Below are 72,089 nucleotides of genomic sequence, written 5' to 3' on the forward strand. Positions count from 1 at the left end.
TGCAATTTTCCTTTTTTATAACACTATTCAAATTGGGCTCACCTTAAATGGATTTTTTTTTTTTTTTTTAACAGAAATGATAAGGTGATTTAAGAAATTAATGAAATATTGAGACTTCAATTCTATTATTTCTAATTTATCCACCATCGCACGATAGGTTATGAAACATTTTGATTTTGTCACAAACTTCATCATACAAACCTTAACTCCACTTGCCACATTATTGTGGGTAAATTGCAAATATCTAACATTTCTCATTTCTAAAAAAATAATGACAAATTTTTTTTTTAAAACCCATAGTATTTAGCTTCTTATTAATTTTTCATAGAAATTTTTTAATTAAACCAAACATTAAAAACAATAATTTTATTTTATAATAATAATGGAATTCTTAATAATAAAAATATTCATGCCAATGATGCCATCGAAAACCCTTGTACTGTTTTTATTAAAACAGCTTTCAAAAATCAGGCAAAATTCCAAAGTCACAGTCTGCATAAGCATCAGATTAACAGTTGATACACCAACTGTTTCATCAAAATTATCCAAAAGTATAAACTTCATCCAAAAGAAGTACTGTTTTTTTCATTCAAACATCAGATTAATCGCCCCCTTTGTTCTTTAACAGAATCAATTTGTCATCAAACTAACCACAGATTGTCACATTTTTATTTTTTATTTTTTTGGCAGAATGCAGGCCATCGGACTTTCCAATCTCTCTCTCTCTCTCTCTCTGGAAATCTATATAAGTAGAGTTGTTGATGGACTATCACAAACCATCAACACTCTCGAGTTTCTTCAGCAATCATGAAGAAGTTGAGCATCGCTTTGATGTTGATTCTCAGCCTCATTTGCTTGTTTAATTTCCACCCCACCACAGCTCACAAAGTGAATACTCTATTCCGAAGATTTACCAATGAGCCAAACACGTTGGAAACATATATTGTTCTTGTAAACTTGCCTGAAAACAGAGTTTTCTCTGGACCTGAAGAAGTTAAAGAATGGTACAACTCATTTTTACCCACCACCACTGCAATCTCAAACCAACCATCTCTTCTCGCATAGTGTATTCTTATCACAATGTGGTTGATGGGTTTGCAGCCAGATTGTCAGCTGAGGAAGTTCAAGCCATGGAAAAGATTGAAGGGTTTGTGTCCGCCCGGCCCCAAAGAATATTGCCGTTGCACACAACTCACAGCCCCAGCTTCTTGGGGTTGCATAAAAATTTGGGTGTCTGGTTGGGCTCAAACTATGGCAAGGGTGTCATTGTTGGTCTTTTGGACACCGGAATTACCCCAGCATTGCATTGGGCGCATTTGGTGCAATAAAAAAGGGTGTATTTGTGAGTTGCTCTGCTGGTAACTCAGGCCCCTTCAACACTTCGCTATCAAATGAGGCTCCATGGATTCTGACTGTCAGCGCAAGTACATTGGACAGACAAACACAAGCCCAGGTAGTGCTCGGAAACAATTATCAATTTAACGGAGAGTCCCTATTCCAGCCTAGTGATTTCCCATCAACCCAGTTGCCTCTTGTCTATGCTGGCATGAACAGTCCAGACTCTGCCTTCTGCGCACCCGGATCATTGGACGACACAGATGTCAAAGGAAAAGTAGTGTAATGCCAAAGAGGTGGTAACATAGCAAGAATTGACAAAGGGCAGACGATGAAGGACGCAGGTGGAGCCGCCATGATTCTCATGAACGCAGAGCAAGACGGGTATAGTATAGTAGCCAATGCTCATGTCCTACCTGCGTCACATGTGAGTTATTTCGCTGGAGTATGGATCTTAGATTACATAAATTCCACAACAACACCTACGGCCACAATCATTGTTAATGTATAATGTGCTGTTAATGTATAATGTATAATGTAATGTATAATGTATATAGTATAATATATTATAGGACAGAGCATAGAAAGCATAGGATTCTTTTCTTTCGGTTGTAAAGGCCAAACACCACTCACACACTTTCATTATTATGTATAGCTTTTGTCTTCTCCTTTTGGTGCTTCCTCTATAAATGAGCATCACTCTTGTAACCAATTTATATAGAAAATACAACATTTATTCAGATATCTCACATATCTCACATGATATCAGAGCACAGGTGTTTTGCCTAATCTCTTCTTCCGCTGCACTACATTTTTTTGCTTAGCAGATTGCTGTGTATCTCGTCTGCATCACATTTTGACAGATTGTTGCATATCTCGACCTTATCTAACTTCCATATTGGACCACACCAGTACTTTCGTCTCCTCACGACGAATCCAACGCCACCAAATTCATCAACAGCCGACGTTCCACGTGCCTTCACGCGCCGCCAGAACTTCAGGCCACGCGCTTCCTCGTTCTCAAACGCGCTCTACGCGTCTCATACACTTGTCCCGTGCTATTGTGTGCCGCGGCCTCATCTGCTAACGTGAGCCGCGTGTTTCTGACGTCAGCCGACATCAGCCCTAGCTGCTTTCGTGCGTCGCTTGTTCTCCTCTACCATTGTACGCCGCGCACTTCTCTGCTAACGTGCGCCGCGCCTGTGATATCATCCTTGTAGCCAGTGACATCATCCTGTTTGACTAGAATTGTTGACCAGACCAGTCCACTCACTTGGACAAGCCAATTTAGTGCCTTTCTGGTCATATTTTTTGGTCAGTTCACTCCTTTCCCACTGATTTCGACCCTCTGAATTCACTGGTAACCTCGGATTTTTCAGATTCTACCTCGATAGTACTATTTTTCCCTCATGGATCGCCTCGACTCCTCTAACCACCCTATTTCCGTTGTTCTTGACGGGACTAACTATGTCTTATGGGCACAAGCTATGTATGGGTTCCTCAAAGGAAAGAAACTTTGGCGCATCATCACTGGGGATGTGTGCAAACCCATCCAAGCAACCACGGAATCCGCTGCCACCACGGAATCCGCTGTCAAATATGTCGACCGTCTGGAGGATTGGGATAGTAAAAACTATCAGATCATTACTTGGTTTCGCAATACTTCTATTACATCTATCAGCCTTCAGTTTGGTCAGTTTCAACTTGACTCTGCTTCCTCTCCAGCCAAGGCCATCTGGAATTTTTTACAAGAACGCTATCAGACTACTGGCCTTGCTCACCAATATCAGCTTCTGAGTCATCTTCACCGTATGCGCCAAGAAACAACTCAGACCATTAATGATTTCCTCTCCCAAATGTATTATCTTTGGGATCAGCTCGCTCTTTCTAAACCTCCATGGGATTGTACTAAGGATGCTACCTCGTTTACTACTTACCATGACCAACATCGCTTGGTTCAGTTTCTCATGGCTCTTACTTCCTGTTTTGAGCCAGTACACGCATCTCTCATTCATCACACTCCTTTACCCACTCTTGAGCAAGCAATTTCTGAACTTCTGTCAGAGGAAACCCGGTTTGGTACTCTCCATCCGCACCCTGTGGACTCTGTTCTTGCTACTCCCCAGATTCGGAGTTCTCCTTCCCCACCTTCACCACAGAAGTCAACTTTCTGCAACAACTGTCAAAATTGTAGTCTTCCGTCGACTCATCTTCTGGTTAATTGTCCTGTTCACCTTTGTCGGTTTTGCAACAAGACTGGTCCTGGTCATCTCCAGCAAGATTGCTTCCGCAATCCCGTCCGTGCCTCTCGCAATGGTCCTTTCCCCGGGCATTTTTCCCGCAGCACCTCACACCGTTCTGGGATTCCGTTTAAACCAATCCCTACTCAACGCACTGCTGCTGCTGCCTCAGAGGATTTACCTTCCCCTGTCCCTATAGATCCTTCCACTCCAGTCTTCTCTCAAACAGATGTCGAAGCCATGTTTCAACATTTTTGGCAGAATTCCGGTACCCCTCCCTCTACTGCTTTGTCTGTCACCGCAGGTAACACTTCCTGGTACTTTGACTCCGCTTGTTGTAATCGCATGACCTTTGACTCTACTATTTTTACTCCTCTCTCTTCTACTCCTCATGTTCCTTCTATCCATACTGCTGATGGGTCTCTTCTGTCTGTAAGTCATGTTGGTTCTGTTTCCACCTCTCACTTTTCTTTATCCCATGTATATCTTATGCCCGCTCTCACTTTAAATCTTATCTCCATTAGTCAATTATGTGAGCATGGTCTAACTGTTACCTTTTCCCATACTGGTTGTCTGGTGCAGGACCCTCGGACGAGGCAAACTCTTGGGATAGGCCGTAAGCATGGACGCCTCTACGAACTTATCCATCTTCATGTTCCGGATTCCTCTCAGATCACAGCTCCTACCACTGCTACCACTGCTCCTCATTTATCTCCTTTTCAGCTTTGGCACTGTCATTTAGGCCATCTATCTGTTGGTCGTTTAAAAACTTTAATTTCTAGTGGTCATTTAGGTCCTGTAAGTTCTGATGCTTTAGATTGTGTGTCCTGTCAACTTGCTAAACAACCTGCTTTGTCGTTTAATAAAAGTGACTCTATTTCTCTTGCACCATTTGATCTCATCCATTCTGATATTTGGGGACCCTCTCCTACTCCCACTATGGGCGACGCCCGCTATTTTGTTGTTTTTATAGATGATTTTTTCCATTTTACATGGTTGTTTCTTATGAAAACTCGCTCTGAACTCAAACAACTTTATTACAATTTTGCTGCAATGGTTAACACACAATTTTCTAAAACTATTAAGCTTTTTCGCTCCGACAATGCCATGGAATATAAAGATTTTGACTTTCTTTCCTTCCTTTAGAGCCATGGTACTCAACCTCATCGTTCCTGTCCCGGTACGTCTCAACAAAATGGACGTGCTGAACGGAAACATCGGCATATTCTCGACACTACTCGCGCTCTTCTTCTGTCTTCCTCTTGTCCGGAACATTTTTGGGGAGTGCTGCTTACACTATCAATTGTATCCTTACACCTGTCATTCATAATCACACTCCTTATGAGCGTCTGCATGGCACCCGTCTCCCTTACACCAACCTTAGGGTCTTTGGCTCTGCATGTTTTGTTCTTCTCCAACCTCATGAACGTACCAAACTTGAACCTCGTTCCCGCCTTTGTTGCTTCTTGGGCTATGGTATTGAACATAAAGGGTATCGTTATTGGGATCCTCTCTCCCAACGACTTCGTATCTCTCGTCATGTGGTCTTTTGGGAACACAAAATGTTTTCCTCTCTCTCTCTCTTCCGTTTGTCCGTTCCCTCACCCTCTCTGTTTTTTACTGATCCTTCCACCGATCTGTTTTCTGATGAGCTTACTCCACCACCCCTGCCAGCCTCTCTTGGGTTTTCTGGTCCGCTTACTCCACAGCCCCTGCCAGCCTCTCTCGAGATCGCCTTGCCTCCTGGTCTGTCCCATGCCCCTGCTCCCTCTGATGGTCCTGCTCTTGCTCCCTCGGGCTCCTCCCCTCCTGCTGAGTCTCTTCCTCTGGCTCATCCTCCTTCTGCTCGACCACGCCGGGTAACCCAACCTTCTACTCGTCTTCGTGACTTTATTGTTGGTTCTACTGCTTTTTCTACTTATGAACCGACCTCCTATCGTGAGGCTCGCTCTAATCCTCTTTGGCAGCAAGCTATGACTACTGAATTGCAGGCTTTAGACAAAACTCATACTTGGGACATTGTTGATCTTCCTCCTGGCAAGTCTGCCATTGGCTGCAAATGGATATACAAAATCAAGACTTGTTATGATGGATCTATTGAGCGCTACAAAGCCCGCCTTGTTGCCAAAGGCTTTTAACCAAGAATATGGTATTGACTATGAAGAGACCTTTGCTCCTGTTGCTCGTCTCACCTCTGTTTGCAGCTTGATTGCTGTTGCTACCTCCCGATAATGGGATCTTTATCAACTGGACGTGACCAATGCTTTTCTTAATGGTGTTCTTCTCGAGGAGGTCTACATGCAACCTCCTCCTGGGTCTACTTATCCACCTCATAAAGTCTGCAAACTTTAGCGTGCTTTATACGGTCTCAAACAAGCTCCACGTGCTTGGTTTGCCAAGTTCAGCTCTACTATTCATGAATGTGGTTTCACCTTCAGCTCTTATGATACTGCTCTTTTTATCCGAAAAACAGTTCAAGGGACCACCTTGCTTTTGCTTTATGTAGATGACATGATTATCACCGGGGATGATATCGATGGTATTCTTCACCTTAAACAGTTTCTTAGCCATCATTTCGAGATGAAAGACCTTGGTCCTCTCAACTATTTCTTAGGTCTTGAAATCTTTCATTATTCTACGGGTTCTTTTCTTTCTCAGGCTAAGTATACCTCTGATCTTCTCACCCGTGCTGGTCTTACGGATTGCGAGACTGTCTCTACTCCCTTCGAGCCTCAGAGTCGTCTTACACCTCTTGATGGCACTCTTCTCTCTGATGCTACCCTATATCGTCAGTTGCTTGGCAGTCTTGTCTATCTCACTGTTACTCGTCCTGATATTGCCTATGCCGTTCATATTGTCAGCCAGTTTATGTCGGCTCCTTGTACCCCTCATTATGCTACCTTAATTCGTATCCTTCGGTATCTCAAAGGCACCATGTTTCATGGTCTTCATTATTCCGTCCGCTCCTCTCTCCAGCTTCGTGCTTTTTCCGATGCTGATTGGGCTGGCGATCCTACTGATCGCCGCTCTACTGCTGGGTTCTGCTTTTTTCTGGGTGATTCTCTTATTTCTTGGCGCAGAAAAAAACAATCTCTTACTGCTCGTTCCAGTACCGAGGCCGAATACCGTGCTCTTGCTGATACTACTCAGGAGCTTCTCTGGCTTCGTTGGCTTCTTGCTGACCTAGGTGTTACCCCCACTGGTGCTACTGACCTCTTTTGTGACAATCACAGTGCTCTTCAAATTGCTCACAATGATGTTTTTCATGATCGCACCAAGCACATTGAGATTGACTGTCATTTTATTCGTCAACACGTTATTCGTGGTACTGTCCATTTCCATCCGATCTCTTCTGTTGATCAACCTGCTGATATCTTCACCAAAGCTCATTCTCCTGGCCGCTTCGTTGAACTTGTCTCCAAACTCCAGTTGGTTAATGTTTTTCCACCTTGAGTTTGAGGGGGGCTGTTAATGTATAATGTGTTGTTAATGTATAATGTAATGTATAATGTATATAGTATAATATATTATAGGATAGAGCATAGAAAGCATAGGATTCTTTTCTTTCGGTTGTAAAGGCCAAACACCACTCACACACTTTCATTATTATGCATAGCTTTTGTCTTCTCCTTTCGGTGCTTCCTCTATAAATGAGCATCACTCTTGTAACCAATTTATATAGAAAATACAACATTCATTCAGATATCTCACATATCTCACAATCATGTTTAAAGGCACCATTATCGGAGACCTCTCTGCTCCGGCAGTTGCTTCCTTCTCATCAAGAGGCCCAAGCTTCGAAAGCCCTGGCATCTTGACACCCGACATCATTGGTCCGGGTGTGAGCATTCTAGCCGCATGGCCCGTCTCTGTCAAAAACAAGACAGACACAATATCGACATTCAATATGATTTCCTGCACCCCAATGTCTGCAATCATTGACTACTGCTAATCAGCGAAACTTGGGAAACAGTCGGATTGTTGATTAAAGGTTACTACCGGCTGACATCTTTGCCATTGGTGCAGGACATGTCAACCCATCAAAAGCAGTTGATCCAGCGCTTGTTTATGATCTTAAACCTGTTGATTACCTATGCGGCTTGGGTTATACTGACAAAGAGATTGCTCTCATCACAAGCAGCCCGGTGCAATGCTTGAACGTATCGATCATACCAGAAGCACAACTAAATTATCCTTCCTTTTCTATCACATTGGGGTCTATCAATCAGACATACACAAGGACAGTGACAAATGTTGGGCAAGCTAATTCGTCTTATGGCTTCTATTTTGGTTTACCTCAAGGTGTTGATGTGTCTGTCAGTACTAAAAGCCTTTTCTTCCCCGAGGTGAACCAACAAATGACATATCAAGTGACATTTAGCCGCCTACCACAAGCCCAAATAACACATTTGTTGAAGGTTTTCTGGCCTTGGCTTTTTTTAACACCATGCACTTTGTTCGTACCCCAATATCTGTTCAGTTGGTGTAACAAAAATGATGCAGAGGGGCTCTGGCATGCAAATAACATCAATACCGGGTCTGTGCTAAGTGAACTGTCTTAATTGACAATTGTAAGTCTAATTTGTATTGTGTTGAATAATCGCAAAAAATGGCAAAGAAAAGCGAAGGGAACAGTTAGATTGTAATGTCACTAAAATTTTCTGATTATTTCAATGAAAAAATCGAATCGTAAAGAAAAAAAAATATATATATTTCCTTACTCAAATGTTGCATGATATTCTTGCTAATAAGTAATGAAGCAGAGCATGGAACAACATTATGGTTAAAAAATTATATATCCATGGTTGCCGAGCCGACGGTAATGACAAGTGTTGTTTACTATCTCTGATTCATAAAAGCATAGAAGTCAAACATCGTTGTAAAAGAAGAAAAGAATGGATGCGAATTGCAGCAATAGATTTGGCGCTTGAGATTCAATCGAGCTACTCTGTTGTAGGGTGGCTATTATAAATCTTGTTGGTGCTATTCGATGGCTGTGCTAAATTTGACCCTCTAATTGCAAATATAAATAGTGTTGGGAGTGTATGGGATGGGTTCAAAGTTTACAGTACTGTGAGATGAGTAAGAAGCTTCGAGTGCAGAAGTTTTGAGTGAGGTGAAATGAGTGAGACGTGTAGAGTGAGGTGAGGTGAGTGAGAAACAATTTTGAATTTCTCTCCAAATAGTGCAATTCACTGCATGTCGACATAGGCGTATTGTGAAATCAGGTAAATGTCATTGTCTATATTGTGTGATTGTGTATTGGTGTTTGGTTCTTGACCCTAGACACAACAAATTGGTATGAGGATACAGTTTTATGGGATCGGGGTCGACGCATTTACAGGGGTGATGGGTCCCATCTACTCATCACCCTAACAAAAGTCTCTTAATTTTTTTTATTTACTTTTTATGATAAAAATTTTATTTAATAATTTATTGATCTCGTCAAAAAAAAGAAAAGAAAAGAAAAGGGGCATCAGAAATCAAAACTCCTTAGAAACCTAGTCATTCTCTATTATTTCTGGTTTCAACACTCAAACCAAATGAAAGATCAATAATGGAATGGTTGCTTGATCACGTATATAAAAATAAGATCTGTTTGATATTATTGACAATGAGATTATCATGTGATGATTCAAAAAAATGACACATTGTCAAACATGATTGTAAAAGTTTATGCATTTTTAAAATTTTTTTTTTTAAGACGATAGTATTTTATCAAAAGTTCATTTTAGTTGAAGGAGGAGGAATTCAAATAAATTAGTTTAATTTTTTTTAATAAAATTTGTAAAACTTAAAATTTTTTATGTGATTCCATATAAAATTTTATAGAATCACCACTATATGTGATTTTCCACAACTATCTCAAAATCAATTTGTTAGTCAAAATGCTTGATTTTCCACTAGGCATATGATGCTTGTTAGTCAAAATGTCTAATGTGACTCACTTTTTTCAACTCCAATACACTAGGCATATGATTAAGCATTTTGGCTCAGCTCACATTCACTAGCTACATGTAGTTAGCCTTCAAGGCTAGGCAAAATGTATTTAATCATTAAGATTATTTCCCTCTATCATTGTTGCTGACGTGACATTCTATAAAGTTAATAATATTTGGATGAATAACTAAAATAAAGAGCATGGTTGGAGTAGAAACATAAAATAGTTGATAGGCAAAATAAAATGTATACTTTATAGTAATATTTAGATAGGTAAAATGCCTACTACCATTGGAGATGCTCTAAGAGGTACATCTCATCAATACGAGTTCTATGGCACAAAAATCATCTCAAACAAACACCAAGGTGAATCATTCCTTCCCATCAAAGTTAATGAGATTGGTCAGCACTCCACGTGTCACACACGTCTTCTCCTGCAAAACTTGTAAATTTTGGAAACTAACAATTAAATATTGGGCTTTGATAGAAGACCCTCCAATTCTCCCCCTCTCCCCCTCCCCCCCCCCCCCCCACACATACGTGTAGCGGGTGGTGATTGGAGGAGAAGGTAAAAAAAAAAAAAAATTGACCAATCAGATCAAAAAGGGGTCAAGGGGGTGGGGGAAAAGGGGCTCTGGGTCTTTTACCTTAAATATTTTGTCACGATGGCAAAACTTGCTGATTTTAGCGACCGGTAATGGATTATTCCATCCTTGACAAGAAATATTTCGACACAAGTTTCCAAAATTTTAGTTTGCCCATGGATTTTGGAGAAATTTTAGTTTGGCCCCTGATTTTGGGTAAATTGCAATTTGGCCCTTATGTTTTGGGAATTTTCAATAAGGCCTAAGAATAGCAATGAAGCCTTATCCTAAGCTAAACAGACTGTTCCAGATGCAACAACAAAGTCAAAATTCTCTAATTTTAAATGGTTTTATAAAAATAAGATAAATCAGTAGAAATCGACATTTTCATGCTTGAAAAAATTACAAATTTCAGTATTGAACCTTTCGATAGCAACAATCACTTCATCGTATGGCGGTTAAGAGTTCTTAATTTGTAATGCACTTATTATGCATTTTATATTAGTACACAATTTATTCAGAATGTGCGCACGTATTACGTTTATACGGCTTGAACAATCTAATTTGAATAGGACATTGTTTATTTCAATTTTGCCTGTTTCAACTTTGTTTAGTTGTAATTTGTATTCGGCACACGTTTATTTCGACTTCAGAGGCGTCACGCGCCGAGGGCGCTCCGAATTCGGAGGCTTTTTCAGCTAAAAGACGTCGTGTGCCGATAGGGTACCGAATCCGAAAACTCCCATCTTTAACTGCCGTTTAGATAATTGGGCCATTTTAACTTCGAAAAGCCGAAAATTAGTACATGGAATGGCTGTGGCCAATATCGATCGGCGTCCGTCTTTTGGAGTTCAATGTTTAATGAAATCGCCTCGGGGTCACTGCAAGCGTTAGAAATAAATCGCCTCGAACTTTGGCTGAGCTTAATACTGCAATGAATCGTAGTAGGGAACCCACCCGTGCGAGAGGTAGGGCGTTCAAAGAACGAGAAAAACATCAGCCCCAAGTTGTCGAAGCAGATCACCCCGAAGGGAGAAACAGCAAAGGGGAAGTTCTTCACAACCGTGACCGAGAAATGAGGCCGACGTAGCGCCGCGACCGTTGAGAGTTACTGTTTTTGTGGGGGATTCCTTTCTTGTCCTGGATCTTGGCCTTGACGTTGTCTATGGTGTCAAAGCTCTCCACCTCGAGGGTGATTGCCTCATCCGTGTGAACATCGTGGATTCAAGCGCGGCCAGATCAAAGCTTTTCAAGCTGCGGATGCCCTTCCTTCTAGCGTGGGCGTCGATTCGGTGCTGCCGCTGTACCAACGCGACCACTTCCCCTTTTTCACCTTCGAAGTTTGAGAGGGGCGAGGACGAAGGCGACGCCGTATAAAAATAGATATTGTAATACTCGAACGCGGATTACGTTTTTGTAATTACTGTTTAATCGAATAAAATATGTTATTTTAAAAGTGCATATATCTCGTTCTGAATTTTTTATGTTGAATTAAACATATTATTTCGAATGTTGGCACGTTCTGTTTTGTTCATGTGGTTGTGCTGGCTGAACTTGCATATCCCTACTTTAATTAAGCATTATACGGTCCTTGAGCGTCGCCCGGTGGAACATTATTTGGTCAGCCGAATTTGAAGGCTTTAATCGGCCAATCTTGATATCCACGAAGGGCGCTCCGAATCCGGAGGCTTTAATCGGCCAATCGTGATATCCACGAAGGGTGCTCCGAATTTGGAGGCTTTTTCGGCCCAACGACGTCATGCGCCGTTGGGGCTCCGAATTCGGAGGCTTTAATCGGCCAATACTGATATCAACGAAGGGTGCTCTAAATCCGGAGGCTTTAATCGGCCCATCATGATATCCACAAAGGGCGCTCCGAATCCGAAGGCTTTTTAGCCAATCATGATATCCACAAAGGGCGCTCTGAATTCGAAGGCTTTAATCGGCCCATCGTGATACCCACAAAGGGCGCTCCGAATCTGGAGGCTTTTTGGCCAATCGTGATATCTACGAAGGGTGCTCCGAATCCGGAGGCTTTTTCGGCCCAACGACGTCATGCGCTGATGGGACTCTGAATCCGGAGGCTTTAATTTGCCAATCGTGATATCCACGAAGGGCTCTCCGAATCCGGAGGCTTTAATCGGCCAATCGTGATATCCACGAAGGGCGCTCCGAATTCGGAGGCTTGTTGGCCAATCGTGATATCCACGAAGGGCGCTCCGAATCCGGAGACTTTAATCGGCCCATCGTGATATCCATGAAAGGCGCTCCGAATCCGGAGACTTTAATCGGCCCATCGTGATATCCACAAAGGACGCTCCAAATTCGAAGGCTTTTTGGCCAATCGTGATATCCACGAAAGGGGCTCCGAATCCGGAGGCTTTAATCGGCTAATCATGTTATCCACAAAAGGCGCTCTGAATCTGGAGGCTTTAATCGGCCCATCATGGTATCCACGAAGGGCACTCCGAATCCGGAGGCTTTTCCCATCGCAACACTTTTTAATTATATTCGGCATTGGGTAGGATTACAACTTTTCAACAAGAATCCTTGCATTTCAAAAGTGGAATGTGTACATGGGGAATTATTTAGAGCTAGGATCATTCCCCACAAGTCGGGTTTAATGACAAAATTTTCGCAAGTGCGTCAGGTTCCATGGCCGTGGCAGACTTCTTCCTGACATATTTCTTAGCCGATATGGAATCTATTCAATAATGGCCGTTTCAGTTAGGACCCAATTTTTCATTAACCGGTTTCTTGTCACCCGGAAGTACCTTCAGGATCAACTCTCCCGGTGCGGCGACGCAGCTGAACGCATTGACTACGCGACTTGGCAAGCTGTTGCTGGTATCGCCTAGGGCTTCCGTGGCTTTAGTGGAGTTGACCTGCGACTCTGTTGGTGTCTTTCCAGAGAGGAGATAACATGCTTGTGCAAATTACTGGGAACCACGGATTTGCTCAATGTCGTGTTTGGTCGGGAAGCGTAACAGCTGATGATAGGTGCTTGGGGCGGCCTGAATAGTATGCAACCAAGTTCGCCCCTTAATGAGATTATACGGCGAAGGGAGCTTAACGACCAAGAATTCCACATCCACTATTTGGGAGCCCGCTCGAACGGGAAGTGTGATTTTCCCCAACGGGTACTTTGGATTTACGTTGAAGTCGAATAATGGATGAGGAGCCGGAGACAGGTCTAATTCATTGAAGCCGAGTTTGATGAAGGTCTCGTAATACATGACCTTCGAAGTGCTCCCCTGGTCTATGAGGACGCGTTCAACGGTAAATTGGTTTACGTGAAGTTCAATGACCAATGGATCAATATGGGAGAGTGTTATGCCGATAAGATCGGAATCGTCGAAGATAATACTCGGAACTTTGTGAATCAGTTTCGTCAGTGCGCGTTGCTTCTGGGGGGCTGACCGAATCGTGTGTATGATAAGAGGCGTTGGAAGGATGTATATCATATGAATGACGCCGAGCGGAAGTGAATCCTACCGAAGGGAAACTGTTTTGATTGCGCTCTTTCGGACATGTTACTGGAGCCGACCATCTTGTGCCAATTCCTCAAGGTGGTCCTTCAAAGCATAGCAACTGTCCGTATCATGGCCGTGATCTTTGTGATATTCGCACCGCCTATCCCGACTTCTTGTGTCAGGAGGTCCCACCATTTTGGACGGCCATTTGAAGAACAGAAGATGTTTGATTTTGGACATAACCGAGCTGATTGACTCTAACAGCTCCGTGTATTTCTTGTCGGCGCCCTTTGTGCGCCTACTATCAACTTGCAGAGTCTCATTTGCTCGGTGTGAGCATTGATCGCTTGATTGGCGAGAATCCCATTTCTTGTCTCGTTTAGCCCTCTGTCGTGGTTTGGGGCTCTGAGGTGGTACGGAACTTATTGGCTGAGAAATTTCAGGAGCGGCCGTTTTGTTGGCCATGTGTCCGGCTTTAACCCGCAAGGCGTCATCTTCCACTTTGCAGTATTCCTCCACTTTCTTCATCAACCCAGAGACTGTCTTGGGGGGTCTTCTAGTCAAGGAACTGTCGAGGGCACTATCTAGATGTAATTCCATTTTGAAGGCGGTGATAGCCATGGAGTCGTTGCAAGCGTCATCAACAAGATTAAAGCATTCCCAATATCGCGACGAATATGCTCTTAGTGTTTCTCCTGGCAGGATTTGCATTGCCCAGAGAGAGTCGGCTTGTTTTGGCTGGACCTCGTTAGTGATGAATCTGGTCCTGAAGGATTTCTGTAATTGGTGGAAGGTTTTGATCGAAGCCGGCTCCAATTTTTAATACCACCTGATAGCCAACGGTCTCAAACTGTTGGGAAATATTTGGCACATGAGGACCTCGTCGTCTGCATGCAACGTCATAGCTTGCTTGTAGTGGCGGATGTGGTCGGTGGGGTTTGATTTGCCGTCGTACAAGGTGAATGACGGTGCTTTGAATTTTTTGGGTAAGACTACCTTCGCAATCCGTCGTACGAATGGGTCGTGTTGATCTTCGTCCGAACTGTTCCTTCTTCGCTTGTGCCTTATACGGGGACTTTCTTCAGAAGAACTGGTAGTTTCAGGTCGCCCCTTCTTCCTGGGCTCCGGGGATAACGAGTCGGAGTCGCTATTAATGTCGTTCTGTCGGGCTCGAGGTCGTCGACCACCTGCCTTCGGAGGTCGTTCCGGATTTAGGCGTACAGCTTGTTTGGAATCGCCACTTCCAAGGCCAAATCTTCACGAAGACGTTCGTTTTCTGCGATTATGTTCTCCAACCTTTGTTCGTTTTGCTTTGCCTGTTCCATGATCACTTGCATTGCTTCATGCTCTAGAGTCGAGGGTGAGGTGAAATTCAGAGCGCGTCTTACGGGGATGGTGTTCGGTCCAAGCATGTTTGGTGGAGTGAGATCGTCTCTCCGCGTGGTTTCATCAGTGACTATTGGAGGGTCCTCCGTCACGCCTGCCATGGATATGCTTGAATATTCCCACAGACGGCGCCAATTGTGGAGAAGTGGTTTGGAAATACTCTTTTGATCTTGGGAGACGCTCGTGATCCGCTAATAGTCACCTGAAAAGGAACCAATACTCCAGTCGGGGGTGCTGGAATTAGCACTCCGACGGAAAAGTCAGTCTCAACTCTCAAGATTACTTATATTCTAAGTTAAGCACAACAATTCTTACCTGCTTTTCTTAGTCTGTTGTTCCTTTATTTATACTCGTTTCCTGGGCCTCAGGGCCAGGTCCGCTTTTCACTCATTATCCTTTTATTTACTCGGCTCCATAGTTCAGTATCTACTCGGCTTATCTGTTTTATTCGGCTTCCTGATCGTGCAGGAAAGAGCCGAGTAATATCTGTCTTCTAGAGTACGCTTCTGATTCTTCATATTATCCGCCCCCACATTATCCTAAAAAAATGTCAATGTCATTTAAAAACAACATATAAATTCAATAAAACTAAGAAATTAATAAAAGGAAATAATAACCATCATGTTAAAATAATTTTAGTTCAAAATACAATTTGAAGCCATTACTTTAAAAAAATACTAACACACTTTATTTAAATTTATTAAATGTTAGTTTGAAATAAGCCAATAAATAGAAATATTAATTATTGGATTACAATTTTTTAATTAAAATTATAGTTTAAAGTAATGTGAATACGTAATAATCAGTTAAACTTTGGATGATATAAATTGAATCATTTTAAAAATGTTGTATATACATTGCTAGGGCGAATATTTCAAATTATGATATTTTAATATTATAGTGTAATTAAATATGATATTAACATTATTAAAATAGTATAATTTTTTAAAAATAGTCATTATCTTATTAATTTGATTGCCTAACCTCAATGAGCTTTCGTTTGACATTAGCTTTTTCAGATGGTTTTTTTATACTGAGACTTTTTAGACTCGTTTGGTTTGATTTTTTTGATTTTTTGACTTTTGTGAGAGAAAAAATATAATGATTATGATTTAATTTTTTTGACTTTTTTTGTGTGTTAATTTTAATCAAAAATACATAACCAAACGAAGCTTGAAGAAACTCTATCCAATTGAGTGGAGTGGAGTGGAGAATGGAACATAGGTACCTTAAAAATAAAAGAACTTGCATTGCCTGGGTTGGGTTGTTGGCCTAACTACTTCATCACCTAAGAGTACATGATCAATAATATCATGAGACTATGAATGACAAATACAAAAGTCGAAAGTCTTCAGAAAAGAAACTAAACTATAAATATGCTCGATTAATTGTCCAGTTTCATACCATGGAACTAAACTCTAAGGTGGTGTTTGTTTTTGAGGGATAAGGCCATGGAATTGGACTAACAATCCCTCCAAATTAATAGTCTGTTGTTTGGGTTTTCAATTTTGTTTCGGACTATTAGTCCCAAATATGTAGGACTATTGTGTCCCATGGAGGAGGGTGGGATACAAATGGGGGGATAAGGAGGGATATGAGATAAGGGGGTAAAATGACTATTTTGACCATCTACTATTTAATTGTATATTATATTTAGTAAAATTCAATAAAATTTAAATGTGTCAATCTAAAAATAAAATAATTTTATTTAATTTTTATTGATGTTTTATTTATTTAATGTTTTAAAATAATTTTTTTATAGATATTTTATTTAAAAAAATTTATATTTTATTTAATTTCATTATTTAAATTTTAATAGATGTTTTATTTAATTTCATTATTTAATAATAATTATTTTTTAAAATAAATTTATTTAAAATTTTAATTAAAAATAACATATATTTTTATTGATATTTTGTTTATTTAATTTATTTAATTAAAAAAAATAAATTTATTTAAGTGTGTAAAAAATAAAATAAAATAATTTTTTATTTAATCTAGCTAAAAATAATTAAAATATTAAAGATATGTTTAATATTGCTATTACTTAGTAAATAATTGAAAATGGTAAAATAGTCATTTGAGCATTTATCCTCTCCATAATATCCCAAACAAACATAGGATTCATATCCTATCCAACCAAATACTCCTTTCCTGATATCTAATCCCATGACAAAACAAATATGGGATACAAATCCAGTCCAACCAAATAGTCTGGAGCAATGTATCCCAAGACTAATAATCCGGTGGATTTCAACCCCCCCTTATCCAGTCCGTCCAAACAAACACACCCTAAAGAGTAGATGATTAATAGTCTATGTTTGGCATAAGCTTTTTTTTTGCTATTTTAGTCACAAAAATGCAAAATAGACTTAAATAATCAATAAGACAAATGTCATTTTCAAACCATAATCATTTCATTTTTTCTTTCACAAAGGTTAAAAAAGTCAAAAAACTCATTTGAAACGAGACTTTTTAACTTCAGACTAAAATAGTCAAAAAATTAAAAAGTTAAAAAATCAACTCATATCCCAAACGAGAGTATAATGCGATGAGATTTTGAATAACAAATGCAAAAGTAGAAAGTCTCCAGAAAAGAAACAAACAATTTACTCAAAATTTTAAATCAATAGTGTATATAGAATCTTGTTATTGTGAGATCACACCATAAATGAATTTTGGCATTTGATTAAAAATTGTAGGCAGAATACAGGAAATATTTGATCATTCCAGTTAGATGGATTAAAGTTAGTTGGATTGAGATAATATTTAGCTAAACTTTGTTAATTTTTTTTTTATAAACTTCACATAATTTTATTTGAGTGAACAATTTTAAAGCATGTGTTAACTATTGTGCTATTGATAAAATTTGACATAATAGATATAAAAATTTACTACACTAATGTGCAATTTATTGTGTCACAATTATCATAATACTATTTATCACGCCAAATTTGATACCATAGAAGCATCATATGAAATTTCTATGCTCTAAATTTGTGAGCATTGAATTTTGTAAATTAATTATATTGCCCTCCAAAAATGTCACAGTCATTTAAAAATACATATATATAAATTCAATAAAATTAATAAAATAATAAAAAGAAATATTAACCACCATATTGAAATAATTTTAGTTCAAAATACAATTTGAAGCCATTACATCAAAAAAATACTAAACATTTTATTTTAATGTTTGAATTAAGCCCACGAATTGAAATTTTTTAAAATATTAATTATTGTATTACAATTTTTGATTAAAATTATAATTTAAAGTAAATGTGAATACATAATCAGTTAAACATAATTACATTTTATGATATAAATTGAATTATTTTAAAAATATAGGAGTATTTTGCGAAGATGGTTAAAAGTTGTTTTTTTTTTTTTTTTTTTTTTTTTTTTTTTTTACTTTTTCAAAAAAAAAATGTAAAAAAATGATATGACCAAAAATAGGTTAAAAGTTAAGAAGTAATTTTTAATTTATTTCTCAAAAGAGATCATAGTATATACATTGCTACAATGAATATTTTAAAATCTGAAATTTTAATATTGTAGTGTAATTAAATATGATATTAACATAATTAAATTAGTTTAATTTAAAAATGATCATTATCTTATTGATTTGATGGCCTGACTCAATGGAGAAATTCCATCCAATATAGGCTTGGTTTGGAAGGCGGGTTGGCTTTTTGATTTTTTAACTTTTTTTGTTATTTTAACTTAGAGTTAAAAAGCCTGATTTGATTAGGGCTTTTGATTGTTTTGACTTTTTTGTGAGAGAAATAATGTAATGATATAGATTAGATGTGATGTTTTGTCTTATTAGACTAAAAATCCTATTTTATTTTTTGTGACTAAAATAGTCTCAAACCCACCCAAACCAACTTCCCAAACAGTGGCTAAGAGTGAATGGGCGATGAAATTGCAAGGGGGCTGACTTCCCTCTAGTCTATGATCGGACTAGAGGGTATTGTTGAGTTCATAGGGGCTTATCACAGATTCTGTTTTGATAATTTGAATCGTTCAATGTGTAGAAATCGTCGATTGCTATATGTTTGTAAAAAATCACACTGATCAGATATCGATAGCTATCTGATTGGATCAAATTTCTATCAACCGTTTATTTTTTCACCATCTATTTTTTTTTATACAAAACTGATTTGATCACGTAGCTATCGATATCCGATCAACTTGACTTTTTATAGACATATAATATTCGATGAGTTTTACAAAATGAACGGTCCGGATTATCAAAACAAGACCCGTAGTGGCCCCATGGATCCAACAATACCCTCAAGTTCGATCAACGTGATTTTTTACAAGCATATAGTACTCAACGAATTCTACACATTGAACAGTTCGAATTATTAAAACAGAACTCATAATGAATTTCTACAGACCTAATAATACCCTCTAATTTAATTACAGACTGAAGGGAAACTCACCTCAAATAAAAGAACTTGCATCTAGGATACACATTTCTAAATCAGCCGCTAATCAATTACTCTATTTGATTTCGTTTTTAAGATTTATTTTTATTTTTTAAGATTTCATAAAGAGAATCTTAAAGTTTTAAAATTTAGGCCTATTTTGAAAAATAAGTTATAATTTTTAAGGTCTCGTTTGACAAGTGATGAGTTTAATTAAAAAGTTAAAAAAATCAGTAAAAAAATTAAAAAGTCAACAATTTATATCAAAAAATTAAAAATTTTATTCTCTTTATATTTTTTACACGTCTTTTCGTAAAAAATAAAAAATTCATCACAAAACATTCAACCCAACCCTTCTTTTGTAAAAATAGAGTTCAGTTTATTTATTTATTTTAAAGTAATTTATGTGGGGATGAAATGCACAGGATAACAATGAATCAAGTTCTTTACTTGGTCTGATCAAAAAAAAAGTTCTTTACTTGGTTGGGCTCCATAATTCTACTCCTACGATTGCCTGTGCCCTCACAAATTTGCTGCCCGCACTCACTTTTATTCTTGCGGCTCCTTTCGGGTATTTTATTACATATTTGTAAAAATATCACATGAATTGCTTATTACTCATCTACATCTATTTTTATTTCTACATGATGATTATGTATTATATATATATATATATATATATTTTGATGTAACCCGCAAGGGTGGCCCAGTGGGTGAGGGAAGAAAACCTGGGGTCTGGGAGTTTGCTCCTCCTGGAGGTCCCAAGTTCGAATCCCACTCCCCACGGGTTACTGTGCGGGCCACTGGAGGTTTGCCCGGTCGTTAACTTCAGAGCTCTCATAATTAGTCGTTAACTTCAGAGCTCTCAGAATTAGTCCCATGCCTCGGCTGTGGGGATACCTGAGTTATCAAAAAAATATATATATTTTGATGTTTGGTAGGTTGGAAAGTGTGGGAATTAAGAGAAAAGCAGGACAAGCCAAGATTTTTGGGACAGTGGTGTGTGTAGGTGGAGCAATGTTGTTGTCATTGTACCATGGGCGTACAGTGAATAGGGGGATCAAGCATTCATTGGAAGTATGCAGAGAACATGGGGAAAGAAAACTCTACCAACCATGCCACCAAGTTCATCTTGGGCCCATTTTAATAATAGCAAGCACTGTCTCTTGGGCAATATGGTTCAGTATCCAAGTAAGTACTATCCCAATCAATCGATAATATCATCACCATTTAATTACTAACATTTAAAGTAACATTTAAAGTTAGTGAATTGTTTATGATTAAAAATTAAGGAAAATGCTAGAAGTCTTAAATTTTTTACTAAATAAATGATCAAATGTCTCAAATATTGCGGACCCCACACCCATGTGAGATATTTGGTCATTTGTTTGGTAGAAAATTTGGTGTTCCTAATATTACCTAAAAATTAATGCTTTTTTATGTGCGGGCAAAAATATGTTTTTCTAAACAATAATTCTAATATTCTATTTACACATAAGTTAATCACACAACCGGACACACCGTGTGAAATATTTGCATAAAATTTTTTTGCTTGATTCCGAGATCAAATTTTGAATTTCTAGTCATTTTTTTATTTTTATTTTATTCTCAAAAATATTTTTTCTACAGTTTTTAGTTGCTGGTACAACACAACGAAAAATCTAATCGATAAAAAAAGCTTATTATGATCAACAAAAAAAATTAGTGTAATTAGATATAAAATTGTCACTTTTTAAATGCAAAAACATTTGGGACACTAACCTTCTCACTGTCACCATTATCACCACTCAACAAATATGGCTTCACGTGGAAAGTTAAAAGTCTCGTTTGGGAAGTGGCTATTTTAGTTGACTATTTGATTTTTTGGCTATTTTAGTAGATAATTTTAGTTTTGTGTTTGAGAAGTTGAGTTAAATTTTTAGGTTGATTGTTGTATTGAAAAAAGTGTTTAAAATGATGTTTAAATTGAAATTACAAATTTACCCTTCACTTTATTTTTTTAAAAGATTGAGGAATATGGATAATAATTTAATTTAGCAAACCTGCAGCCTACACTGTTGGTGGCAGTGTAGGCTGCATTGCTGCAGCAGCCGACTGAAAATCAATTTTTTTTTTTTTTTTGAAAATCAAGCAAAAGTTTGCTACAGTTAAGCTTTTGGGCTGATTTTCATTTTGGGCTATATTAGCCGCCCAAACCACTTCCTAAACAGCCCCAAAGTTTGCGGTTTTTTTGGTTATTTTAACCATAAAAAATAAAATAAAATTTTTAGTTTAATAAGACAAAACATCACGATTAACTCATAATCATTTTATTTTTTTTCTCACAAAAAAGCTAAAAAAATCAAAAGTCCTTTCCAAACAAAACTTTTTAACCTCAAATTAAAATAACTAAAAAAATAAAAAAACCAAAAAATTAACTCACTTCTCAAATCAATCCTATCTAGGACCCACAATTCTTGCAAGATAGTTGCTCCTCTCTCTCCTAAAGCTATAGCTCCTAAAGGCCTAGCAAGAGCTAGTAGCCAACCGTTGCTATCTCGTCCTATATAGCATAGCTTTCAAATAACCCAAAGCTACTATCCTATAGAGCTTCAACCCTCCCTACGCTAAATCAAAGGAGCTACTAGAACAGCTAAGGTGGTAGCCTTAGATTTAGCTCTAGCAGTTACGAATTGAGCTTTCAAGCTTTGCACCACCACCACGATCATCACCATAATTGCCACCCTACGATGTCTCCGCCACCACTACCACTAGCACAGTTAGCTCATCATTTTTAGAGTTTGTAGATACAAATTTTTGAAACACTCCTCTTTGAAAAATATTTTCACTAAAACAAACAGACCATCAAGTTATAATTAGTTAAACTTGCAATTAGTTATAGCCACAATTTTCTAAGGCCTATTTTGGTAAGTGGATTAAAAATCACTTTTCAACTTTTAACCCACTTCGTTCTCTCAAAAAAAGTCAAAAAACAACATTTAACAACCTTCCCAAAACACCTGTAATTAGTATATTGCGTAATACTATGGTTAATAATTTTGATTTTTTTTTTTTGGGATATTATTGATTTATAATTGAATTATACAGGCAAAAATGAGTGAGAAGTATGCAGCACCAAACACAACATTAACATTAGTATGTTTGATGGCGATCGTTCAATGTGGGATTATCGGTTTTTGTGCCGACCATAACATTTCTGCTTGGTCGTTGACACCTGGAATCCGAGCCTTTTCAAGTATTTATGGGGTATGTATTACCTAAACTTTAAATTTTTAAATAGTTATACTATATAAATTGATATTGTCTAGTATCGACTAATATTAATAGTCTCTTTGTAAAAGACTCATGGGGATTATAATAGTTGAAGGAAATACAAGATTTTTTGTTTTAAATCCTTCTATTTTTAGTTCTGAGTGTTAAAGTAAAATGTACAATTTTTATGAAGATGTGAGGTGAATTGAGACAATCACTAATAATAATAACAAAATCATTAAAACTGTGTATTTCAGGGAATTGTGTGTACTGCAGCAGCATTTTACCTAATGTGCATCCAGAGAAAAGGTCCTTTGTATGTCTCAGTGTTCAATCCCTTGCTGCTCATTATCGTGGCGATTCTTAGTTGGTGTCTACTTGAAGAGGAAATATATGTTGGAACGTGTGTTTTGTTTTGTCTTTTTTTTAAAAAAAAACTTGAATCGACATTCATTTCTTGTTATTCTATGATCTACTTTGAATTAACAACTATAGCACTTTCAAAATAAACTGATCATTCTTTTATGCGGTTTGTTATCAGTGTTGTAGGGTCTTGCTTGATCGTTATGGGGCTCTATGCTGTTCTTTGGGGAAAGAACAAAGAAATGAATGCAAAGAATAATGCCGAGGATAGAGGGGAAGAGAAGCAAGAGGTAGTGAAAAGTGACATGGAAATTTAGTTTTCGGGGCTTTCAAATGGCAATCACAATCTTCATACAATCATGGATGAGGAGGAAACCCACATGCTTTAGAAACATAACAATAATAACAAGAAAAATAATATGGAATTACTATGCCAAGCAAATTTTGTTTTTAATTTGATCTTCCTTCCTCATTTTCTAAAGTTATTGTGGGGATGTATTTTCTGAATACCAACACGTGGCAAGGTGACGCCGACGTGTCAGCCGAAGTGCCACATGTCCTGGTTGTGACGCCAAGGTTATCTCGGTGAGGCCGAGGTTATTTCCGAAGATATCGGAATCCGAGATAAGCGGATAATGGATAAGGGGCAAGAGTCCTAGAGTAAAGAGAAGACTTTGCTAAGATAAGGATAAAGCTCTTAGGGAGTTTATCTTTATCTCTTAAGAAATTCAAAGTAAGCACTGAATGGGAGTCCATAGAAGTCAGGCTTCTAGTGGGACTAGGATTGAGTAAACTATAAAAGAGAGGCACCCCCGTGGGTCTAAGGTACGCAGTTTTATGCTTTGAATAGTGAGTTTAGCACTTGGTTATCTTTGAGAGATATACTGACTTGATCGTCGGAGTGCCCCCGGGTGGAAGAGCCACCGCCGGAGCCTTTTCTTTCTGTTATAGGTTTACTGAAGCCATCTATTTTGCCGGTGCTCTCTAGCTGATTACTAGGCGGGCAGTGTGGTCAGAAAATCACTCACACAATTTGGCGCCGTCTGTGGGAATCTTAGAAGAATAGATGGCCAGTAACGGACAGAAGGAAAACATTGGGGGCGACACTCCTACTGGGAGTGGCAGACCAATTGACCTTGACATTAAAGGAGACAACCACAATGCAGAAACTCATGACCAAGGCCACGGAGAGAAAGACATCGGCCAGGAGGGCAACGCTTCAAAGAGGACAGACCAAAGTAAGTATTATAACGAAGATAACCTTCAAGTATGGAGGGATAGGTGCTTATGGAGGGATGCGGAAGTAAAAGACTTGGCAAACAAGTTGGTAGACCTACAGTCAGTGGTCAACTTCATGATGCAAAACAATGTCATACAGCCACCATACCCGCTGCAGGATACGCCGATGCCAGCAACTAACACCCAGAAGGGAGGAAGAAGAACAATCCCCGAAGTTCCTCAGCACACCAGGAGCGGAAGGCGCTCTCACTGACCTTCCAGGGAAGGCGGACAAGAGGAGCCAAGACGAGAGGAGTCCCGAAGAACGTATCGCACGAAGGACCCAGAACCTAAAGAACATCAGCATGTTCAAGGGCAGGCGCTTTGGTTTGACACAACACATGGAGAGAGATCAAAACGAGCCCACCACGAGGCCGAAAGTAGTGTGCCGAAGAGATTGAAGTCCAGAGATAGCCGAGCTCCAGGAAGGAGTAAAAAAGACTTGAGAGATTACCTCAAGAGGAAACAACAGAATGCTGAAGCCGAGGTAACTTCCCCGGTTAAGCCGAGAACACCATTCTCGGTGAAACTGGACAAATTTCAAGCACCAAATCGATTCAGTATGCCAAGGTTCCAAATATATGATGGTAAGTCAGATCCCAACTTCCACGTCGGGCTATACCTGAATTCGATGGCATTATATAGTGGGAACGAGTCGTTGCTCTGCAAAGTGTTCCCATCGTCCTTTGGAGAAATTGTATCAGATTGGTTCCATAAACTACCGAAAGGAAGCGTAAAGACTTGGGAAGGCCTGGCCGAGATGTTTGTGGCCAGGTTTGTGACGAACAAACTGCAGCCATTGAGGGTGGACGCATTGATGTTTCTGAAGATCAGCAAAGACGAAGGCCTTAGGGCCTATGCGAAAAGGTACTATGAGGTGTTCAATCGAATACCAGAATGTAATCAAGAAGTTGCGGTCGTGTCATTCAAGAACGGCCTGAAAGACAATTGTCTACTACGGAAGTCTTTGGCAAAAACTTTGCCAAAAGGCATGGAAGAGCTCATGGCGAGAATTGAGAAATATGCCAGAGCCGAGGAGGACACATCGGGGAATAAGGAGGTAAAACTGGAAAAAGGGAACGGCGAGCCGAAGCGAAGCCGAGGTGACAACGGATTTAACAAATCGGAGATAGAATTGAGGGGTAAACAGGCAGTGACGACTGTGTTCCGAATCCCAGTACACAAAGTCTTGGAGCAAATCCGAAATCAGCCTTATTTCAGAGCACCAGCAAAGGCCCCAGGGGAATACATGGGAAGGAACGTTGGTAGGCGTTGTGCTTACCACAATGAAGAAGGGCACCCAACTTAGGGCTGCAGAGCCCTAAAAGCATACTTAGAGGACTTAGTAAGGCAAGGCCATCGAAGGGACCTCGTCGACGAAGCCAGGACAAGAGAAGAGCAAGCAAGATTGCCTCAAGCACCAGCGGCCCCGCATCTCCCAACACAACAACCACATGGAGGGGGACCTAGGGTGGTTAATGTAATTCACTCAAAAGTGAACGAAAGCGACATTCGGGGAGAAACCCAAAGAGTAAAACACCTGCAACACGTGAAGCAGGTCGGACATAAAAGACCTCGGCCTGAAGAGTGCCGAGGACCGATGATAGCTTTCACTGAAGCTGACCTAGAGATGGTCCAACATCCACATAATGATGCCTTGGTAGTATCCCTCCAGGTTGGGGAGTACCAAGTGAAACGCATCCTAATAGATCAAGGCAGCTCTTGTGACATCATGTATGTTAGATGTTACAAGAAGCTAGGCCTTCACCCAGACGACATGGAGCAATCGAATGGCCCGATGGTCGGCTTCAATAGAACGCCGACGTGGCCACTGGGCGCAACAAGCTTGGAAGTACAAGCTGGCACTAAGAAGATTAGGACAAAATTCATGGTGATTGACACACCTCCACCATATAACATCATCTTGGGAAGACCATGGTTACATGCAATGGGGGCAGTTCCCTCAACATTGCATCAACTATTGCGGTTCCCAACAGAGTATAGGATTGAAGAAGTCAGAGGAGATCAACTGCAGGCAAAAAGTTGCTCCATGGCAGCAATGAAGTCTACTTGCAGCGTTCGAGAGCCAAAAGAGGCAGAAATTGAAGATGTGGACGTAGAAGTACTAGAAGACGTCGACAAAGAACCAGCCGGGAAGAGCGAAGAGGCGCTAAAGAAAATCCTCGTCCAGGATGGAGACGAAGAACGCTTCTTTCTCCTCAGCTCGGGCTTAGCCGAAGAAGAGGAAAAAGAGTTGGAGACTTTTTTAAGAGCCAACATTGAGGTGTTTGCCTGGACACCTTACGAAATGTCTGGCATTGACCCCGAGGTCACTTGCCATAGACTGAATGTCGACAGGTCGACAAAACCTGTGATTCAACGAGCTAGAAGACCGACGTTAATGCACGTCGAAGCAGTGGAAGAAGAAGTGGACAGACTTCTGGAGGCCAGGGCCATCCGAGAAGTTCATTACCCAACATGACTATCCAACACAGTAGTGGTAAAGAAGAAGAACGGTAAATGGCGGGTCTGCGTAGATTTTACAAGCCTGAACAAAGCTTGTCCCAAAGATTGCTTTCCTCTACCCAAGATTGACCAGTTGGTAGACGCCACATCTGGACATGGAAGGATAAGCTTCCTGGACGCTTACAGAGGATACCACCAGATAGCCATGTACCCTCCAGACGAAGAGAAGACAGCGTTTATCACCCCAAAAGGACTGTATTGTTACAAGGTAATGCCTTTTGGGTTGAAAAATGCAGGAGCAACTTACCAAAGGCTGGTAACCAAAATGTTCAAACACCTGATTGGCCAAACAATAGAAGTCTACATCAATGACGTGGTCGTCAAAACCAAAGAGCCTAAGAGTCATCTTGCCGACCTAAAAGAGGTATTCAAGATCCTCAAAACATATCGGCTCCAACTCAACGCATCAAAGTACGCGTTTGGAGTTGGGTCTGGTAAATTTCTAGGGTACCTGGTAACAAGGAAGGGCATAGAGGCCAGCCCAGATCAGATCAAGGCCATCCTAGACCTACGAGCCCAACATCGGCAAAATAGGTACAAATGCTTACTGGAAGGGCCGCAGCCCTAAACAGGTTCATAAGCTGAAGCTCAGACAAATGTAAACCCTTATTCAACCTGGTAAAGAAGACCACGGACTTTCTATGGACTGAGGAATGTGAGGCCGCTTTGGCCGACCTAAAGAAATATCTGACCACGGCTCCGGTCCTCTCGACACCTGAACCTGGAGAAGAGCTGTTTTTGTACTTAGCTGTGTCAGAACACGCAGTAAGTGCAGTGCTAATCCAAGAAGAACAAGGAGAACAAAAGGCTGTTTATTATGTAAGTAAAACCTTGGCCGACGCAGAAACAAGGTATTTACCACTAGAGAAATTAATGCTGGCCTTAGTAATGGCCTCAAAAAAGTTGAACCATTACTTTCAGGCGCACAAGATTGTGGTGCTCACAGAGCACCCACTGAAGTTCCTGTTGCAACAAGGAGACTTAACAGGAAGAATCGTAAGATGGGCAGTTGCCTTGGGCCAGTATGACTTGGAGTTCAGGACCAGAACAGCAATAAAGGGCCAAGTTTTGGCCGAATTCGTGGCAGAATTCACGCCTGAAACCATCGAACATCGGGCTCCGTTGAGCCAGGATAAGCATTGTCCCAGCAAGCAAGGAGAATCCCAGCCCAAGGCAAAAGAGCAAAGGAAGGAAAAACTCAGACCCTGCAGCATCTACATCGGCGACTCATTCAGACTGTTTGTCGATGAAAGTTCAAACCGACAAGGAGCAGGGGCAGGAGTACTGCTGATATCTCTAGATGGAGAAATAATAGAACAGTCCATCCGTTTGGGGTTCAAGGCCTCAAACAATGAAGCAGAATACAAAGCATTAATTGCAAGGCTAAAACTGGCAGCAGCAGCAGAAGCAGATGAGGTAATAGTTTTTTGTGATTCACAGCTTATTGTTAACCAGTCAACAGGAGAATTTGCAACCAGAGACAAAAAGATATTGGCATATGCAAAAGAGGTCATCAGATTGACAGCCCTATTTCAGAACTGCCGACTACTCCAAGTTAGCCGAGATGACAACACCCACGCCGACGCGTTGGCTAACCTGGCAAGTTCAATACAGACTAGAAAAACAAGGACAATTATGATCGACTATATGTCGGGCCCGAGCATAGAACCATAGAGCACAGAGCAGGAAGCAATGTGTGTGGACATGGGGCCAAGCTGGATGGATGCAATTGTTACATAGCTGCCAGAAGATCGTAAGGAGGCACACAAAGTCAGATTGAAATCAGCAAGATTCTGTCTGACAGCAGATGGACACCTCTACAGAAGGTCCTTCACTGGACCCCTTTTAAGGTGCGTACACCCTTTGCAGGTTGAAGATTTCCTATATGAAATTCATGAAGGAATTTGTGGAAGCCATGCTGGGGGCAGATCATTAGCCCACAGGGTCATTACCCAGGGGTATTGGTGGCCCTACATGCAAAAGGATGCTGAAGCCTACGTAAAGAAGTGTGAACAATGCCAAAGGTTTGCACCTTTGATACATCAGCCAGTTGCTGACCTAAACCCAGTATCCAGCCCTTGGCCGTTTGCCTAATGGGACATGGATCTTGTTGGGCAACTTCCCCAGGCAACTGGGCAGAGAAAATACTTGCTGGTAGCAACAGATTACTTTACGAAGTGGATAGAGGCAGAACCTCTTGCCAAAATCCGAGATGTGGACGTCAAGAACTTTATATGGAGAAACATCACCACCAGATTTGGCATTCCAAGAGCAATAGTTGCTGATAATGGAACGTAGTTTGACAGTAAACTCATCAAGAACTTCTGCGCGAAATTCAAGATAAAGAATTACTTTTCAACACCAAGTTTTCCCCAAAGCAATGGGCAAGCAGAAGCATCCAACAAAGTAATTTTGGATGGGATAAAGAAGAGGCTGCAGGCAGCAAAAGGAAAGTGGGTAGACGAGTTGCCCAATGTACTCTGGGCATATCGGACTACGCCGAGAAGATCAACAGGGGAAACCCCCTTTGCCATGGCTTATGGCATAGAAGCAGTCATTCTTCTGGAGATCGGCATCCCAGGGATCAGAACCAACGGAGTAAAGAATGGCACAAATGATATATTTCTAGCCAGAGATCTGGATCTCTTAGAAGAAAGAAGGGAGAAAGCTGCAATTCAGCTCGCAGCATACCAGCAACAGCTTGCCAGAGCTTACAACAAGAAGGTCAATCCAAGAGATTTTCAAGTCGGCGACCTAGTCTTGAGAAAAGTCATCGGCAACAAGAAGGGTCCCAGATAGGGCAAGCTTGGCCCAAACTGGGAAGGACCCTACAGAATTACTTCGGTATTAGGCAACGGAGCTTATCGGCTTGAAGATAACGAGAGCAAAGCACTGCCAAGACCTTGGAACACTTGTAATTTGAAATTCTTCTATCATTAGATGTACATTATTTTTGGCCGAAGTTATCGATAAAATCTTTTCCCTTTTCTTTAAACACATATGATCGATAAAGTTACATATTGGTGTTTTTGGAGACATGAATAATGAGAACCCAAGTAGAACTCAGGTTCATACTGGGGGCAGAGAAAAGACAAAGACACTTAATTCACTTGTTGAAATTTGTAGCAATTTACAAGTTAAAGTTAAGCCGAGATGGTTCCTTATCTTCACTTGTTGAAATTTGTAGCAATTTACAAGTTGAAGTTAAGCTGTGATGGTTTCTTATCTTCACTTGTTGAAATTTGTAGCAATTTACAAGTTGAAGTTAAGCCGAGATGGTTCCTTATCTTCACTTGTTGAAATTTGTAGCAATTTACAAGTTGAAGTTAAGCCGAGATGGTTCCTTATCTTCACTTGTTGAAATTTGTAGCAATTTACAAGTTGGAAGTTAAGCTGAGATGGTTCCTTATCTTCACTTGTTGAAATTTGTAGCAATTTACAAGTTGAAGATAAGCTGAGATGGTTCTTTATCTTCACTTGTTGAAATTTGTAGCAATTTACAAGTTGGAGTTAAGCTGAGATGGTTCCTTATCTTCACTTGTTGAAATTCGTAGTAATTTACAAGTTGAAGTTAAGCCAAGATTACTGTTTCTCTTCGCTTGTTTAAATTCGTAACAATTTACGAGTTGAAACAAAGCCGAGGTTATTGCTAAACACTTGTAGCAATCTACAGGTTGGTTAAACCAAAGAAGATGCTTAACACTTGTTGAAATTTGTAGCAATTTACAAGATAACGTTAAGCCAACATATGATCATCTGTTGAAATTTGCAGCAATTTACAGGTTGAGGAAAAAGTTAAGTATGTTGTTTAAACACTTGTTGAAATTCGTAGCAATTTACAAATAGATTATTGTTTAACACTTATTATGTTAATCCTTGTTGATCCCTGTTACAGTATATGTTAATCCTTGTTGAAATTTGTAGCGATTTACAAGTAGGCTAGACCGAGATCACCGTTTAAACACTTGTTGAAACTTGAGAAAAAGTTTGCAAAGTTAACATTGAGTAGAATATGTTTCACACTTGTTATAATTTATGAAAAGTTTGCAGGTCAGTATCTTGCCGAAGTAAAAGTTTTGTAGCTATTATACCCGAGGTATGTAACCCCGAGAAGATTGCACAAAGGAGGCAAAGTATGAAAGGCATACAAAAAATTCTAAGTATAGAATCAAACAGAGGCAGTCAAAGAAAGGCAAAAAACAATGCAGTCATTCAAAGAAAGATAGTTATGTTAAAATATCCAACACAAACAGAAGGCACATCGGCCGTACAGAGAAGCTTCTACTGTCTAGGAAACAAAAAAGTACAAAAGACAAGAAAAGAGGGACATCAAAGTTACGATTCTTCTACTTCAGGCGCAATCTGAGACTGGACCTCGGCCGATTTTTGGAGAGTTACTTCGGCAGTCTTTTCCGCCTCGATTTCGGTATCAATCTACCCAAGGGTTTCATTAAGACTTTTTTCGGCTGAAGGAACGTCAGATGAGGCTTGTTCAGGAGTAGTTTCCTTGGCAACTACATCACCATCATCATCTTGAGTCAGGTCCAAGACCTGCTCATTCAGAGAAGGAGACTTAGGCCCAACAGCCTCCTTGGATTTCCTTACTAAAGCCTCATCCTCACCTTCCTCCTCATCTTCAGACTCAGATTCAGATTCTTCTTCAGCTTGACTTGGAGGAGGAGGAGGAAATAGGAGAGGAATAACTTCGGCCTTGCGCAGAGGTGAATCTTCAGGAATATTGAGCTTTTTGGCCAGGGACATCCAACCAAGGGAAAAGCCCCTGTTGCATGCCTACCTAACTTGTAATTTGTATTCCTCTGTAACATCGGCCATTCCTTGGGCATAGGCTTTTTCGTCGGCCGCTTTGATTTCAGCGTCTTTAGTGGCCAAGGCCTCCTGAAGTTCCTTTTCGGCCTGGGCCTTTTTGTCCTCGGCTTCTCTCTTCTCGGGCTCGGCAACCTTCTTGATGGCCTCAGCAGATTCGGCCTTTTCTTCGGCTAGGGTTTGGGCTTTGGTGGCAGTCTCAGCCTGGTCTTCCAGTTTTTTCATTTTTGATTGAAGAGTTTTGTTCTCCTTTTTAAGGGCAGAAACCTCCCTCTTCATGTCGGCCAACTTTGCCCTGTTTTCAAAAGCTTGCATAGAAAAGAGTGGGCATGTTGAATGGCCTGAGAGAGCACAGGGCAAAAATTATTACAAAATTTTACCAAGTAAAAGAGAAGACAAGTTTCCATGTAAAGACACTTACTTGGACAGAATGTTGGAGCATAAAGGCATAGTTCTCGTACTCACTCATCTTGGCATTTTGCTCAAGATCACCTGGGAGAAGTATGGCGGTACTGAGTGCTACGCCGACATTAATGTCATCGGCACTATCGCTGGCAAGAACAAACTTATCTTCTAAAGTAATTTCAGGAGTCCAGGGGACTTTTGGTATCCTGGACCCCGAGGTTGTCGCAGACGATGACCTCGGCTTCTTTGATTGTGTGGATTCTGACGGCTGTGTCTCAGCAGACCTTTTTTTAGGAACAGAAGCCGTCTTTTCACTCCCTGCCAATTGTGAAATTGTCAGGGTATCCTCAGCCTCAACATAAGTGGCTTTAGCCTTTGGCTGGGCTTTCTTGGTTCGTTTCGGCTTTGGTGGGGGCATGGTTTGCGTCGGCTGAGCATCAACGTCAACAGGGAGATCGGCAAGGAGGTCTTGAGCAACGGGCTTTGGGTGACCCATCTCAGCAGTTTTGACAAGTCTTCGCCGACGTTTTCGTTCTTGTATTGGGACCAAGTATGGGGCCGAAGTAGATGGTTGATTGGTTGGGTCAGATGTCGACTCTTGATCTGTTCGTGATGTAGAGGCGGTTTGAGTTATGGCAGCAGGAGGAGAAAGGATTTTCTTCTTTGTTTTGGGGACGTCGGGCAAAATTGATTTATATGTAGGAATAAAGTTGAGAAGAAGAGGTGCTTTTCTTTTGTGAATTGGCAAGTCCAGGAGTTTTTTCAGGTCCTTACTGGGAATGTAAGATTGGCGGAAGTTTTTCGCTGGCTGGCGAACGTCTGCAAGAAGAAACAGACATTAGAAACAGATAAAATATTGAAGACTTGAACAGAAACAACTAAGTATTGGCACTGGGCTCTTACCCTTGCCCTCTTTAACTGATCGGGGAAGAGGGTAGAGATAGGCGTCCTCGTCTACGCCAAACTCCCAATTTCCCGAAGCAATAACATAATCATCTCCAGCCCCCTTGTTGGAGTTTGGGAGGTCGGCTACGATTTTGAATGCTGTAGACCTCTGCTTAAGATAATAAATGAAGCCTTTTTCTTTCAAGTTAAGGGCACACATGGTGTAACAATACTGTATGTCGGCTAAGGTAATCCTAACGTTGTCTTGTTTGGCTAAGGCGATAATACCAAAAATCACTCGATAAGAGTTGATTGCTAGTTGCATGGGGTTCAACTTATAATAATGAAGGATCTCGCGAAAAAGAATGTTGAGTGAGAACCGGAGTCCGCACTCAGTAAAAGCTACAATGGAAAGGGGCATGGCGTTTTCTGTAGGCATGATGGAGTCATCATCCCCAGCCAGTCTCAGGTGGACATCAGCAGGGATGGAGAACTCCTGCCTAAAGTACTCAAGTTTGGTCGGGGTATCTACCCTGTGCCTCCACATACCCATAACGTTGGCCTAAAATCAGAGGGCTAGGTTTCAGAAAAAAGATGCTCTTAAGGGGTTATCGGGACCTCGGCGAAACCCTAGGTATATGCTGGTAAGGATTGTTTCAGTTTTTCCCTAAGAATTGATAGGTTCTATAGACAAATCCTAAACCTAAATCTATAAAGGCACAAATTGAAAGAAAAAATTGAAGGCAGAGATCTAGAAAACGACACAGGAAACAAGAAACCAGAACGCAGTTTCAGAATGAAGAACAGAAGTGGGGTTCTCAAAAGCATAAAGAAAACAAGAACTACAGGGCCAAGAACAGTGGCAAAAATGCAAGAAGTTGCGAACAATAAATATGATTCACGGAATTAACAGTTTAAACAAAACAGTAATGGCAGCAAGAAGACAGAAGAACATCAGTGAACTGAATACATAAAGAATAGTGGCTTACCAAAGAAATTGAAGCCGGAATGAAGTTCGCCGAAGACAGACGACGGTTACAGAAGTGACAGAGTAGCGAGAGCCTCACCAGAGAGACGAATGACGTTGCAGAGCCTGGAGCCTGAACAATGGCGGATTTGAAAGAAAGAATTTTAGAGAGAGAAAAAAGTAAGAGAACTCAGATGCAAAAAAGAAGAGACGAAAGAAAGGGGGAAAGATTTTGTCAAAAAAATGAAAACGGCGGCAAAAGCAATCAATACGCCTAAAAAAGCGCATACGTCAGACGGCGCATGTGAAGAAGAGATGACTTATGGGCGCATCACAGGCACGAGCCAGTAAGAAAGAAACGCGTGTCTAAAACGGTTGAATTGAAGTGCATGACAGCTCATGCGCGTTAAAGGTTCCTTAAAAATCTTTGATTTTTTAGGGAAAGCATGTCGGCCAGAAATGGATGATCTCGGCTATCAAACTTTAAGCCACTTTACTAGAAGAAAATACCGATATAGGTTCCATCACCTCAGAATGCCGAGGTAATAGAACCTAGAGGGCAGTTGTGGGGATGTATTTTCTGAATACCAACACGTGGCAAGGTGACGCCGACGTGTCAGCCGAAGTGCCACGTGTCTTGGTTGTGACGCCGAGGTTATCTCGACGAGGCCTAGGTTATTTCCGAAGATATCAGAATCCGAGATAAGCGGATAATGGATAAGGGGCAAGAGTCCTAGAGTAAAGAGAAGACTTTGCTAAGATAAGGATAAAGCTCTTAGGGAGTTTATCTTTATCTCTTGAGAAATCCAAAGTAAGCACTGAATGGGAGTCCATAGAAGTCAGGCTTCTAGTGGGACTAGGATTGAGTAAACTATAAAATCATGGACAAATTACACTAACAATTCCTACAGTTTGGGACTTGTGTCACATTGATCCCTGACTTTTCAATTATGATACATTTGACCTAAATTTTGAATCTTATTCTAAATAAAGACAATTGAAGATACCATTATTAATTTTAAGGGCAAAATTGTCAATTTGATAAAATACAAACTAATTTGACCAAAAAAATGTTAAAAAAAATTATATAAAATTAATAAATCTTTTACGCATTTATTTATTTCTTTATTTTACCAAATTATTTTTTATTATGTGTTTGGATAATGATCATGTAATGTGTGGTTGTTAGGAATCAATATATTTAATATATAAAATATTTTTTATTTTGGATTTTTTGATTTAATAGATTGGTTTAATAATGATATCAAAGTTGCTGCCACATTTGAGTTTTGAAAAAAAAAACTAATTTAATGAAAATAAAAACAACCATCCATTACATATTTATCATCATCCAAACACATTATAAAAATAAATTTCGTAAAAAAATAAATAAATTTGTAAAAGATTTATTAATTTTACATAATTTTATCTCTGGTGAGTAGAAATAATTTTTAAAAATTTTAAAAAATTTTTTTGACATTTATTTTTGTCAAATTAGTTTATATTTTATTAAATTGACCACTTTGCCATTGAAATTGAGTAATGATATTTTCAATTGTCATTATTTAGAATAAGATTCAAAATTCAGGATTAAATGTGTCACAATTGAAAAGTCAATGACCAAAGTAACACAAGTCTCAAACAATAGGGACCGTTAGTATAATTTGTCCTTAAATCAAATTAATAAGTCAAGCAAATAAAAAGTTTTAAAAGAGCTTGTGAGCTTTTTTAATAGAAAAATTAAAGAGGATTCACTTGACGCAATGGGAAAAGCTCATTAGTTTGAAAATGCAAGTTTGAGTTTGAGGGATCATTTTCTCCGTTTCAAATGGGAGGTTACGCTTGTGCCAATTTGGCATTCCCCTACGCTTCAAATTGGTGGAAGTGATTCATTTGGTGATGACTTCGTATGCACATGTATTTGGATTTCTCATGTGGCAAGTCACACTTCTCTCAATCTCCCTTTTTAAATTGCTCGCTTAGCGAATATCTAACTACTTGAAAACTATTTTAGCTTGCTAAACTATTTGGAGTTCTTATGCTTGGCTATGATAGGAGCTGGGTTAAGAACCTCTTTGAGGTCGTTGGCACAATCATGGATTCCCTAATCAATTTATGACCCTGTGCAATATCACCAAGGACCGTGAATTGGTGGTCAAAGTTGAGGGATATTTCATTCACTACCATTCTCTCTTGTCACCAAATTATTCAAAGAGGGGCGGGAGCTTCCACTTCCACTTCCATTCCCATTCCAACTCCTAGTATTTCATTCACTACCATTCTCTCTTGTCACCAAGACTGCCTTAGTCTCTCTCTCTCTCTCTCTCTCTCTCTCTCTCTCTCTCTCTCTCTAATGTCTCACGTTATTTTTGTGCCTTTCATGATTACTAGAGGACTCATAATCTGTCCAAATCACTAATGACCTATAGATTTCAATCCAAATAAAAATCATATGCAACAACTTCTCAAAGATAAGATAGGCCTAAAGATTGGACGTGTACTGTCATCAATTTGAATAAAGCAATGTCAAGGTTAAGCCAAGATTGCCTCATAAACAAATCACAAAAGAACTCAACTTCAGTAATGGGCTGTGGTGCAGATAATTGACTTGGGCTACCCTTTTTCACTCTCTCAAAAACAATTTCGTTGTGTTCAAAACATGAATATCTAAATAAAATTTTAAAAAGAAAAAAAAATGAAAATTTTTTAATTTATATTTCATCTACATTGTCATCACATTTTCTTTCTCCATTTTTAAATCTCTACCTAAATTTATGATCCAAACAAAGCTTAAAGAAAAAGGAAAAAAAAAATCTAACCAATATCCAAGACCATTATTGATGGCTTGAGTTTAATTCCATTGTTGACAAAAACATGTAGCCAAGATTGAGCCAACATTTGAAAGACATTCCATGATAAGGTTAAACACCCAATAACAATTTGCAGCTATGAAAGAACCACAAATTGAAGGGGAGTTTCTAAATAGGCCGAATATATGAATTATAAACCCAATACTTTAAAGGAAAAACATTTGTACATATGAATGTGTGGAGATGTGGTTTGAAAATACTCTTCTGATCCTGGGGAACGCTCGTGATCTTCTTCCGGTCACCTGAAAAAGAATAAAACACTCCGGCGGGGGTGCCGGAATTAGCACTCCGACGGACAAGTCAATAACCACACTCAGGAATACTTATATTCTAAGTTAAGCACTACAATTCTCACATACCTCTTTTTGGCTGATGTTCTTCTATTTATATCTTTTCTTCTATGGGCCTCAGGATTAGGTCCATTTCCAACTCATATTCGGCACATCTTATAATAGATCGACCCTCACTCGTCCCCTTGCCTAATCGGCTATATGGCCGAATAGGGTTGGATTTGAACATGCGAGCCAATTGCCGAGTGCTTCGAATCTCGACTCTCCGAGATTCGACTATCCGGGATCTCTACGACTCCCCCTTCTCAGCCTCCACAGAATGTATAGAGAAATTTTATGAATGTATTTAAAATCTTTCAGATTCAAAGTGCATGGACTAATTAGATGGACAACACTAATCTAACAATCCAATTCCTAAGAGCCAAACTAATGCATCACTCAACTATAGTTGTGGGCCATGACCTGAGGAGAAAATGACCCATGTTGTTTGGTCCTTGGTCCTTCAGGCCCTATTTGTTTTAAGAGGTAGAATGAAAATGATTAATAGCGAGGAGATTGATAGTGAGGTGATTAGTAAAATTGTGTTTGTTTTGATAATAGTTGTTAGCGTGAGAATTATTAAATTATTTTTATATAAAATAATAAAACAAATAAAACAATAATTTTTACTTCACAAAAAATACAAAAACATTAAACATTAATGTTTAAAAAAAAGGTCAAGTAAAAAAAAAATGCAATTGACCAGTTGACCGGCCGGAAGTCCGGTAACACCTAATCCAAACCAACTATTTTGCTAATTCCATCTTCTAGCCTAGATTGCTAATACCCCTCACCAAAACCTATCGTAGTCCGAAGGGACTACGAATTCGGAGCTCCAAAACCAAAACAAACATGAGCTATCTTTACTATTCATCTATCACATTCGGAGTGGACTGTGATAGCGAAAAACAAACGGGGCCTCATAATTGTCGGCTTTCTGTAAAAATTCTAATACGGCATTAGGGATGGCAATTTGAACCCAGTCTGACAGGGACCCGACCCCCTGACCCCGATTAGAATGATTTTTTCCCAAAAAATACTATGAACGGGTTGGGGATGGTATTTGAAAATAAATACCCAATAATTTTCTGGTCGGGAACGGTGATACATTTCCCAGCCTCAGCCTCAACCTTGGCCCGTCCTCGTCCCCATCCCCGTTCCTATTCCTGTTTCCCCGAATTGAAGTTACCATAACACCCCTCTATCCATTCATATATATAAACCCCCCTCTATTATACCCCTCTAATCTGATCTGACTTTGTCTTTTCCCTCTACTCTCTCTTACTCTCTCTCTTTTCTCGGAGTCGGCGTCGTCTCCCCCTCCACGGCAGTACGTTGCGATGTCACCTCCTCCTCACTATCGTCGCCTCATTCTTCGGCAGATCTGAGCAGATCCCCGTAGCTCTCTCTCTCTTTCTCTTTCTCTATCTGTCTCCATTTTTTTTTTGGTTTTGTGTGTGTGTGTGTGTGTGTTTCTATTGTTGATGATGTTGTTGTTGATGATGTTGAGGTTGATGAAGTTGATGTTGATAAAAATGAAACACGGAATTAAGAAAAAGCCACGAGGATTTTTCGGGGTCGGGGAAACCTGATCCCCGTTAGGAGGAGAGGGTATGGGAGGTGATAGGTTCCTCATCGGGGATCGTGGACGGGGAGTGTGATCCCTTGCCCTACCCCTGCCCTTTGCCATTCTTATACGGCATAATACTAGGTTGAGCTTGCGCAGGTAGCAGACCGACCTAACTTGACCCATAACTCATGGGTATCTCCATTCAACTCTACACTAAAAGAGTACAGAAGAAAGCAAACCAACAACAGAATAATCTGAAGTAGCTTCTTTTCCATCAAAGCAATTAGCAAAGCTCTCTCTTTAACCTAAAAAATGGCCTCTATTTAAAGCCTCTACATCATCAATAAATCAGGAGGCCTCGTCTTCTACAAGGTCAAACCCTAATGCTATGTTTGGTTGGAGATTTGAGGAGAGATTTGGAAAAGGAAATGGAAAAGGCAGGTGCAATGTGAATAAAATATACCTACATTTCACCTAATTTCACACACCCTTTCTCTTTCCATTTCCAAATCCCTCCCTAAATCTCCCAACCAAACACAGCATAAAAATCTCTCTCTCTCTCTGTTTCTTTTACGAGAGAGATTTTCCGGGAATATTTTTCTATATTAACAAATAGAGCACCGATTTTAAGTTGGCTAAATTTTTTTGGAATTTTAAGGACATAGATGGAGGAAAATGTTTTGGATTACGACTGTGCAAGATGGATGGATACGAACAATAGCTTGAGATTAGCGAGTTTGTGGCATTCGATGCACGCTATCTCTCAGCAGCTATCATCGATCGTAAGATGTTTAGGGATTGAACTTCTTCAAGTTGATAATTTCGATCTCCATTGCTTCCAATCACTTACTGGTAATTTAATCTCATTCTATACCAATTTATTTTCCTTTTAATGATTGAACTAATTTGATCTCATTTTCTATGTAATGAAATTTCTTTGTCAAATTAACACTTATTAAATAATTTATTGTGTTTCATAGTAAAAAAATTAGAGATAAAGAGTTACCTCCCAGATGTGAAGCTTGGAGTAGTTGATCACAGGCAAACTTTGTCCCATTCTCAAGTGGGTACACTGGTTCGATTTGTTGGACTATACAACCCTGAGCCACCAGCACACGTCAATGCTCCTCCGCCACCACAAGTGGGTAAGCAGTCTTGACCTTCCTTAAGCCCTTTTCCAGCCCCACCACTCCCTTCATGTAGTCACCGTCTCCGGCTAAGAACGTCAGGTGTGCTCGCCTAGACTGACTCGTCGCCATGGTCTTGGTGATAGCTGGCTATGCCACTTACATAGGAATGACAACAGGCTGGGGTGGGGCTGGGGATCACACTCCTCGTCCTCGATCCCCGAAGGTACAAAATTCCTAGTCCTAGCCCCCGATCCCCGGTGGGGAACCCATTACCCCCTGCTCCCTAACGGGGATCAGGTTTCCTCGACCTCGAAAAAAACCCCGTAGCTCTCTTCCAATCCCCTGTCTCATTTTCATCAACATCAACTTCATTTTCATCAATATTAACATCATTAACATCAACATCATCAACAACAACATCATCGACAACAATAACTTCATCAACGGTAGTAGACACATACATATACATAAACTGTCATGACCCAAACCTGCCCCTAAAAGTTTGGACATGGTCGGCCTGGACTTAGGCCTCAAACCCCAATGATCAACACATATTTTACATCATATTGGGGCCTAAATGGAAGTAATTAGTGACAAAATGAAACGCCCATTGAGCAATGTCTAAATGCCAGGATCTCAAAACATTTTCATCACAAACCATAAAACATACATAGGCCACATGTATATCTATATATATACAATCCCAATACATGGGGATATAACCAAAATGTCAAGAATTTAGAAGTTATACATATTAACAAAATGTTTGACAAAATCACCGATGACCCAACAACGTGTGCTATAAGAGGGAACTCCACAAAAGGCAAAGACTTCACTTTGATCGGCTTGACATACAAGGGTCAACAAAAAGGCTGCCGGAATTAAACTAGGGCTGGCCCCTGGGTCGATCACTTACATAAATATAGAGTGAGCAAGGCTCAGTGAATAATAACAATGTAAGGAGGTTCATGTGAATGAGCATAAGACACGAAGAATATAATTTCATTAGTCATGTGCTTGTTTTAGTCATGAATTCATTCTAAAACGGCCTCGGGCCCAACATCATACAGAACGGCCTTAGGCCCAACGTATCAATAGTTGTTCATAACATTATAGGGTAGATGGAACATCGGCATGTCTCCATCTCCCTTGGCTTTAGGCCATGAGTCAATATTAATCCATATCCTTATAAGGTAGATAGAACATCGATATGTCTCTATCTCCCTCGACTTTAGGCCATGAGTCAATATTAATCCATATCCTTATAGGGTAGATAGAACATCGACATGTCTCTATCTCCCTCGGCTTTAGGCCATGAGTCAATAATAATCCATATTAGAACAGCCTCGGGCCCATCATTTATAACAGAAACAAAACGATCTTAGGTCCATCTCATATGCCATTGTTCAATCATTCCAATTTTTCTATCAAAACACAACTTATATAACATATGTCATTCACTAGTAAGGTAGATAAGGTATGAGCACAATATGTGAATAAAACATATCCTTACACTACTATTACTCACTGTGATGAGGATGAACAATGATCCCTTCCTGCACGTGCCCAACACATAGTACACAACTCGTAAGTAAGTCACTTTTTTTTAGTTTTCTATTTTCATTCAATGTTCGATTCGTTTAATTCGTAATCAAGTGTAAGCATTTCAGAAGGATCAAATGTACACATTAATAATTTTAGAGGGTCAAAAAGAGGTAGGAAAGTTGACAGAAATTTCCCTTATGGGCCGCACGTGCGGAAGTCCGCCGCCGCACGTGCGGAAGTCTGCCACCGCACGTATGGGAAGGTGTGCCACAGATGCGGCTTCGCACATGCTTTTATTTTAGAATGCTCAATCTGGCTCCCCTATTTTCTGCATGTGCGGCTGTGAGCCCCGCACATGCGGTTGTGCATCTCGCACGTGTAGCTATGGGACTCGTACATGCGGTCGTACGCTCTGTTTGAGCAGTCCGAACATATTCAAAAATCAAACCTTCTAAGACCATTTCCAAGGTGAAATACAAGCAATTTCCCTTCAATATCATGACATGTGAACATAATAGACATGAATCTCATAAGTAAATAGATCATAACTCATTTAAAGGAAATCTATACAACTTGATGATCATATTTCCTTTCATCTTTTCATGATTAACCAAAAGAGATGCAAACATATAGAGATCAAAACATGTAAAACTTGAAGATTAGAAGGTGAATCCTCTCAAGTTAATTCAAAACAAACCTAAAATACAAGGATCAACTCTCAAGTTAAATAAATACAATGAAACTTGATGATTTCCATGGATATTTTCTCAAACAAGTTCTTTAGTCCAAAACCCTAACTTAGATAAGTGTAAAACTTCATTTTAATGCTTGCTGTTAATAAATTGAAGAAAGATTTAGGGTATTTTCACTTACCTAAAGTGGTATTTCTTAAATCCCCTTTCAATCCTTTGAATCTCCAAGCCCTAATTGATTCTCTTCTTCTCCTTTCTCTTTTCTCTTATTTTTCTTCTCTAAGTCACCTCCAGGAGATATTTTTATGTTTTTGATTCTAAGTGTTGCCTCTAGCTTATGTATCTCTTATACCTAAGGCTTAAACTTATTTGAGCCTAAAAAAATCAAGTTTATCTAAGGCTAGCCCAATTAAATCAATTTAATTCATTACGAATCAATTTTTTACAAAAAATTATATTATACTCTAAAAATCATGCTAATCATAATTGTAAAGTCAATTTCGGGTTATCGCGCTTCTACTGCTTCCAATTTCTAGTCCAAACGTTTCTATTTCAATAGATTTTCTCATGACCGACAGATATAATTTCATAATCATATAATTTACATAATTAAACGCAATTTCACATAGAATTTCACATAAAGTATATAATTCAACATATAATTAAAGACGTAAAACATGTAAGAGGGTCGGACTATTACACAAACAGAAAAAAAAGAAATACAGACGGATAGAGAGAGAGAGAGAGAGAGAGAGAGAGCTATGGGGATCTACTCAGATCTGCTAGAGGAGGATGATGCAACGACGGTGAGGAGGAGGCGACGTCGTAATGTACTGCTACAGAAGGGGAGATGACGCCGATTGCGAAGAGAAGAAAGAGAGAGAGTAGAGGGAAGAGAGAGAGTTAGATCAGATCAGATGAGTCTAATAGAGGGGGGGTTTATATAAATGAATTGATAGAAGGGTGTTATGGTAAATCAGTTCAGGGAAACGGGGACGGGGACGAGGCTGGGAAACGTATCACCGTCCCTGGCCCGAAAATTATTGCGGATTTATTTTCAAATACCATCCTCGGCCCATCGGGAGTATTTTTCAGGAAAAAATCATTCTAATTGGGGTCGGGGGGTCGGTTCTTGTCAGGTCAGGCTCAAATTGCCATCCCTACATTTACATGACCAGGATCCATTTGGTTTTTTGAGAAAACAAAGAAAAAGACAATCTTTAGAGAGAGAGAGAGCGAGGAATCGAAAGTGCTTCATAAGAGGAAATTTTAGGACTTGCAAATTTTAGGACTTGCAGGACTTTTAGCTGAGAATGAATTGGTTTGTCTATGATATCTAATTAAAAAGTAAAATGTTTCTATATTATTAGAGGGGCTCGTGGTTTGGCGGTTTGGTCGTAGCCAAAGAAACCTCAAATTCGACACACGTCCAAAACTAGGCGGATTGGAAAAAATCAATCCGCAACCACCCTTGTCCCCGTCCCCATCTGTAACGCCCTCAAAACATGATATAAAACAACCATTCATAAGATAAACAAATATAATAGAAATGTTATAATTTCATTCATCAGAGTCTATATTACAAAAAATATTACACGCATTACACTTTCATAAATGTTCATCTTAAAACTATAGCGTGTAACTCGAATTGATAATTAACAAAATAAATGCCCTACGGGCTTACATCTCTCAAAGATTTTGCTTGGTTACAACAAAATAAGAGTCTAAGTCTTTATACATGTAAAGCCCTCGGCTTGAATAAACATTTAACACAAAACCACATAACAAAATAGAGCCTTCAGCCCCTAAACCTCCCAAGCTATGTCCTTGGAAGCGACATATCACCTGTACCTGAAAATGGTTTCCCAAGTAGGGTGAGCCAAAACCCAGTAGAGATATGCTAAAACAATATATCAGATTTAACTAAGATATTAGCGTTAGATAAATGTTCAATACTTACAAATCAACTTACTCCCTTTCCATGACCAATCAATATCGACATCTATACCTCAATTCATTTTCATCAATTTATTCAAATCAATTCATTGACATAGTGTAGACCGCCCGAAACTTCCTTCGCGCGCGAGGGCGCGAATTGGGTTCTTGCTACTACAGTTCGGACTCCTGTCATGGTTCTGAATCTAATCTCACAAAGTGCAATGTAAGACTGATAAATCACCAAAGAGTCCAAATCTGGCAAATCGTTTTAGAAAATCGATTTTAATCAAAAAGCACCAAACATGGACTGCTTTGCCAGATTTCAGAGTCGCCACCTAAATATTTTATTTTAGAAAATTTAGGAAACTCTAACTCGTGCCTAAGGCCACGTGTCCGTCATCACCAAAGTTGCCTCAGCTCGAGAACTTGGATACGAGAAGAGAAGGTCATAAAATGAGCTCCCCCCGCTCACCCGATCAAAGGATCGGCCTCTACTAACATGATATGTTGTTTTTGAAAACACATGTGTTCTTATTCTGGTTTATTAGCTAACCTTATTATGTGATGCGCACAGCACACAAGTACAGACTAAATCGCTTGATTTAGAACAAAACATCTCATGTTTGTTTTTCGAAAATGGTTTGAAGATGCTACTCGCAAGTAGGTTAAAACGCGGATTTGCCACCAAACAAGGTGGGCTTAAAACATGATGATTTGCCACTTCAAGTGGGCTTAAAACTCACATTTTGATGAATTGTTCCAATTCAAGTAATGAAGCCTTCATCCACAGGCATTCATACAGTTAATCATTTAAGCACATAGCCTCATGGCAAGCATGCTAAACATGGCAATCACTTACACTCATGCAAGGATGCTAAAGCGTAAACACTTACAATGTACTCCGAGCCAAAACAGAAGCTAGTTAGAAATCATGCATGATCCTAGCTATGTTAAGATGCCTAATGCAACACATGCAAAAATGCAACTAAAATAGGCTCAGCTATCTAGAATGGCATATGAATGCAACACTTGATAACATGCTTTGAAACACGTATTCAAGAAAGTGTATTGAAATACAATGCAGTTTGAATGATGCGCCGAGCCCGGTGCATGCAATATGAATGAATGATGCACGCATGCAAAACATAAGTATGCTAATTGAAACATGCCCTAAAACTAACCATCAAAAGCTAGTAAATAAAAGGGAGAAAGACGTGGGGTTGGAAGACAATCACACACACACGCATCCTTATTATAACATTTGCCCTCTCCACGGAGGGTCCAAATATATGGGCTAACCTACGCTAAGCTAAGCTACTTATTACAAAACAAAACTAATTAACTATTCTAGTTAACTAATTACAAACACAAATGAATAGCTAAGCGCATTAACTATTTAAGTACAGAACCCAACGAATTGACTAGCTAAGTAAAGTAGTTAAAAGGCCTCGAGGACGAGGGATGCATGCATGCTCGGTCGGCTTTCTCCCGAAATCCTGTTGTCTTGCCCTCTGTTTGCATTCGCTTTGATTCTTGAACACTGAACCAATTCCCAGGCTGCTTCTGCTCCAGAACCAGAATCACTTTGAACCATCTTCAAGCTGGTGGACTGTTGGTCACTAGGGGAGGTTGTAGGCCACTTGTCGGCCACTTAAGGAGGCTGTAGGCCACTTCCTCTGGCCGATCGGCCAGTTACTTCTGCATACTCCAGTTTTGCTGCAAACAGAGTACAAAAGGGGCAAGGCAAGGCATTTGCAGGGTATATGTGTACAACCGCCCTCCTTATCATTCTCAAACTCAAAGGAGTGTAGTACTCGACTCTCGAGCCACCAACCGAGCATCGTAATGCACAATGGTCGAGAAACCGAGTTTGTACAAGTTAATGAATGCACAAGTAACACACAAGACTCAAGAGGCCTCCACCCTATCATGCACAATCAAGGGAGACGACGACTAATAAATGAGGCACGTTTCATCACTTCAAGTATAAAACGTCTCTCGTTTCTCGTGTTTGGATTAACGTCCGATCGAAACACATGCAATGCAACACAAACATGTTATCTTGGCATGTTTTACTTTCATTCGTTTTGTTTACTCGTTTTAGATTACCGATAAGCCCTTTAACCGATTCAGTTCAAAAATGAGAAGTCCTCTAATTTGAAAGACAAACCAAGCCACAAGCTTTTTGAGCATGAAAGAAGCATCATGCCATTGGGCATGAACGCCTCAATTTCGTGCTTAAACCAACAAAGGGCTTAAGACCTCTTTCAAAGTGATACAACAAATGAAAGATGGCATGCAATGGTACACATTTCAACACTAAAATGATATGCTAAACAACATTAAATCATGGAAATAATACATGCAAGACATGCTTGAAGTCAAAGGCATTGGAGCTAGCAAAGAGCATAACACTATAGGCATGCAATACTATGCACAAACAACCAAACCAGTCCAAAACAGAGCTATAACAGGCCAAAATAGTGGCTAAAATCATGCTGGAAATAAAGCACCAAAAGCTACAATAACATGCTCATGCATTGGCTCGCAAGCTAGGCATTAAATACAACTCTCAAACACAATGGAAGAGTGATATATATGAGTGTATGATGGAAGTATATGCTCTGAAATTTCATACCAAATGATGCCATATCATGCACACATCACAAATATAGCATGCTAAGGGCCTCAAAACCCAAGACTAGTAAAGCCATCTATGCCATAGCTATACAAAGCAAGCCCCAAAAGGCCAAGAACACTCAAAATAGTCCTAAAGCATGTCAAAATAATGCCAAAACATGCATGGAGTATAGCTAACACATGCTAGAATGAAAGGCCAAAACACCAAGTATGTAAAGCTAATGAGCAGGATTGCATTACAAGCGCAAAAACCAAGCAAGAGGTGACCCCACCAACCAAAATCAGAGTTAAAGCATGTTAAATAATGGCCAAAAATATGCTGGAATGAAGCCAATACATGCTAGAGTAATATGTCAAATCATGAAGCATGTTAGGCTTATGAGTAGGATTGCACTACAAGTACATGAAGCATGCAAGAGGTGACTCAACCAAGCCAAAACAGAGCTACAACATACTGAAATAAGACCAAAAATAGGCTAAGATCAAGCCAACACATGCTAGAAAAATATGCTCAAGTATGAGGCCAACAAGACATAGAACCAAGAAGCAAGGAGGGGAGGCCACCCCCTCTTACTTTAGACCTTAAAACATGGTTTCTACCATTGAAATTTCTCTAAGTTTCAGTGGTAGAAAGGCTAAACAAAGGGTGCCTCTAAAGCTTTAAAAAATGGCACCAAGCTTAAGCAAATAAGGCACACAAGAGGGTAGAACACCCTCAACACCAAAGACCTTAAACAACCATTTTAAGCACTTAAACACAAAGGTTTTTGTAGTTGAAAGCTAGGCTTAAAATAGCATGCAAAGGTGGCTAAGTAAGCAACTAAAACAAAGCTTCAAAGAGAAGATGGCTTACCCTTGAAGCATAACAGCCACAACAGCACTTCTGAGCCAAAAACCAGCTTTAGGAGGCCCAAACAAACCTTATGGAATCTCAGCTCCAAGGTCAAGATGTTAGGCTAAGAGGGTTGTGTGCAAATATGCCAAGAACACTCACTTTCAAGCACTATAGAGCATAATATATATATATATATATAGAGAGAGAGAGAGATCTAGAGAGAGAGAGATATTTGCCTCTGAAATTTCTGAACCCTCTCTAAGGAGGAAGCACCTCCCCTTATATAAGCAAAGCAAGCAAAAGCTTGCTTGACAAGCTTAGAGCTTGTTCCAATCCCTCCATGCATGTGTATGGAGGATGCATTCAGTGACCCACAACTGGCACAGCTGGCACCAAAAATATCTGCAAAAATAGAAAAATGGCCGTAGGCGACTTCAAGTAGCCTACCGGCCACTTAAAGTGGCCTATAAGAGGAGAAAGGGGCCTACAACCACCAAAAGTGGCTGACAGGCCCTCCCCTCCCTCTTGACAAGGGGTAACAAGGTATGGTCCAAAAACAAACCAAAAAGAATAGAGTTAAGAGGCCCCAAGACAAGGCACTCAGCCGAAAGACCCGAAAACTAGCCTACCGGCCACTGCAAGTGGCCTACAAGAGGGAAAAGTAGCCTATAGCTACAAAAAGTGGCCTATAGGCCCTCTCTCTCCCTCCAGGCAAAGGCACCAAGGTCCGGTCCAAAAACCAGGCCAAAACGAAAAGAGTTAAGAGGTCTCGAGACAGGACGCTCAGCTGAAACCCCTGAAAACTCATAACGAGCACAAACATGCACAATCATTGCGCACACAAACAATGATGTCTGAATCTTAAGGTTGTTCAAAAATGGGGTGTCTACACATAGTTCATTGTTATTTACACAATTCAAACGAGATTACAACTCATTTATTAACACTTCAGTAACAACCATTATTCAAACACTTCCATTTTCTTGCCATTTTACGGAATCACATCCGAGGAAACCGGTACCCATATATATATAAGATTTCGGGACTTTCACCCTGGACACTCCGGCCAACTTAATTTTCAATGGAGTCCATCTCCTATCTCCTCCCAAATAGTGGAGTACATCCCTTATCTCATCCCAAACAATGATACATATACAATGTATTTAAAAACGTTATCATATACGATGACTAACCAAAACACATATTCAATGGTTTAATCAAACTGTCATATTCAATGACATAATCCAATTAATTAGTTTTAATTCACCTAATTCACATGCATTTTCTACAACAATCATAGTTTACATGTAGTTTTGTTTCAGTATTAAATATTAGTAGGTATGTGTAGACACCCCATTTTTGACCGTCCTCAAGACTTGGACGTCATCGTTTGAACACTCGATGATCACCCATGTTTGTGTTCATCTTGAGTTCTCGGAGGTTTCGGCTATGCACCTTGCCTCAAGACCTCTCGATTTGTTTGTTTTGTGTTTGGGTTTGCACCAAACACTTGTTGTTTTGCTTCTGAGGGTGGGAAATAACTTGTTAGCCATCCCCACACCTCACTGGCCATGGCCTGAGGCCACCGACCCTGTTTTCTTGCTACCGGCCAAAAGTGTTGGCCGGTCGGCAATGTTTTTGGTCAGCCGGCCATTGTTTTGATCAATCGGCCACTTTTCCTGGCCGAGACCTTTTCTTGAGGGAGCTTGACCCTTTTGAACCTTTGTTTTAGCTTCTTGAGGAAGTTTGAACCTTTTGAACACTTGTTTTAGCTTCTTGAGGAAGCTTGAACCTTTTTTAGCTTCTCCAAGAAGCTTGACCCTTTTGATCCAAGCTTCCAAGAGAAGCTTGAACCTTTCTTAGCTTCTTGAGAAAGCTTGACTCCTTTGCTCTAGCTTCCTCAAGAAGCTTGACCCTTTTTGCTTTAGCTTCTAAGAGAAGCTTGGCCCCTTTGCTCCAAGCTTCTAAGAGAAGCTTGGACGTTTGTTCCTCTATAAAAGAGGGTCTCTCCTTCCATTTGAAGGGTTGAAAAATTTGATATATAAAATATATATATATCACTCTCTCTCTATATCTCCCTCTCTCTCTACATTTGTGTGGGTTAGAGTGTTCCAAAGTGAGTTTTTGTTCTTGTTCTTGCACTAGAACACCTAGGAGTACACTACTCTTTGGTTACTAAGGTGCTAAGGAGTTGTTTGAGGGGTTTTTGAGCTGGTTTTGATCCAAAGAGGCTGCTGGTTTGGTGTTCTTGGAAGTGGTCTTCAAGGGTAACTCCTTTTTCCTCTTTTATTCTCCATTTTTGTACACACTTTTAGCCTATCTTGCATGCTGATTTAAGCTTAGCTATAAACTGAATTTTTTTTTGTATTTGCATGCTTTTGAAGTTTGTTTAAGATTACTTTTGTGTTTGGGGTTGTTTACCCCCTCTTAGGCCTTGTTTGGCCTCTTTTTTGTGCCTTTTTTGTGAGCTTCGGGACCACCTTGTATTGGCCTTCTCACCACTGAAATCCAGAGGGATTTCAGTGGTGGGGATGGTGTTTTGAGGTCCTAAGAAGGAGAGGGTCATCCCCTTTTCTTGTTGTCTTGTTTGTTGGTATTTTTGGCCTTACAAAGGAGCCCTTATTTGCACACTTCTTGAGCTCGGTTTAGGCCTTTCTCAGTGAGTTTTAGGGCCTGCATAACCCCTTTCCATAGTTGGTTTTTCCATGTTAGATGTCCTTCTTGCATGTGTAGAGCAACCCCTTACATGGCCTTTCAAAGGAGCATCTCATTTTTGCATGCATAGACCATGTTTTAGTGGGTTTTTGGGCTTTATTTGGCATGTCATACCTCTGTCTTATGCTGGTTTTGTGGCCTCATGAATGCCTCATAGGCTTGTAGTGTAAATCCCCTTCACTAGCTTACATTGCATGTTGTTTTGGCCCTCAATTCTAGCATATTTTGGCCATGTTTCAAACATATTTTTTTCATATTTTAGGCTGCCTTAGCTCTATTTTTAGGCTTCTTGGTCGATTGGTGCTTTCCATGCATGGTTGTAGTGTAATAGCCTTGCTTACCTTTGAGTTTTGAAGCCCCTTGCGTGCGTTGCTTGAGGTGTTTGCATGTTTTGGTATCATAGGGAATGCTATTTCAGAGCTTATATGTATGCCATATTCTCATGTTTAGCATGCCTTCGATGCATTTGAGAGTTGCATCATTATGCCTTGTTTATGAGCCTTTGCATGAGCTTCATTTTGGTGCATGTCAAGCCCTCATTTTAGCTCATTTTGCCACTGTTTAGGGACTGCATGAGGTCTGTTAGGAGTTGGTTTCATCATTTGTGCATTGCTTTGCATACCTCTAGTGTAATGTGTTTCACTAGTTTCGGTATTTGAGCCTTCCTACATGCATTGCATGAGTCGTTGCATCATTTCGGAGTCATTTTGTATGCTATTTCAGAGCTGGAGTGTATGCCATTGTACCTCATGTTTCATCCTTGCATTGCTCTTAGAGAGTTGCATTTTGTGCCTTAGGCTTGGAGCCCTTGCATTGTGCATGTTTGCATGAATCTTGGGCCTTGTTCTCATCTAATATGGCCACTGATTTTGGGCATGGCTAAGGCTTGTCCATATTAGTTTAAGTCCATCTTTACATTTTATTCAAGTGTTGTTACATTGCTTCATGCTTGCATGTTTAGGTTGCATTGTTGCTTACATGCTCATGTTGCATTAGTTTGCTTGCATGCTTAGGTTGCATAGCATTGTGCATGCATCCCTTGCCTCTTGATCAATCATGATAGAAGTTGGGGGCCCCTATATGTGTTTGTTTTCATTTCATTTGATATTAAATGCACACTTGAATTCTTTGGCCATCATGCATGGAAATGCGTGATTGATGGTTCAAGGGTCGAGAACCATACTCCCTTGAGTTCATAACATGATAGAGAGGGTGATGGTGCAAACATTGTCTTGTAAATGTATTGCCATGCTCTGTTTGTCCTCTGTTGCAGCACAGGAGCTTTCTGCAAGAAGAAATGGCCGGTCGGCTACTTTTAGTGCCGGTCGGCTAACAACATCTGGCCGAGAGCCTCATTTATGATCGATGACCAGTTTCCAGTGGCCGGTGGCATTATCTCTTGGCCGGTGACCTCCCACAATACCCAAGGAGTGGTACAAAAGTGTTCCAGAGATTTGTGAAGCCTTCAAAGGTACAAAAGCAGTGTAAACAGAGGCAGCATGAGCATGGCGATAGATTTCCGAGCAGAGCCGAACATGCATGCATTTGACCCTCTTCCCGAGGCCTCTTTACTGCTTTAGTAGCTTAGTTGATTCATTTAATTAGTTAAGTGGTTTTGTAATTAATTAGCTTGTGAGTTAGTTAATTAGGTGATTTGTATTATTCTTTCAGACCCTTCGCAAGAGGGCAATGTTGTAATAAGTGTGTGTGTGTGTGATGCATGTCTTCCAACCCCACATCTTTCTCCATTTTATTTACCAACTTATGATGGTTAGTTTTAGGGCACGTTTCAATTAGCATACTTATGATAGCATGTTTGCATACATTTATTCGTATTGCACACACTGAGCTCGGCGCATCATACTAACTGCATCGTATTTCAATTCCAATTTGAATACATGTATTGAATTGTCGTATCTCACATGCCATTTTAGATTAGCCGAGCCTATTCTAAATTGAATCTTGTCTGTGTTGCATTAGCCATTGCTAACATGAACTAGGATCATGCATGATTACTAACTAGTTTCTTGTTTTGGCTCGGAGTACACTGTGAGTGTTTATGCTTTAGCATTTTGCATGCGTGTAAATGTTGCCACGACAACATGCTTGCCATGAGGCTAACTGCTTCTGTGATATAACTGCCTGAATGCCTGTGGGTGAAGGTTGGGTTGCTTGAGTTGGAATAATTCGTCGAAACCCGTGTTTTAGCCTACTTGCAAGTAGCAAAATTCAATCCATTTTCAAAACAAACGGATATGCGATACTTTGTTCCAACTTAGGCAATCCAGTCTATACTTGTATGCTGTGTGCATCACATAGCAATTCTAGGCTAATAACCGGAATAAGAGCACACAATGTTTTCAAAACTCGATATCATGGTTAGTAGAGGCCGATCTTTGATCCGGCGAGCGGGGGTGCTCATAACTGACCTTCCCCAATCGTATCCAAGTTCCCGAGCTGAGGCAATTTTGGTGATGACGGACAAGTGGCCTTAGGCAACGAGTCAGGGTTTCCTAAATTCTCTCAAAATAAATATTTAGGTGGCGACTCTGTATTTGGCAAAGTAATCCATATTTGGCACTTCTTTCTAAAAAAATCTGTTTTCCAAAAAATGATTTGTTGGATTTGGACTCTTTGATGATTCATCGGTCTTGCACTGCACTCTGCGAGATTAGATACAGGACCGTGACTTTTGAGTCCAAACTGTAGTGAGCCCCAATGAACAAAACGGGAGATTTCCTCCCGGGACGTTCGGGGACGTCTACAGTTTCTGGCGACTCCGCTGGGGAGTTTAGAGAACTTGACTCGAACTCATGATATCTTATTTTTACTACACTTATGTGTTTCTTTGCGTTGCATTTGCATCGGTGTGCCTAGTGCGTCTCTACAGGAATGCATGTATCAGTTGCAAGTCTGGGTATCAGTCCTGAGGGCATCAGTATTTGGGAGAATCAGTTTTACCTTAGGGTATCAGTTTACAGGAAAGAATTTTGGGCAGAATCCAGTGGAGAGCACAGTCATTTAGCTTTGCTCATATCTGTTTTGGTGAAATCAGGCTAAGATGCTGCATGTTTTCTCTTTTGCTAGGTAGTCTTGGAATCGTAGCTTCAGAAGGCTCCAATATCCCCTGAGGTTCATTTGACTTGTGTTGATAGACTTTGTCAGGTCAGAGATTCAATTCAAGGGCAATCAGTGTTCCTTTGCCAGAGGGAGGGTAAAAGGGCCAGTCAAGCACAGATCACCAGTTCAGCAGTTACCAGATCAGTGGCCCTTATCCACCCAACCAGTGAACAGTCAGGCTGAGGCCTCAGTTTTTATCACAGAGATAGATATACCAGTCAGTCAACCGGAACAGTAAAACATGGCAGGAATGGAGGAAATGATGCGTCAACTCCAAGAGAGCATGAAAACCATGCAGCAGGATGCTGCTCGTCAAGCAGAATTTGCCAAACAGCAGGCTGAGATCATGGCCCAATAGGCAGACTTAATTGCCCAGCTGCATCAGCAAACAGGAGCATCTGCTTCACATCAGGCTCCTCCCCCACCCAGAGTTCCAACACTCGGGGAGACAACTAATGTTCAGGAAGATACGGACATTCTGACAGGGCCACCTCCGCCCCCGATCCTACCCCAGCTATCTAAAGCACCGCTCAACCTGCCGGATTCACCCTTTGAGCTCGAGTTAGACCCTACAGCGCTGAAGGTGAGCAAGCTGGAAAAGATGTTCAAAAAATCTCAAGGAGTAAAGTGCATTCCAGACGTTGAGGATGGATACACCGACTCAGCCGTGACGCTGCCAGATCGGTTTAAGATGCCACAAATTGATCATTTTGACAGATCTGGGGATCCCATGGTGCATCTACGGTTGTTCTCAGATATACTAAGGCCGATGGGCCTCACCAGGTTACAGAAGCTTTCTTTGTTCAGCCGGACCTTGTCGGGTATAGCGGCCATCTGGTACGCAAAACTGGAAGACTCCGTCAAAAAGAACTGGGAGGAGATGGCCGAGGCCTTCGTTACACAGTACTCTTATAATACGAAAATCGAGATTACAACCCGTGATCTTGAGACGACAAGGCAAGAGCCTAAGGAGAGTTTTTCTGACTTCGTAACCCGCTGGAGGGCCAAGGCCTCAATGATGACCATTAGGCCGACCGACAATGATCAAATACGGATGGTTGTGCGCAACCTCCAGCCTAAACTCATACAGAAAATGATCATCTCCCATTCTCCACCTTTTTAGACTTACATGAGATGGGAGTACAGATCGAGGACGCTATGAAGCAGGGCCTTATTGATCAGGAGAAGGAGCAGCCCAGGAGGGCGTTTACCCGCAGTTCGAATGCGATCGCCAGCGGTGATGCAGCTGCAAGATCTTCCGAAGTGGGCATGGTGGCCACCACCACACCAAGAATAGCCATCCCCTTTGTTGGTGCATCCAATCCAAACCCCCGAACTTCGGACTATCTACCCCGAGGCAAGAGGGTTTTCACCCCACTCTATATGCCTTTGTCTAAAGCCCTAGGGGTCCTACTCAGGAAAGGACATCTGAAACCGTTAGAACAACGGCCTCTACCCAACCCTCTCCCTGCAAAGCATGATCCGGCTAAGTACTGTGCTTTCCATCAACAAACCGATCATGACACTGACAGTTACGTTTGTCTTCGTCACGAGATACAAAATCTGATTGACAATGAGGTCATCGTTGCACCAAGCTCTGCAAAGTCTATCGGCACTTGATCAGTGAACTTGTGGGGGATAATGTGACTATGTGATCGGGGGATGAACCACCTGCGGGCGGCGTTCAGTTTATTTCAGATGTGGTATATGGCACGCACTGTTTTGAGCATTTGTGAACGCTGGTTTTTGTACGTTCTGGCTTGGGTATTGAGTTAGTTCTGTTGTTTTGTTTCGAGTCTATCTCTTTGTTTTGAGTCAGTCTTTTCACACTGAGTCAATTGAGATCTATCTTGTCGTATCGAGTCAGTCCTGTTGTATAGGAGTCGGGTGATTCCGGGGGTGTTACCTCGGGCATCACTATTTTTTTTTGTGCTTATCGTTTCGCTTTCTTTTGAGTCTGTTTCTGCCATGGAGCCAGTTGCGCCAACAGATCTAAATGAAACAACAGTAGTTTTTGCACTCTTGTGTTTGCTTCTGTCGTGTGCTAGTTGTGCCGGGATTTGAATGAAATGGCAGAGCACCTCACCTGCTCTACTGCACCTCGAACTCATTGCATTGACCTAAGTTTTTCAAAACTTTTTGAACATTGCGGTAAAAACGAAGATGAAGGAATTCCTCAGGTTTTGCAAAATTTGATCACTTGAGAGAAAGAGAGGCGTGCTAAGTCCTTAATGAATGAAATCATGTTTGTTAATGTGAGTACTGAGAAGGATCCTGGCTTGATCCAGATTGGTTCTACACTATCTTCAGCACGAGCGATTTGTCACTTACTTAAAAGATTTCAAAAAATGTTTTTGCGCAGTCCTGCGAAGACCTGTGTGGAATCGCTCTTGAGATTGTGCAGCTTAGGATCGCTCTCAGCCTCGAGACCCAAATCCCCTGCTTTCAAACCTTGAACCTTAATTCAGAATATTCAAAAGTCAATCACAATGTAAGGCTTGTGTGGCCAGATTTGCAGCAGCCCGTGAATCAGGGGCAGGGAAGTCAGATCAAAAAGATCAAATGTCGTCAAAAGAAGCTTGCAAAGCTAGATCAGAAGCACCCCTCGAACTAGGGGCAAAAGATGCCAGATTGTGCTCGAAGAGCCGAAGATGGATCATTCCACAAATCAATGAAGATCGGCAAGAATGCCAAACCCCAGAAGGGAGGAAAGAAGAAGACATTGCTGAAGGACAACCGAGTTCCTATCCACAACACTAGGGGCAAATTCAGCCCCCCATTGGATGGACTCCTGCATCGTCAGCAAACAGCGACCATTCTCCTGGATTCAGATGACTTCAGGATCTCAAAACCATTCGACATGGACAAAGCTACACTTTTACCCTTGAGAGGCTCACTGGGCCGAAAACCCGAAAGGGCGACCCAGGCAAAAGTTAGAGCAAGGAAAAAAGAAGAAAAAGAACAAAAAAAAAAGAAAATAAATAAAATGCAAAGAATGAAAAAGAAAAGATAAAAAAAAATGAAAAAATGAAAAGAATTGAACAAAATAAAAAAAAAAACAAAGCTCGCAAGGTTGAAAACCCGGAAGGGCGGCCTTGGCAAAAGTTAGAGCGTAAAAGGTGAGGGTCAATACACGTGGGAACCTAAACCCCGAACTACGTAAGGCTTGATTCCCATGTTTGGGATACGTAGGCAACTTCATTCTGAAGTCCAGCCGCAAACACTTCTACAATTGATTGTGTCCATGTAATGGTTTTTGATCGTCTTTGCCTTCTCTGTATCCGAGAGTTCGGTTGTGATCGTCACTCTGAGGACTGATTGCAGTGTGCTATGGCGCTATCCAAACAAGGGGCAACTTTCCATTGCCATTCAATGCGCTGCGGTGCCATTCAAACAAGGGGCAACTTTCCGTTGCCATGCAGCTCTCTTCGAGCAAGGGGCAATTTTCCATTGTTATGGATCCGAGGTTGCGCATCTCAAAAGTAGGTTTCGTGCTCGTTGAGCAGTGGTTGATTTGCAAAAACAGTTTTTGAGAATTTTTACTGAGGTTGACTAATTCTCTCAAAAATTATCCTATTTTTTCCAAAACTGGACCATTTCTTAGACCCAAAAAAGGGAAAATTTTCAGTGCTCATAACCTAACTTGCATGATTTTAAATCAGAAAATCGAACAAGCATGTTAATCTAACTCTCATGTTGGTCAAAATTGTTTTAGTAGAAACAAAAACAAAAAAATGGTCAAAATGATGAACTAGGGACACAGTTGAGTCAGGTGTTCTGTCTTTTCCCCATTGTCAACATACTTGCCCGAAAGGGCACTATACTTGCCAGAAAGGGCACTCTACCTATCGGAAAAGGGCACCACTGAAGCTGACCGCAAAAGGACAGAAAGCTCTCACATCCTCCACGCAACGAGGTATCAAGCCAAGTGCGAAGCACGAGCTGGAATGGAGCAAGGTATTCCACTCCCTCATCTGGACAGATCTGATCATGTCCAAACTCCCCAGCAGAGCATCGTCAACCGATGCCAGCTGCAGATTTTCTACACACCCAGTTGTAGCACAGCCCCTCTGTGGGAGAAACTCATTGTTGTGAACAAGAAGAAGAATCTAGCGGAATGCTAGGGGCAAGACCCCGCAACTTTCTATTTATCCATCAACCACCCAGGGAGGATTGAAAATGAGAGATTGAAGAATAGAGAGATGTGCGATGAGAGAAAAAGTAAGAAAAGGGTTTTGAGAGAAAAGCCGAGGCTGAGGGTCGAGTGATGTGAGAATCACAAATGAGAAAGGGTGGGAAACAATACCCGGAGAAACTGGCTCCTCGTGAACTGAGAAGTCTCTTGCCATTGGTAATACACAACTGAGTATTATGTATGTGTGTTTTTGTTTGTCTCGGTTCTTGTTTTGAGTCGTTTGAGTGTCAATAGATGTATTTAGGTTGTTTTACCTTGTTTTTCCTTTGTTGAGTGGTGTTTAGGTTGTTTACCTTTTCTTTTTCTTTGTTGAGTCATTTTTACTGTGGTCAGTTGTGGGCTCAATACCCGGTCAAGAACTCATTTCTCGATTTCAATCAAATCATTTTGTGCTTGGAGTGCTGTACCATTCTCCACATTTGTGCAAAACAAGATTTGTTCTTTCATAAAACTACAAGGTTCAACCCAGGTTATGAAATATTTCAACACAAGTTTCCAAAATTTTAGTTTGCCCATGGATTTTGGAGAAATTTTAGTTTGGCCCCTAATTTTGGGTAAATTGCAATTTGGCCCTTATGTTTTGGAAATTTTCAATAAGGCCTAAGAATAGCAATGAAGCCTTATCCTAAGCTAAACAGACTGTTTCGGATGCAACAACAAATTCAAAATTCTCCACTTTTAAATGGTTTTATAAAAATAAGATAAATCAGTAGAAATCGACGTTTTCATGCTTGAAAAAATTACAAATTTCAGTATTGAACCTTTCGATAGCAACAATCACTTCATCGTATGGCGGTTAAGAGTAAGCTAGTTTAGTTACACGTAGTTTTGTTTCAGTATTAAATATTAGTAGGTATGGTTCATTGTAAGCAAGAGTTAAACATTAAAAATGGGTAGGCTTTAATTCTATAATAATAATAATAAAATATTTCTCATATTTCTCAAATTTCTTTATGAATTGCGGCTGATTTTTTTTTTCTTGTGGCATTTGTTGTATGTAATTAATCAGAGCAAAAATTCAAAAGCCCTTTACCCCAAAAAAAAAATGTAGCTTTTTTTGTACCAAAGAGGCCAAAGCAAAACCAAAACGAGAAATGAACAAATCTAAGAGTACCCCACTATGAGTTATCCCAAACCAACATGGTCTAACGCAAAAAATGTGTAGAGTCCAAGACTTGCAATTCTACAGACAGTCCCATTTCTTAACACAAGACATATTGCAACAAACAATCTTAGTTGTGCATCATCAAGCTATTAGTCTTCAAAATTACATTAAAATCAGAGTGTAACAGCAAAGGGTAGTAGAAAAATTCCGTGGATTCCTGGGCCTTATGAAATTCCCTAAACCAAGCCAAACCAAACCTGCTGAACCCTTGGAGGCATAAATTATCCAGTAGATCAGACCTATATCCTCTGTGGTCTGCCTTTCTAAGTGTATTGGGCTATGGAACTAATTTTTTCTACTTTATTTCCTACATTTTAGACAAATTTGTTAGGTTTTTATTCTTGGCAATCTCGTTTGACAAAACTCCTTTTTGTAATTGTATTCGATCTTTTATTTTAGTGAGACTATGAGTTTTAGATGCGAATCCAACCCAAATTGTGCCATGCATAGATGTTTCAGAAGTTAATTCTTTCATGATTGCCACTTTACTGACTATGTCGAGGATCAAGCTGCCTGGTCAACTCGCGGGGGTCCAGGGGACAACGCCCCTTGGTGTGTCTAGGGCAACACCCTGACAGGGTCTAGCGGCAGCACCCTCGACGCAAAAAGCAAAAATGCAATTGAGGTTGCTTGTCCGCACAAGTGGAGAATGTTTGATTACAGAAGTTTGACCTGTTTGCAAAAGTACTAGGAGTTGGGATTTTACTCTCAAGCGAACTTTTCTATGCTCAAGCGAGGTTCTTTCGAGCGGCTATTCCTGCGCTCAAGCAGAGATTGCGATACAATTTTCTATAAATATGTGTTTTAGTCAGATTTTAGGCTACGGCTTCCAGATCTTCTGGAAGGGTTCTAGGGTTTTCTTCTGGGGTTATTTTGCTAGTTTTCTTTAATATTTGATTGAGCATTCAACTCATGGTTTAAGAAGTATACATCAAAGGATTGTTTGTTTATTCTATACAAAGGATTGTTTGTTTATTCTGTAAGGGTTCTAGGGTTTTCTTCTGGGGTTATTTTGCTAGTTTTCTTTAATGTTTGATTGAGCATTCAACTCATGGTTTAAGAAGTATATATCAAAGGATTGTTTGTTTATTCTATACAAAAGAGTGTTCTTTTTCGGTGGATTCTGGGGAATTCGGGTCTGAAACTTTGGTGGATTCTAAAGTGGTTTATCGTCGTGGATTCGATATCGACATTGTGGATTCAACATTGGGAAAGACAATTCCAAGGTGAAGATCGTGGTGGAAGAGGCATATAGGAGTCGGTTCAATTCGGTCGTGGATTCGCTAGGTAATTAAGAGTATACTTGTGTAATTCTTTTTGTCTTTTTAGTAGATTGTTTTGTGGCTTTGGCCCATGATTTTTTTATCACAATTAGAGGTGCTCCAATTGTGATTTTTCCACGTTAAAATTGTTGTGTCAATTTGTCTTATTTGTTTGATTGGGATTGTTATTTAATACTTAAAATTGATACACAATCACAAATCAATATCTAAGAAATTTCTAAATTTTTCAAAATTGATTATATTTCTTTTTATTATAAGATGTACACGGCCACCGAATAGGCCAGACCTACCAAATAATTTCTCGCCAGCAGGATAACCCATAAATAGGGGTGCAATTCAAGGGGCCCCAACTCTAGCACATGAGCTCATTTTAAAACTTTTTAGGATATATGCAACATATTTTTGAATTGAGTGCAGGTTTGGACACATTAAGATACCCAAATTAAATTTGAGTTGAGTTTGGACAAAGACACTGAATAACGGAAGCAATCCAAAGAGAAATTTTACGCATAAATATATAAAAAATATTAAATTTACTTAAATTATTAGCCGTTGATGTTGAATAATATTGATATTTGGATTTTATTCACTGTATACATATTGTATACACAAATGTCACAATATAATATATATATATATATATATTTTCTCACTTAAAAATGACAAAAGAATACTGATAAGTCTAGACTAACAGTTGGCATTAGGATAAGATTTTAACAGTTGATACACACTTTGTACATTTGAAAAGAGTAATTTTCACATAGGAAATATAAGAACTCATAAAAATTATTAAGAAATTTATTTTAAAAAGTAATGTGGCTTTCAAATTCAATTATTATATAGGAAGACCAAACTTGAAGTAAATCTCAACTACATAATATAATTTTTTAGTACAATTTTAGATTTATTTTTTTAGTCCCTAAAGATCCAAAAATCTATGATGAATACAACACCATGGCTTCTCTTCAATCCTCTATTGGACTGATCGAATTGGAGAGATGTTGTTAGACCTTGTAAATCCATTTTTGAGTCCTATTTTGATAATACGAACTGTTTACATTTTAAGATTCGTCAAATATATCATTCCTGTAAAAAATCAAGTCTATCAAATAACAACAACCTTGTGTTTAGATCAGTTTTGTATAAAAAAAAAATGGAATGTGAGAAAATAACAGTTCATATAAAATTGATTCCAACACTTGGTTTTCGTTATCCGATTGAATTGATTTTTTGTAAGGATAATGTACTCGACGAACTCTAAAATGTGAACTGTTCAAATTATCAAAATGAAATTAAAAAAAAATGAGCCCATTAAGCTGGACTATATTGTCCACTTCGATTATAGACCGGAGACAGTCCTATCCCTAAATACAAACTTGCATTTGTGATTTAGCATAGGATTAACAGATGTCGCAAAGAGCTTTTAGAACAACTCTCCAAAAAATTCACGAACATAAGATTAATGGGTGGAGCCAAAATAAGTCCATTGTTTGATTTTTGGCTTATTTTAGAAGGGAATAAATAATGATAGTTATTTATTATTCTTTAACACGTGACAAATGCGAAAATATTTTTTAAATTTATCAAATTTTTAAAAAGTTTAACTGTAAAGATAAATATCAAATTAATTAAATTAGACAATGGGGATCAAAATAATTTATCTCAAAATTTTCAACTTTCACGTTTATTTTAGAGAAAAAATTAGGAGTATTACTATATTTACATAAATTTTACTACCAATTTTATTAAAAATATACATGTACAAACATTTTTGGGTAAATTATGTAAACAGTCTTTATAGTTTAACGATGTATCAATTTGATCCATGTTGCTTTAATTTGTTCGATTTTGTTCCTTAATTCAACAGATTGTATCATATTAGTCCAATAAATAACGGCCGTTAGGTTTAGTGGACAAAAAGTTAAACAATGTGTCAATTTGGTCCTTATAATTTACACGATGTGTCAATTTAGTCCATGTCAAAATCGAGCAAATTAAAACAATATTAACTAAATTGACACATATTATGTAAACTACAAAGACCAAATTGACACATTGTTTGAGTACGTGACAACTTTCCGTCCTCCAAACTTAAGAGCCGTTATTTATTAGACTAATATGATACAATCCGTTAATATAGGGGCAAAATTGAGCAGATTAAAATAACATGGACCAAATTGGCACATCATGCAAACTACAGGGACCATTTGCATAATTTACCCAACATTGTTTTGACAACCAATCACATTTAGCCTCTTGTATTTTTAGTATACTTTTTAGTAAGATTGTTAGTATGTGTAGAATTATTCAATAATTAATATTTTCAACTTTTTAAACCTTGTTAGGCAAGTGAATATTTAAGTCAATAAGTCAAAAAATCAAAATAAAAAATTAACTCATTCTCTTTACTTTTTGCTAAAAACTCCAAAAAGATTAATCAAATTTATCAAACGTCTCATATGGGGGTGTGTCCTACGAGAAATTATTCATTGCATTGCCCCAGGAGCATTGCTCCTCTCCATTCATATTTGGACAAGTGTCCAATTGTCTCCCCAAAGGGGAAAATAAGTATTGGAACTCACTATTTCAACCAATAATAGTGAAGTTGGAGCACCACCTAGATTTTTTCCTAGGGCAACAAACAATTTCTTGTTTCCTACACCTATGTAAAACATTTGGTTGAATTTTTGGTCAATTTTTTGGAATTTCTAGCAATTTCCTTACCTTTTTGTAGTTTTTTTTTTTTAAAGAAAAAAAAAAATCACTAAAAAAAAAAAGTCAATTCCCAACAATACCTTAATTTGTAATAAATGATAAAAATGACTTTTTGATTTATTAAACTAAAAATGTCAAATAACCTCACCAATTAAGGATTATCAAACAAATTCTTTCAATACATACCTCTTTAAAAAGTGTCTAGTATATATGTACTTTATTAGGTTTTTCTTTTATGTATGTTATTCACTTTTTTGGAAAATTATATGTAATTTTGTAATTAGCAATGCTAAATCCTTTGAATTTGGACTTGTCTGAATTTTTTGAATTTTTGCATTTCAGTTGTAATAATCTCAATCTATGATTAATTGTTAAACCATGATTAAGTATACTTAATAAGTAATTAAGATGAAATTCTAAATTAATTGTATGTGTGTTGCCTTATTTGTGTTTTTATCTGTCTATCGTAGGAAGATTTATTTATGTTTCCGTCTTATTCTGCAAATTGAAGACCTTATCGACATCCGATTACGAAATTGACTTAATATATGAGTGATTTAGAATTTTTAGGAATTTATGGTAAGTTCAATTGAAATTCGATTCGGAACGAATTAATTAGAATAAAATAGTGTCCATTTGATTAGTGGTAAGCTTAATTGATTAAACTCCCTAATCAAGCCTATATAAGGCTAATTTAACTCCTTGAGATCATTTTTGCACCTTCATTTCATCCTCTTTGAGCTCAAACGTGAGGAAGAGTGAGAAGAGTGAGCTTAGAGCCATTTTGGAGATGAATTAAGTTCAAGCTAAGGAAATTGCTAGGAATTGAAGGCATTAGACTTAGAGACTCAAGAATTAAGCCTCTAGCTCACACCTTGGGAAGCCTAGGTAAGAGTTCAACCCTTAGATGATACAATTATGATGTCTAGCTCATGAATTCAAGAGAATTAAGTTAATGAGGTAGGGAGAAAGAACATACTATGCATGCATACACATTTTCTTCCATTTTGAGCTTAATTGTTAAGAATTCTTACATGCATGTCCTAATTCTACCTTAGTTTGGAGAGTTTGTCACGATTTCCATCAATTGACATCATTTGATTATGGTTTGGAAGCTTTAAATTCAATCCATTGCATATATGTTATCCTTTCAAAGATTGAGTTTAATTTTGCACAATTGTCAACACTTTTGGGCTTGATTTTGCAAAATGATTTTGAATTCATGAAGTTTATCAAGTTTATTCAAGTTTCCTTCAATTTTGGCTCTAAGAATCATGAATTTCAGCATTGAATTTGAGTTTTGAGCTTGAAAGAGCAATTTAAAAATTTCAGATTCTGTCTCTCCACTCAAGCGACAGAACCTGCGCTCGAGCGACCATTTTGTAATTTGCACTCTCGCTCGAGCGACCAAAAGTTGGCTCAAGCATAAATTGCATGCTCCTAGAAGTTTACAATTTTTGCAGACCGCTCAAGCGACAAGAATTGTGCTCGAGCGAAGACCTTAGTCTCACGCTCGAGCGACCGTTAAGCGTGCGGCGAGCGGAAAAATCAAGCAAGCAGTACTTTTGCAAAGTTTGCAGACCACTCGAACGATCGAAGTTGCGCTTGAGCGGCCACTCAGGTTTTTGAGCCTCCGTTCGAGCAAAGGAAGTTGCGCTCGAGCGAGGCCCCTGTTTTCATTAATTTGACTAAGTGTTGAACAGCATATTTTGGCGTCCTCATTACATCCTAGGCATTCCTAGGCCAAGATTAAAACATAATAATGAGGATAAAGGCTAGAAATATACTAAGAACGAAATGAATTGACACTACAAGAATTAACACTTTTGCCGACTAAAAATTTAGTCGGCAAAAGTCCATTTTTAGTCGGCAAAAGTCATCCGCGACTAATTTTTTTGGTCGCCACTTTGGTCGCCAATTGAGGGTCGTGGAAAGTAATTAGCGACTAAAAAGTTTTTTAGCCGCGAAAAAGTCATATTTGCCGACTAGATTTTTGGTCGCTAAATATATAATTACTGCGACTAATTCATTTAGTAGCTAAAACATTTTAGTCGCGAAAAGTCATATTTGCCGACTAAATTTTTGGTCGCTAAATATATAATTACTCCGACTAATCCATTTAGTCGCTAAAACATTTTAGTCGCGAAAAGTCATATTTGCCGACTAAATTTTTGGTCGCTAAATATATAATTACTGCGACTAATCCATTTAGTAGCTAAAACATTTTAGTCGCGAAAAGTCATATTTGCCGACTAAATTTTTGGTCGCTAAATATATAATTACTCCGACTAATCCATTTAGTAGCTAAAACATTTTAGTCGCGAAAAGTCATATTTACCGACTAAATTTTTGGTCGCTAAATATATAATTACTGCGACTAATCCATTTAGTAGCTAAAACATTTTAGTCGCGAAAAGTCATATTTTCCCGACCAAATATGTTAGTCGCCAATTCGCACATTTAACGACCAAATAGTTTGGTCGGCAACTGAGGCCCGTTTCCACAACCATAAAATTTGGTTGCCAATTGTCACATTCCACGACTAACAAGTTTGGTCGGCAAATGGCACATTCCACGACCAGAAAAGTTTGGTCGGCAATTGTCACATTCCACCACCAAATATGTTAGTCGGGGAAAAAAAATGTTTGCGCAACTAAAACTTTAGTCGGCAATTGACCTATTAGCGACAAATTCCTTTTTAGTCGCCAAAATTAATGATTTTAACGACTAATTATTTTGTCGACAAAAGTATTAGTTATCTTTCCCAACTAATCAATTGGTCGCCAAAACAAAAAAAACAAGATCAACATTTGGTCGCCAACATCCAACAAAATAAACATGTAATTCATAATAATTCATCCAATCCATTCAATATAATATGTAATTTGCAAGCTTCATTCAAATCAACTGAATCATGAACAATCGACCAAATATAAATCATCCAAGCCTAAACTTGTTTAATGAAAGTCATCAACTATTATAAACTTTCATCCACAAGTAATTTCAAAGATACATATTACTCCAATTACAAATCCACTTGTAATCTATATAATTATCCAAGTCACATCCATCTAGCATAACAATTTAAAACATAACAATTAGTTGTTATTATGTTTTAAATTGTTATCCATGCTCAGCTATCAAAAAATATACACACTAGTAGTCTATCTAAATATTTTTCATACACATTCATCCAAAAACTATAACTACTACTCCTCCCAAATATTTTCCATACACATCTATTCAAAAATATATATTCCTTCCAAAAATGCTTATAGTGTCAATTAGTCCTGTACAATTTAGCTTTGTGCACGAGATCATCCATCTGTACCAAAGAAAATGAGAAATAATGTCAGGTAACTTTTGGTTAAAAATATTTGCACATAACTTTATTGTAAAATTGGACAAAAAATATTTTTTCTACATGGAAAGTAAAGGAAACATTAACAAATTAAATGACAATCAATACCATTTTGTAAATTAAACATCATTCATATGTATATATCAATTATAACTATTGTTCCACAATATGCCAATATTGACCTATGCTTCAACAATGGAAACTAAGTTAAAATAGTCTTTCTACTTCTGAATAGTCTATATGCTTTGGTTGAACTTTTATTTGGAGAAGGGTAAGTGTGAGAGCGGAGTGGAAGATACGAGGTTGTGATTATCAACACAAGTTCCAACAAAACAACAAACCCATATCATCAGAAGCATATTACCAACACCAAACAAAAAATTAAAACACTTACCTTCAACTCATATTTTTTATGCTACTTATTTTGCATTCAGGTAAGACAAAGTGTTTTTGGGAGTCAAGGGTTGTGAAGGGTTTGAAGCTAAGCTGCTGATGGGTGTTGTGGACATTTTCTAAGTTGCAATTGATTGGTTTTCAGGATGTTGCTTATTGAAGGGTAGTATCTGTACATACTATGTCAACAAATTGTGTGTGATGGGAATATTATCTCTTCTTTGATTAAAGAAGAGTGTTAACCAAGTTGAGAGCAATGGTTGAGAGGACAAAAGGTTTGGAAACTGCCAAAACACTCAATGAGACCCCTCTGGTCCTCTCTCCTCTCATGAGTACATCCCAAGTTAATTTTCCATCACATTTCTCTCTCTCTCTCTCTCTCTCTCATGTAAAAACTATGTTCATAAATATATTAATATAAAATGAAGCACACTTCATCTACATCACATTTAGAAGTTATAACAAAGCTGAAGTTTACAGAAACTTCTGTATGTAGAAAAAGATTGATATTTTTTTATGATTATTAGGAGAAGGAAACAAAAGCACCCCACAAGGGCACAATAATTATATATATATATATATATATAGACAATGAGTTGTGCTAATAAGTTGGGTAGTGAAGGGCTGAGATGGGCCATCATTGTTGCAGCAAACAGAAAGTCAAGAGGGGGCTGTGGTCTCCTGAAGAAGATGAGAAGCTCATCACACACATCAGTAGCCATGGCCATGGCTGTTGGAGTTCTGTTCCTAAACTAGCAGGTATGAATTCTACTTGTTATTTCTTGTCTCATTTCAAGAGAGGGATAGAAGAAGGAAATCGAATACAGGTGCTGAGCTTGGCTGATCCCTAGGAGTCTGGTGTTATTTCACTGCACTATAGGGCTTGCTCAAGATCTATTTTATACTTAGTATTGTCATTTCTAGAAATCAGTGACTGGATTTTGGAACAAATATTGAGTTTAACGGTGACACAAGTTACGGACAATCAAAATATCAGAAATAAGATTAAGTAGACATCATTTGTCACCCACTAATCTAACTCTGCACTACCGCAATATAAGATTCATCATTGGTTGGTGATACTTTTAATATTGTCATGTAATAATACCATTATACCCAATATTTGTTCTAATTTTGGAACTCAAGAACTTTTGGAACTCATGCATCAAGAAAAAGCTCATCTCACTTGGCTTAGATCCAAACACTCACAATCTTCTCTCTCCCCATCAAACTACCACCAATTTGTTTCGGTGCTGTTTCCAATTAATGCCCTCTTTGGTGGTGGGAAACGGCGCATCTTTCTCGCAGGAGCCATTCTATTACAATTTAACATAATCAAAGGCCAAAGAGCACAATGAGCACAAATTTTTAATGCATATAGACATATACATCAAGACTGATAATTAACAAACATTTAAGTTAGAAATGAACATAGATGAAGCATCTTAATTTCATATATATATATATATATATATTAATCCATGTATGTAAATTTGCAAGTGATATTGTGGACATAGAATCAAATGAATCTTCACCACGTGGCTTGTATATATCCTCCGACGCCCTCCGATGCCCGTTTTTCACACTTCCGGGCTAATGTTGAACACCTTGGGGCCACTTTCTTGAACTTTGAACCACATACTTGTGATGTACACACATGGGAGGACCCTAAAAGTTGGTGGCCGGCCACTAATGTTGCTTGACCCTTTTGAACCCCTCCTTTCCGGGCTAATGTTGAACACCTTGGGGCCACTTTCTTGAACTTTGAACCACATACTTGTGATGTACACACATGGGAAGACCCTAAAAGTTGGTGGCCAGCCACTGATGTTGCTTGACCCTTTTGAACCCCTCCTTCCGGGCCAATGTTGAACACCTTGGGGCCATTTTCTTGGACTTTTAACCACAGGGTTGTGTTGAGGGCACATGGGAGGACACCATTATGTGGTGGCCAGCCACTAAACCAACTTGACCCTTTTGACCCCTGGCCGGCCGGCTAGGGGATGTGGCCGGCCGGCCACCTGAAACAAAAATACCTAGCCGGCCATGATCCTCACACTGTTCACTTTACAGCTGTATAGCTTTATCCCCCAGAAAATATCCCAATCCGGGGGATATTTTATGGGAAAAAACTTGCCTATTTTCCCCCACCTTTTGCCCCTCCTTTACTCCCCCTTTTTTGTCCATATAATCAGCTGGCAACATTGCATACAAGGGTTAGAAAATTTGGTCTTCAAGCTTGATAGACAAATTCCTCCTCCATCTCTCTCATTTCCTTGAAAACCTTCAAGTCCTACACCACCATTTCTTCTACACCACCACCCCCCACCCTTCCATCCTCCATTCCAGAAGTTTGAAGGTATTCTCCAAGGCCTAAAGAGCCACAAACTCAAGTCAAGAGGCAACCAAAGTCAAGTCTTCAAGGGTTAGTAACATTTCTCCTTTTTTAAGCTTATTTTGGTATCATTTCTTAGCCTCTCTTTCTTGTATATTTGAGCTCCGACCAAAACTGAAAAGGTCATTTTTTTGAGCTCATTTTCATGTCTCATTAAGGGCTCAACCCTGTTTGAGCCCTCTATCTTGTACTTGCTTCATTATCCCTCTAAAATGTCATTTTCTTGCATGATATTTTTAGCTTGTGTATGATCTGTTTTGGAGCATGAGGTAAACTATAAGTAGGCTTATTTTGAGCCCCTCTTCAACATTGAAGAAGGGCTCATCCTTTTTTGGGACCTCCATGTGCTACTTCATGTCATATCCATCTTTGGTCCCCTATTCTTGTATGACTTGGCAGCCTATCTTGGTTCCATTTTTGGTCATTTTACAGAGCTAGAAAAGTTCTTATTTTGGCCCATTCTTCATGTTTCATTAAGGGCCTTTCATGGTTTGAGGCATATTTTATACACTTCATGTTATATCCCTCTTTTAATCCCCATTTTTGCATGATTTGGCAGCCTATCATGCTTCGGTTTTTGGCATTTTTACAGTACTAAAAATAGTCTTATTTTGGCCCATTCTTCATGTTTCATTAAGGGTCTTTGGCTGTTTGATGAATATTTTGCATACTTTGTGTTATAGCCACTTTTGAGCCTCAATTTGCATCGCATTTCTAGCATGTTTGTATACTGTTTTGGAGTTTTTACAGTTCTGTAAATAGTCGTATTTTTGGTCCCTCTTCAATGTTGTAGAAGGGAATTTTTCAGTTTGGGCCTTGCATATACCACTTGCCTCTTTGACCACCTTTTGGCCCTTTTTCTTGCATGGGAGTGCAGCCATACTTGTGTTTGTTTTTGGGGTTTTTACAGTTCTGGAAAACATCATATTTTGGGCCCCTCTTCAACTTTGTTGAAGGGCCCTAACCTGTTTAAGGACAGCAGATGTGAGTTGCTTCTTAATCTCATGTTTAGGGCCATTTCTTGCATGCTAGTTTTGCCCTGTCTTGGTTTGCTGTTTGGCCATGCTATAAACTGGAAAAGTGCATATTTAGGGGCTTCCTTGCTTCTTTCTATTCATTGTATGTGCCAATTTTGTATGTTTGGTATAGCTATAGGCCATTTCGGGTGCCGAAATTCATATTTCGGGACTATTCCCTGCATCGGGTGTGTTTTCGCCTCATTTCGGGGCTGTTTTCGCCCACTTTTCATTGCTGAAAATCCATTAGCATGTTTGCACATGTCATTTCCATGCCAATTTAGCCATATTGCATTGCGTATGCCATTGCCTCGGTTTGCGTGCCCGCGTGCACGCATTTCGAGGCACTTCATTTTCGTCTATCGGCCTCTTATGTGAGTGTGGCTGAGGCTCTCTCATGTTAGTATAAGTCCATGTTGCATTCTATATGCCATTTCCATGCCATTGCATTGCATATGCCATTGCCTCGGTTTGCGTGCCCGCGTGCACGCATTTCGAGGCACTTCATTTTCGTCTATCGGCCTCTTATGTGAGTGTGGCTGAGGCTCTCTCATGTTAGTATAAGTCCATGTTGCATTTTCCATGCCATTGCATTGCATATGCCATTGCCTCGGTATGCGTGCCCGTGTGCATGCATTTCGAGGCACTTCATTTTCGTCTACCGGCCTCTTATGTGAGTGTGGCTGAGGCTCTCTCATGTTAGTGTAAGCCCATATCATATTTCTCTATCATTTGCATTGCGTATGCCATCGTCTCGGTTTGCGTGCCCGTGTGCACGCATTTCGAGGCATCTCATTTTTACAGCATAGTGCATACTAGGTTGTATCTTAAATCGCATTCTGTCATTTTCTCGGTTTGCGTGTCTGTGTGTACGTATTTCGAGGCATGTCATTCCATAGCATTGTGTATGTTAGGATTGTATCTTAGTTGCATTTCATGCATGTCATGCATATTGCATTGTGTTCGAAATAGGAGTTAGCCCGGGCACGGGAAACGAGGTGCATTTCGTACTCCGAGTGACGGAATGCGTCTCAATTCCCCAGTCACCGACACTCCGGATTATCCATGATGGGGTTAGGTTTTAGCTGTGTTTTCATGTGCATTCATCCTATATTGAATTGTGCATTTCGACTCCTCAGCCATCATGCCTCGGTATGCGTGATTGGTGGCACGAGGATCGAGGCATGCATAAATTTGTGAAAATACATTGCTATGCCCCTTTCCTGCTCTCTGTTGCAGCAAAATGAAGAATCAGCAACTTTTCGGAGCTCGGCGCGCTTTCCAAGAATGACTGCTAAACAGAGGCTAATTGGGGCATCCCGGTGGATTTCCGCGCAAGACAACCCGGACATACATCATCCATCAGAAACAAGGCAGTCCCTGGCTTGCATGCCAGTTTTACAGCTTTCGTAGTTAATTTGTTAATTAATTAGGAATTTGTACATTATTTGGACTGTAATATTCCTTTATTCGGGACTGTATTATTTATTCGGACCCTCTATACGATGGCACAACTGTAATAAGTGTGCGTGTGTGTGTTGTATGTCTTCCAACCCCACGTCTTTCTTCCCTTTTATTTACCAGCTTATGATGGTTAGATTAGGGCATGTTTAAATTAGCATACAGTATGACAGCATGTTTGCATCATTCATCTGTATTGCATGCACCGGGCTCGGCGCATCATACTTACTGCATTGTACTTTCAATTCCAAATTGAATACATGATAGTTGTAGCATTTCATATGCCATCTTAGAATAGCCGAGCCTGCTATAGTTGCATTTTGCATGTGTTGCATTAGGCATTTTTGTATACTTAGGATCATGCATGATTTCTAATGTAGTTTCTATTTTGGCTTGGAGTACTCGGTAAGTTCTATGCTTTAGCATCCTTGCATGCGTGTGAGTGACTGCCATGAATAGCATGCTTATCATGAGGCTAATTGCTTATGTGATATAACTGCCTGAGTGCCTGTGGGTGAAGGTTGGGTTATTTGAATTGGAATAATTCATCAAATGTGTGTTTTAAGCCCACTAGATAGTGGCAAAATCATGTTTTCTAAGCCCACCCGAGGGTGGCAAATCCACGTCTTAGCCTACTTGCGGGTAGCACCATCAAACCACTTTCAAATAAACAAACATGAAATGTTTTGTTCCAATTCAGGCAACTCAGTCTATACGTGTATGCTGTGCGCATCACATAGTAACCTAGGCTAATAACCGGAATAAGAACATACAATGTTTTCAAAAATAGATATCATGGTTAGTAGAGGCCGATCTTTGATCGGGCGAGC

The 72,089-nt window shown here is 39.5% G+C and overlaps 2 pseudogenes; both read left to right on the forward strand.

The window, feature by feature from the left end:
- Positions 1-807: 807 nt before the first annotated feature.
- Positions 808-8,064, forward strand: LOC114267261 (subtilisin-like protease pseudogene; annotated as a pseudogene).
- Positions 8,065-12,813: 4,749 nt separating this feature from the next.
- LOC114267273 (WAT1-related protein At1g09380-like) lies at positions 12,814-23,358 on the forward strand (annotated as a pseudogene).
- The last annotated feature ends 48,731 nt before the right edge of the window (positions 23,359-72,089 follow it).

The sequence above is a fragment of the Camellia sinensis genome, chromosome 13 (genome assembly GCF_055761805.1).
Source record: "Camellia sinensis isolate YWXY chromosome 13, ASM5576180v1, whole genome shotgun sequence".
NCBI classification, from domain to species: Eukaryota; Viridiplantae; Streptophyta; class Magnoliopsida; order Ericales; family Theaceae; genus Camellia; species Camellia sinensis.